General features: G+C 48.1%; 3 protein-coding genes across 5 annotated transcripts; 2 read left to right on the forward strand and 1 right to left on the reverse strand.

The window, feature by feature from the left end:
• Positions 1 to 7,953: 7,953 nt before the first annotated feature.
• Positions 7,954 to 21,796, forward strand: EPS8L3 (EPS8 signaling adaptor L3). Its single transcript, XM_054685428.1, has 19 exons — positions 7,954 to 8,055; positions 10,104 to 10,158; positions 10,318 to 10,382; positions 12,044 to 12,202; positions 12,494 to 12,643; positions 12,762 to 12,817; positions 13,216 to 13,355; positions 13,448 to 13,563; positions 13,821 to 13,935; positions 14,016 to 14,077; positions 14,324 to 14,398; positions 14,714 to 14,862; positions 18,684 to 18,765; positions 19,160 to 19,194; positions 19,687 to 19,885; positions 20,098 to 20,226; positions 20,529 to 20,602; positions 21,088 to 21,220; positions 21,474 to 21,796. The coding sequence occupies exons 2-19, from the start codon at positions 10,128 to 10,130 to the stop codon at positions 21,483 to 21,485; spliced, it is 1,782 nt and encodes a 593-aa protein (XP_054541403.1). The 5' UTR covers positions 7,954 to 8,055; positions 10,104 to 10,127; the 3' UTR covers positions 21,486 to 21,796.
• A 9,043-nt stretch (positions 21,797 to 30,839) lies between these two features.
• On the forward strand, positions 30,840 to 34,913 carry GSTM3 (glutathione S-transferase mu 3). 3 transcript variants are annotated; one of them, XM_009429142.3, is made up of 9 exons: positions 30,840 to 30,925; positions 31,367 to 31,638; positions 31,994 to 32,069; positions 32,409 to 32,473; positions 33,535 to 33,616; positions 33,710 to 33,810; positions 34,137 to 34,232; positions 34,321 to 34,431; positions 34,719 to 34,913. In XM_009429142.3, exons 2-9 carry the CDS (start codon positions 31,591 to 31,593, stop codon positions 34,815 to 34,817), a joined length of 678 nt encoding a protein of 225 aa, XP_009427417.1. In that variant the 5' UTR covers positions 30,840 to 30,925; positions 31,367 to 31,590; the 3' UTR covers positions 34,818 to 34,913.
• An 18,605-nt stretch (positions 34,914 to 53,518) lies between these two features.
• GSTM5 (glutathione S-transferase mu 5) lies at positions 53,519 to 59,531 on the reverse strand. The gene is given in 8 exon segments (NM_001367586.1): positions 53,519 to 54,445; positions 56,540 to 56,650; positions 56,738 to 56,833; positions 58,019 to 58,119; positions 58,215 to 58,296; positions 58,597 to 58,661; positions 59,090 to 59,165; positions 59,435 to 59,531. Coding segments are annotated over 8 exon segments (654 nt in total). The 5' UTR covers positions 59,471 to 59,531; the 3' UTR covers positions 53,519 to 54,358.
• Between the last annotated feature and the right edge of the window lie 7,993 nt (positions 59,532 to 67,524).

A 67,524-nucleotide genomic window follows, 5' to 3' on the forward strand; every position in this document is an offset into this window, starting at 1 on the left:
CCTCAGGGACATAGCCTAGAGCCTTGGGACCACAAAGGGGCCACACATCAGACAGAGGGGAGCTGAGCCCTCCTACTGGCCTTCCCAGTCCCAGGGCCACTGTTCTTACCCTTTGACAACCCCCCGGGAGCAAGACAGAGTCCCAGGGCTGCAGAAGGAGTCCCTTTCTGGGACATTTTTGTCTTGTTTTCTTACTTTAAAAATTACCATTTATTTTGTGTGGGGTGACATGGGAATGGAGATGCACTGATTACAAAAATAACATAACATGTTCTTTGGGGAGGAGTTGGAAAACATAGAAAAGCACAAAGAAAGTAAAACCACAAAGAAGTCCCCTCATCCCAACACAGACACACATCTAAAGATAACTAACATTCTTTCTTCTCGTGTCTCTTCTTCAAGACATTTTTTGTTTAGATTTTCATTACAACTTTTCTTAACAAAATTGAATATTACCAACTTGTAAGAAGCTTTTTTCACCATATACTACATCATGAACGTTTCTATGTTTGGGTATTTACATAATTGCCATGTTTCCTGTTTAGATGTCTATGATTACAGGTTTCGTTTAGACTTTTCTGTTTCAAGTTATATGATTTCTATTTACCTATTTGTTTGTGTGTTTGCTTGTTTCACAAAACTAAGATCTACATTTTGTAACTTGTCTTTTTCATCTAAGGCTAATGGGGAGCTTTTCCACATCACTGAATATCCCTTCACCACATGGATCTGAATGGCCGCACTGTGTTGGTCTTGGGCAGTGGTTTAAAGTGGGGGCAGGAGCAGAAGTGTCTGAGGGAGCGGGCAGCATTGGTCAGGCCCTCTCCCCTCCATACCCGCGGCTGCTGGCCAGGCCTGGCCCAGGAAGAAGCCTCAGTGCCGCCAGCTCCTGGAAGGGGGCCCAGGGCATGGTCCTGCATGGTGATGGGACCGCCTCTCCCTGTCTCTCCCCACCTGCCGCATAGACTGAGCTGGACCCAACCAAGCCCCTCCCCTGAGATCCCCTAGGGCTTGCCTTTCCCGGAGGCTGCTCTTTCCTCAGCAGCCACCTCCCAGCCTGGCCCTGGATTCCTCTCCTCCTCTCCAGCCCAGCTCTCCTGAGAAGCCTGTTCTTAAGCCGAGTCCAAGGCTGGCCTCTGGAGAAGGGCTTTCCAGATGTCCCTGAGGTCCCTTCCTCCAGGGCTGTCAGGGCAGTGGGGCCAGGGTAATCCAGGCTCCTGGGACTGCCTACCTGGATGGGATGGGATGCAGAAGAGAGGGAAAGAAGGAGGGGGCATGTGTAGGAGTCACCCAGGGGATCCAGGGCTAGGAAGGTGCAGAACCAAGGCCCAGAATCGGGAACTGAGAAACATCTGGACCGACATCAGCTGCCAGGGCAATGAGGAAAAGGCAGGAGAATTCGTAGCCCTGAGCACTGGCTTCAGATTTGGGGTTTAAACAAACGGAGGCACCCAGGAAAGCTAGGAAAATGGGGGCGGGTCTGAGATCCCAACCCCAGTCCATCCCCGGACAGAGCAGCTTCTGGAAGCACGTTAGGCCTGGCCTTCTTTCCTGAAAACTTAAGCCACTGGGCCTCTTGTAATTGTGGGGCTACAAATCACCCACCTGCCTTCAAATCACGCACTCGTCCTTCGTCTGCCTTTATCGGGGAGGGCAGGCAGGTGGAGGGGTGGGCAGCATGGCAGAGTCTAGCCCAGGTGTGACCAGAGGCTCCAGAGACAAGCCCACCTTCTCCCCTGCCCTCCCACAGAAACCGCCCTCCTGCCATGCGCCCAGGATCTCTGTTGTCTCATCTGTCTCTGCAGTAGTGTGTTCCCACTAACCATTATGCCAAGTCTTCCACCCTGAACACATCTGAACAAGTTTCTGGTATGTCATCCCTGGCCCACCATCCCATCCCCAGCAAAGCCTCCCATGCCCACTGTCTACACTCGGCAACTCACTCACAACCCACCTCCTCACCCTCTCACTCTTCAGCCGTCCCCAGCTGGCTCCAGCCCCCACCGCAAACACACAGATGGTAGCCTTTCCTCCACCTCCCAGCAGCACCTGGCCCAGGTGTCCACCCCTCCTTCCTGAAACACTCTCTTCCCAGCTCTCCTTGCTGCTCACTGGCAGCCCCTTAGTCTCCCCTCATCCTTCCCAATCTCTTAATGTTGGAGCGCCTGGGTTGAGTCGTGAGCCCACTTCTCTTTATCTATACACTTTCCCCCATGTGGTCTCGTGAGTCTCAGGTCTCTGAATGTTATTCGTGTATTTACAGCTGCCAAGTATCTACCGTCTTCTACACTGCAAACGTTCCCCGCATCATTGAATCATCTTTCTCCACATGCTTCTGAATGCCTGCATGTGGTCATCCTGCTCTGCTGAGCTTCTGACTCACACCTGCCCCTGCCTTCCTGCTACTTCCACCCAGAGGCCCAAAACACCTCTCAAACTGAGGCCATCCAGAATGGAACAGTAACTCTTCATATCCCCCTGCCTCCCAATCCCTCTTCTCTTCGGTTTCCCCATCTCACCAGATGTCACCATAACCCTCCCAGTTGTCCAAGCCAAAAACCTGAGTCCTAATAGGTCCTCTTTCCCCTCTCAACCCCCATTCTAATCCATAGCATGTCCCATCCGTTCCACCTGCAGCCTAAGTCTCCATCCTCACTGCCCTACCATGTCCACGCCTCACCACCCTCTCTGCAGCAGCTGCTTGTGGTCTCCCTGAGTCCGCCCCCACTCCCCCCACAGCCCATTCTCCCCACCCCAGCCAGAGTTGTGACTAGAACATAAATCCAATCATGCCACTCCTCCATTTAAAACCCCTCCATGTCTTCCAACTGCCCTTGGAATAAAAACCAGGCTCCTGGCCATGGTCTACGGAGCCCTGTGTGCTCTGGCCCCTATCCACCCCATCTCGGTCACCTCTCCGCCAGCTCGTTCCTTCTCAGCTGCAAGCCCTTCACATTGCTGGCCCCCTCTCCCAGGCTCCTTCCCATCCCTGGCTTAGCTTGAAGCTCCCCTCCTCAGAGAAGCCTTCTCCGACGTCGTGCTTCCAAACACCCTCCCACCCCCATGCCATCATCCACTTCACTCTATTTCTCTCTTGTCACTTGTCAGGACCTTGATTATCTTCAGATACATTTGTTTCTTCTACCTTGGCAGGTTAGTTCCGAGGGAGGGACATCATCTCTCTCACTTATGTCTCCACCTGGCTCGTAGAAGCCACTTACCCCTGTGCCAGGGCTGGGGAAAGCAGGGGCAGGGATGGGGGCTGTCTCTGTGACTCCCCAGCAGCCCCAGGGCCAGGTGTCAGCCCCTGGACAGGACCACCATGACTCAGGGAATGCAAGGGCTGGCCCTTAAAGGACACACAGGAGTTCAGCCAAGGGGTGAAGTGGGCAGGGAATTGCAGGCAGAGGGATTGCAGTCCTACTGGATGAAGCGGCCTGGGAAGAAGAGTTGTCAATCAGCCCCTGATTGACACTGAGGCTGCGCCTCATCCATGCAGTCCACCAGCAAGAGGTGCTGGCTGGACCCTGCTCTGGGGTCTTGTTCTAAAGGTGAGGCGGCACCCATTCACCTCTGAATGCCAGGGCCCTGCCCTACCTCCTGCATGGTCATCCATGAACACAGAGCTCTTTTCCTCAGAGCCCTCCAGAGTTTCCCAGCTCTGACCAGGGCCTGCTCTGGAGCTTCCAAGGAACCCACCCTGCTTCTTGGCCCAGGCCAGGGTGGTGGGAGGGGCTCCTTGGCCCCTTAGCCTAAAGCCTGTGCACCTGGGTCTCTTTATATGCTGAGAACCAGCAAGCGGCAGCGTCTTCCACAAGACAGAAGACCCAGTAGCCTTCTTGTTGCATCTCCATGCCAAACCATTCAATGGCTCTACTCACCACCAGGTGATGACGGCACACATATGCTGTCATCTGCCACCACCTCCCCGCCACACACACATACACACGCACACACACGCGTGCACACACACAGTTCACGCCATACCCATCTTCTCCCCAGGCCGCTTCATCCAGTAGGACTGCAATCCCTCTGCCTGCAATTCCCTGCCCACTTCACCTCTTGGCTGAACTCCTGTGTGTCATTGAAGGGCCAGCCCTTGCATTTCCTCGTCTGAGAAGTCCTCCCTGACACCCCCAAGCCGAGTAAGGTTCTTTATGCCTGCATACTACAGTGCTTTTGTTTACAAGCCCTTCTCTCCTCTAGACAGTGGCAGAAAACAATCTGGGTCCTCAGGGACCTGAAGGGGGCCTGCCCCTCCACACCTGTGGGTATTTCTCGTCAGGTAGGACGAGAGACTGAGAAAAGAAGACACAGAGACAAAGTATAGAGAAAGAACAGTGGGCGCAGGGGACCAGCACACTCAGCATGCGAAGACCTGCACCGGTGCCGGTCTCTGAGTTTCCTCAGTATGTATTGATTACTATTTTCATTATCTCGGCAAAGGGAGTGCGGCAGGAGAACAGGGTGAACAGGATGATAATGGGGAGAAGGTCAGCAGGAAAACATGTGAGTAAAAGAATCTGTTCATAAATAAGTTCAAGGGAGGGTACTGTGCCCAGATGTGCACGTAGGCTAGATTTATGTTTCTCTTTACCCAAATATCTCAGCGTAGCAAAGAGTAACTGAGCAGTATTGCTGCCAGCATATCTCGCCCCCAGCCACAGGGCGGTTTTCTCCTATCTCAGAATAGAACGAATAGTCGGCTTTACACCGAGACATTCTGTTCCCAGGGACATGCGGGAAACAGAGGCCTTCCTCATCTCAACTGCAAAGAGGCCTTCCTCTTTTACTAATCCTCCTCAGCACAGACCCTTTACGGGTGTCGGGCTGAGGGATGGTCAGGTCTTTCCCTTCCCATGAGGCCATATCTCAGGCTGTCTCAGTGGGGGGAAACCTTGGACTATACCCAGGCTTTCTTGGGCAGAGGTCCCTGCGGCTTTCCACAGAGCATCGTGTCCCTGGTTAACAGAGAATGGAGAATGGCGATGACTTTTACCAAGCATACTGTCTGCAAACATATTGTTAACAAGGCACATCCTGCACAGCCCTAGACCCTTAAACCTTGATTCAATATAGCACATGTTTCTGTGAGCACAGGGTTGGGGCTAAAGTTACAGATTAACAGCATCTCAAAGCAGAACAATTTTTCTTTGTACAGATCAAAATGGAGTTTCTTTTGTCTTCCTTTTCTGCATAGACACAGTAACAGTCTGATCTCTCTTTCTTTTCCCCACAGGGACCCTAGTCATGGGGGTATCCCCCTCAATGTGATACATGCAGTAACAGAGGGACACATGTACAAGGTGTCTGGAAGCCACGGGCCAGAGCCCCACCAGCCCTGGGCAGTGGGAAGGCTCCTGAAGGAGGGTTACTGGAGACATAAAGCCATAGCGTTTCCACAGGGCATTCCAGACAGAGAACAGCAGCCAGCCTGGTACCAGGGTGTGACTCTTCAAGGAATTACAAGCCATGCCCCAAGCTGAGTATAAAGTACAAGGGGCAGGGAGTTGGGGGGAAGATAAGGCCAGACTTAGAAGCAGGAGACTTGAGTTCATCAAGGACTTCAGCTGCCCTGAGAAGGAGTTTAGGTTTTGTCCTGTGAGCAGCGGGAAGTCACTGAGGGGTTTTAGGCAGAGGAGTGGACAATCAAATCTCCAGTTAAGAAAGCTTCCCTACCAGCAACCAGTAAGGATCAATGAGAACAAGAGTGAAGCGAGGGTGTGGGTGAGGAGACGGCCGCAGGGTCGAAGACAGAAGGTGTGATGGGGTCTGAGGAAGACAGTCGCAGTGGGGTGGAGAGGAAGGGGGACACTTAGGACTTGCCACAGAGCTGGGACTGCAGGAAGGGTAGTCCACTGGGTGTGAGGATTGAGGGAGGACTCCCCTCCCTGCTGGAACACACGATTGGGAGCTGATGCCTTCCCTGAGATGGGAGCATGAGAGGGGAGATGGTTTGCTGAGAAGTAATGAACTCAGCTTGAATTCCAAGGTGTCTGTAAGCCCTCCAGAGGGATCCTAGCACCTCTCACAGTGCCTAGCAGGCAGGAAGCCCTCAATTCTACAGGAAGTTGTAGAATGAATGAACGAATGTGGTCCCACAGCCTTTTAACCCCACAATTTCAAGGACATGCCCTTCGAGTCCTGCTTCCTTCCCCTCCAACCTAAGTCCCAGCTCCTGGTGCCTCAGTCGAACTCCTTTGCAGAAGAGCTGCTGTGGCACCCGGAGCTTTGTGCAGAAGCTTCAGTTATGGCCCCAAGTCCCCAGTTATGGGAAGCTTGGCCTCTCCCTCTTTCCTGATTTCCCTCTTCCCTCAGGGGGCTCCACAGAAGCAGATGTCCCCAATACCTGGCCCCAAGCCCCAGACCCACCAAGGCCACAAAGGCTTTATGTCTGAGGAGACCCACACTGCTCCCAGGGGCACCCCTAAAGGGCGCTGCAGAGGGCAAGGTGCTGGGAATGCCACTCATTGTTTCTCTGCCCCTGCCCACCTTGCCCCAGAGCCCCCCCAGGAGTCCCTGCTGTGCTCACACTGACTTGGGGAGGGTCCTATGGGAAGGACGGGCCTGGCCTGAGCTGGGCAGAAATGAGGTGTTGCCTGAGCCCCAAGCCAGGGCTGGGGTGAAATATGACTGTGGCCTTCATGGAGTTGGGGGAGGCAACGAGGGGACAGGCTGTGCTATCCCAAAAGAAGCTTAAGGGCCACAAGATGGGGACCCAGGGAAAAGAACCCCAGGACTGCTTCCCATGGGGCTGTGGCTGGGTGCTGGCCTCACAGGCACCTGATCCCTGGGCCCCAGCAGCTGGCTGTCCACTGGACTCTCCCAGGGACACACACAGCCCAGACAGGGAAGGCACCTCCCTAGGATCTGACGCATGGACTCCAGGCCATCTGACGCATGGACTCCAGGCCATCCAGGGCAGCGTTGGTTGGGTGGTGATGGGAGAGAAAGCTGAGATATCCTGGGATAGTTCCAGGGAAGCTAAAGATGGGAGTGCTCCAGCCCTCAGACTCCACAGGACACTCCATCACAGGGCCCAGCACCGGGGCCCTGCACTCTGCCCACGAGGGTCCGAGGCTCACTGGCACTCCCCCGCCCCCGCCTCCCCTCCTGCCCTGCTCCCTGGTTTCTGTTTATACCTGGCCTTGCTGGTTAGACTGTGAGTTCCCAGAGGGCAGGGGAGCCTGGCCCACTCTGAGTGCCAAGAAAGATTTTTCGATACCATGGAGTGCGGGAAGTGGGTAGGTTTATGACTAGAGATAGATGCAAGCCTCCGTTTTCCATCTTTGCTGAAGCTGGCCAGGCATCCACCAGGGTTCTGGGCACAAGATGGGGTACAGAAGGAAAGAGAGTGGAAGAGCGAGAATGGGCCAGTAAAGGGGCTCCTGCTGGAAGGGACAACAGTAGGGACAGAATGAGGGCCCTGCCAGAGGGAATCTCAGTGCTCCATGTAATGCCCCAGGGGCCTCAGGCCCCATCTTCTGTGACAAGATCCATGTCCTGCTCACAGGCACCACCCAGGCACACAGGATCACACACCTATGGGTGCCACCCACGCACAGGCGTGGCACACACGCCAGCCCACAGCTTCCCCCAAGCCTGGAGTCCACCTCCAGCCGACCTGTGCCCTCACCACAGAACCCAGACTCTGGGCCACGTGTGCTCTCTCCTTCTGGTCCCAGCCCCGTGCCTGATGCTGACCTGTTCCCCAGAGTAGGCACCTAAAAGGCAGAGGGAAGAGGGGGCCACACCCCAAGGCTAGCAGTGGGGGAAACAGGGAAGCAGGGGCCTCTAGCTAAGCTGGGGACGCCTGTCAGCACAGACACTGCCGCAGGTCCAGGTTGATGTTGAGCGGTTAGTGACCAGGAAGCCTCCCCACCCACCAGAGTCCAAAGAGCACAGGCGTGGCTGCCTCTGTAACCTCATCAAAGGCAGGCTCTGCCTGTGGCCACTAGCAGAGAAGCCGCTGTCCTTCCACCACCAGCACCGGACCACCTGCTCCAAGACCAGCCTCCTGGGGGGACCAGGCACACGGCCTTCACTGGCACCCAGGTAAGGGCCTGGCCCCCAGGGAAGATCGGGGCCCAGCCCAGTCACAGGGGATCTCAGGGCAGGTGGGGGCAACTCAGTGGCTTCCCAGGCCAGGTCTCCAGCCTGTTCCCAGCTGCAGCCCAGGGGATCAAGCCCAAGGAGGGGCTTGGGACTCAGCAGCTGGCTGGTGGGCTGGAAAGCAGAGTGGTGGTCCCGGCTCCGGAAGGGCCTCTGGGATGCTTGCCCCAGGGTCTGTGAGGTGATGGCCTTCCCTGCTCCAAACCCCTACATCTAGGGCTTAAAGGGGGAAAATGGGCTGTCACAGCTCCCCTACCCCTAAGGGGCAAGGCAGGCCAAGCCAGCCCTCTCTTCCCTCCCTGGGGTAGGGAATCTTTGGCGGCAGCTGTTTCCCCACCTTGACCTACCTACCTAGAGGGCCCTACAGGGCCCACCCTGGTGTTGAGGGAGTGGGGAGTGGGGCTGACCAGGGGCAGACCTCACTTCCTCTTCCGCATGGAGAGCATGGAGAAGCAGGAAGTGTTACAATGGGGGTTGGGGGAGGCTGGGGAAGGGGAACAGGCTTCTAGCCCCGCCTTACCCCTGGAGAGAAAAGGGGTCCTCCCAAACAAGGAAACCAGAGATCCAGCCGTCCCTTCCACATTCCCTTAATTGTTCACTGGCAGTTTATTTCCTTCCACACTGAGTCATCTTATCAGATCCTACGTCATTTTCACAACAGTCTTAATAAACAAGGGTATGGGTTGCTCTCTCACATGTTACCCGGGGTAGTCCAGTATTTCTGCACAACTGAGGTGTACCATGTAGACATGTGGATACCCACAAACCTCATTCGGATAACACATACCCTTGACCCGCACAGACTAACACCACCCCCACCCGGGACACACACACCACATTTAATTCCACTCCATTTCAACATGTATGTTCTCTAGACTCCCTCTGTGACTGTGCACAGCCCAGCGGCAGAGGCATGTTTATAAACCATTAAAACATGAAGCTTGCAATCGGACAGATCTGGGTTGCTCTCTATTAAACATTCATTTGTGACCTCAGGCCTCTTACCGTCTTTGAGCCTCAGAGTCCTCAAATGGTAAATGGGGACAATACCAGTACCTGCCTTGTGAGGTTGTTTTGAGGATTAGAGTGACTGAAGGTAACGCCGTTAGAACAGTGCTAGGCACGTGGCGCCAAGTAAGTACAAGTGGACGGCAGTGAGGAGAAACTGATAGGATGTTGGTAAGGGGCTCAGCACCAGGCTCACAGCACCGTGGTGGCTGTTGTGACTATTGTTGCTGAAGATAAATGTACAAGGTCCAGTGCAGCACTAGGAGGGTACCCTGGGCAGGGTGGGGTTGGGTGGTCCAGGAGGGCTTCACCAAGAGGGTGATCTTTGAGCTAGAATTTAAAGGGTTGGGGTCAGGAGGGGACCTGGGCAGAGGATACAGAGTACAAAAAGCAAAGAGCCAGGAGGCCTAGGGAGACACTTGGGGAGGTCAGCTCACTGGCGAGTCCTGCAGTGCCACCATAAGTACACACACACATGCATGCAGTCTTCCCAGAGGGTCTACAGCTGAAGAGCCAGCATCAGCGTCCTCTCAGTTTGCAGAACTGAAACAGGGTCGAACAAGAGGGCCTCCTCTGGTGGGGTCGGCTACAGAACCCTCTGCTCATCCAGCATCTTTCATACCCAGGCCCAAGATAGGATCTGAACGCAGGTCCCTGTCCATCCAGGTTTCCTGGGCTCCTTGGCATGAGCTTTATTAGCCAAACCATGGGAGGCCTGGAGCCTTCCCTGAGGCCCAGCCATGCTGTGGCCTCCCTGACCCTCCCTTCCCTCAGCCTGGGGCCTCCAGGCCCAGCCAAGATGGAGGGCTCCTCAGTGGAGGACGCTGGCTGCAGATGGCTCTGGAAAGGGCCCCTGGAGCCAGGGGCTTTGGGTCTGGTCACAGAGGCCCCCAGTCAGAGCAATAGCAACTGTCCTGCCCTGCTGTGCCTGGTACACCTTTCCCCAGCTCTGATGGCTGCCTCTGGTTCACTTTGGGTTCTAGGGAGCCGTCCTCAGCAGCGTCAACATGTCAAGGCCCAGCAGCAGAGCCATTTACTGTAAGCTCCTGGCAGGCCCCTCTCCCGTGCCCTCCCACTGAGCCCCCAGAATGTCCCATCCTCCACTCCCCCTTCCTCACACCAACTGCCCCCAGCAGTTGCCTGAGTCTCACCTCGCTCTTCTGCCCACCTCCCGCCCCTCGCTCTGTGCCCCTGTAGTGCACCGGAAGGAGTACTCCCAGAACCTCACCTCAGAGCCCACCCTCCTGCAGCACAGGGTGGAGGTGAGTACCTCTGCAGCCCCGGGCAGTGTCCAACTAAACCCAAGTGTTCCCATGTGCCCACCGCCCTGCCAGAACATGGACACTTCACACAAGTCCCTGCCCCAGAAGCCAACAGCCTGTCCCAACCATGTCGCATGGACTCAGATCCAACAAGCGTGCCAGAGCATCTGCTCAGTGTCAGGGAGGAGGAGGGGTGGTCAGATTGAACAGAGCAGGCCTGGCTGGAGGTTGAGCGGGTGAGTGTCCTGTCCCCAGACAGGAAGAAGTAGCAGCAGGATGGGATAAGAAGCACCTACAACCACCCACCCACCTACCCTCCCCTGTCTCCCAACCCCCTGCTGCCCGAGTCCCCAGGGCACTGCTCCATTGCCCAAGACCTTGCATGGCTGGAGGCAGGAGTGTGTGGGATCTTTGGGCCCTGTGGGGGATTGAGAGGGCCACTGTTGGAGAGGGGAGGCACCTGGGCCCAAGCCTCCAGGGTGACTGTGAGCAGCTCCGAGGCTGCTCCAAGGCTAGAATGGAGTCTCTGGCTCTGCCAGGGAGGATGATGCAGGCACTGCAAGATTTAGGTGCCTGAAGGGCTGTCGACACCAAGGTGAAGGCGAAGCACAGGCTACAAGGGCGTGGTGGGGAGAGCAGGCAGAGGGTCAGGCTGGAGCTCTGGGGTAGAAGCCATCCTGTCCTGGCCACCACTTGTTAGGGCTCCAATGGAGAACAAGCAGGGAGGGAGCTGGGGCGATGGTCTGCAGGTCCCACAGGGCAGCAGGTCCCACAGGTCAGCAGAGGCAGGGCTCCCCCAGCCAGCCGAGGAGAGGCCAGGAGGACTCAGCTTCTCTGTAGGGTGGAGGCTGGGAAGAGGCTTCTTTTAGGCCCAGCAGGCAGAGCAAGAGGAGACATGTTCAGGAGGATGGAGTTTGCTCATGATGCCAGAGTCCCCTGAACATGCTGGCAGTGCGAACACAGGGAGAAGAGCTGGGCCCTGGGCAGGGGGGTGGGGTCAAAGGGCAGGAGGCAGGCTGCATCTCCCTACCACAAGAAGCCTGGGTGGAAGGGGCCTTGTGAAGGTAATGTTTGGCTGGGAGAAGGGAGGGGGCTCCTAAAGGAGAGTGGATAACAGCAAAAAAACTCCTGAATGGTCAGCCTAGCAGTAGGCAAGGACTTGAGCAGAGACTGAGATCACGATGGATATCTCCAGGCATGAACCAGGGAGAAGGAGACAGGAATGCTGGGTGAGTGAGGAGGAAGACTGGGCTGGGACTGAGTTCCCAAAGGGAACAAAGGAAGCCAGGGACAGAATCTGAGGGTCCTGTATCACCTCCAGAGGAGTTATTTGTTGGGTGGCTGGAGCCCACATCCTCCACCACCCAGCTGCCTCACCTGGCCTGGACTAGTAAAGGCCATGCCTGTCCTTCCTCCAGAGTCCTCAAACCCCTCCTGCAGCCCCTCAGACTCAGACGTGGAGGCCCTATCCCTGGCCCCAGTGCTTCGACACCGTCCCTCACATTGGCCCTGGAAAGTTGCTTTATCTGAAGCCTGGAACCTCATACCTCAAGGGGGCCGAGGACACGTCTTCTTCCTCTTCTGCTTTTCTCTACCCAGCACGCCTGTGGTCCCCCTCTCTGAGCTTTCTCCCAGTCCTAGGACTCCCCCTCTCCCTGCAGCACTTGATGACATGTAAGCAGGGGAGTCAGAGAGTCCAGGGGCCCGAGGATGCCTTGCAGAAGCTGTTCGAGATGGATGCACAGGGCCGGGTGTGGAGCCAAGACTTGATCCTGCAGGTCAGGGACGGCTGGCTGCAGCTGCTGGACATCGAGACCAAGGTCAGCCTTCCCAGCAAACCCAGTGATAGCCAGCCTGGGCTGTGGGGAAGCAAGCACTAGCTCTTGAACTCCACCCTCCATGCCCCAAAGGGCAGCCACTCTCCCCACATACAACACACACCCAAGCCTAGGAAGAGACAGGGGACAGAGGCTGGGGACAGAGGCACAAGAGTCAGGTAGATGACACCTCAGCCCTAGGCCACCAAAGGGCTAGGATGAGCTGGTCAGGAGCTCCCAGAAGCCACACCTAGCTCTTGGTGGCCTCACAGTTGACCTCTCCACCTGGCCCAGGAGGAGCTGGACTCTTACCGCCTAGACAGCATCCAGGCCATGAATGTGGCGCTCAACACATGTTCCTACAACTCCATCCTGTCCATCACTGTGCAGGAGCCGGGCCTGCCAGGCACTAGCACTCTGCTCTTCCAGTGCCAGGAAGTGGGGGTGAGTGGTCGGGGGTGATTGGTCAGGGGTGGGGTTCATCGACCATCACCCCACCACACACACACACACACACACACACACACACACACACTTAGCCTGCCTGACTGCTGCTTCCCAGGCAGAGCGACTGAAGACCAGCCTGCAGAAGGCTCTGGAGGAAGAGCTGGAGCAAAGGTAGGCAGCCTCTGCCCAGCCCACCTATGGGGCCTCCCAGCTCAGCCTTGGGGGCCAGACCCTGACCCCATATCTTGGGGCACCCAGGAGGTTGTGGCCCAACCAACCTGGGCCTGGACTGAGGAGGAGCCAGGACAGAGGTGGGCATAGGCAAGGGTCTGAGCCCAGAGGGCACTAGAGACTGTCCTCAGAGACTGAGATGGGACCCAAGAGGGCCCAGAGGGTAGGCAGATGAGGCAGGGTGGAGTCAGGGGTGGGTCCAGAAGGAGACCAGGGAGCAGGGGGTGGGACTCCTGGAGAGAGGTGGTGGTGCCCCTGGGTCCTGGAGCAGAATTGTGGGGAGGGCCTCTCTCCAAAGAACCTTGTCAAAGATGTGGCCCCTACCATGTCCTCAGCAGACCTCGACTTGGAGGCCTTCAGCCAGGCCAGGACAGATGGAGGGGGCCTGCTATGGAAAGGTCGCTCCCTATGGAGCAGGCACGCTATCTGGAGCCGGGGATCCCTCCAGAACAGCCCCACCAGAGGACCCTAGAGCACAGTAAGTTTGGGGCATGGGGGCAGGTGGAGGAGAGGGTTTCGATGAAAAGTCAAAGATCTAAGATCTAGGTCCATGGTCCCCTTACATTTCAGGCCTCCCACCATCCCCAAGGCCCCTGCCACGCCACACCAGTGCCCGAGAACCAAGTGCCTTTACTCTGCCTCCTCCAAGGCGGTCCTCTTCCCCCGAGGACCCAGAGAGGGACGAGGTAACTGCGGATGGTCTTGAGTTTGCTGAGGCTTTCTGGGCCTGGGAAAAGGAAGGACACCAACCCTCCCTCTTTTTCTAGGAGGCCAGGGTCCCAGGATGGCCGGGGCCTGGGCCAGGAGGCCAGAGAGGCTTGTTTATACTCCAGACTGGGCCTGAGGCTGGGGCTTGTGGTGGGGAGGGGTGCGGGGGGCAGTGTGGGGAGTTCCAGGGTGGGCCCAACTGCCCGTTCAAGGCCATGGGTTGTTTGGGGCCCAGGAAGTGCTGAACCATGTCCTAAGGGACATTGAGCTGTTCATGGGAAAGCTGGAGAAGGCTCAGGCAAAGACCAGCAGGAAGAAGAAATTTGGGAAAAAAAACAAGGACCAGGGAGGTGAGTACTGAGGGCCAGGGAAGAGGAGTAGGGGTGTCTCAGGGTGATCTCTGGCCCACCGCCTTGGCCCCTTCTCCCAGGTCTCACCCAGGCACAGTACATTGACTGCTTCCAGAAGATCAAGTACAGCTTCAACCTCCTGGTAGGTGGCTCCCCACAAGTTCACCAGGCCTCTCCTCTTCCCCTTCCTCCCCAGTAATCCTCTGCTGTCTGGACTCAACCATCCCAAGCCTTTTTCTTCTTCATCTACTCCCCCTAGAACCTCCCCTCCCCTCTTGGGACTTTTGGGAAGTGCCAGCCTTCCAGCCAAGGCATAAAACAATTATGGTGACCTGGTGAAGATGGGGTGGGGTGAAGGGTGGTGACAGGCATTGCCCTGTGTCCCCAGGGAAGGCTGGCCACCTGGCTGAAGGAGACAAGTGCCCCTGAGCTCGTACACATCCTCTTCAAGTCCCTGAACTTCGTGAGTCAAGGGACGACAGGGTGGTGAAGACGGACAGGCTGAAGTCAAGAAGGAGTAGAGAGAGGAAAGGAGCTGGTGGAGGGGGACGGGGGAGCAGGGGCCAGGGTGGAACCAGATGAGCTGGGGTCAGAGCCAAGGACACCAAGGCTCCAAGGGAGACAGGAAGGAGCAGCAGGCCCAAGGCAGATGGGGCCACTTGCAGGAGGTAACATCCTACCATTGCAAAAGTGGGAAGCCAGGGACTCTGAGCCTTTCCCACCCTCACTGGGCCCTGTGGGAGCCTAGGCTTCCTGACACCTTCCATCTCTCCCCTAGATCCTGGCCAGGTGCCCTGAGGCTGGCCTAGCAGCCCAAGTGATCTCACCCCTCCTCACCCCTAAAGCTATCAACCTGCTACAGTCCTGTCTAAGCCCACCTGAGAGTAACCTTTGGATGGGGTTGGGCCCAGCCTGGACCACTAGCCGGTGAGTGAAGACAAAGCCTGAACTGAATCGGGGGTGAGGGGCATGGAGGCATCAGGCAGGACATCAGAGGTGGCCAGGCTCTATGTTGTCACAAACCAGAAATATTTCAGAGCTACTTGGGGGACTCTACAGAGAGTTCCCAACTTTTTATTTGTCTAAGTGCCAACAGTTTATTAACAAAAGAAAAGTGCACACTTGCCATCACCCACTACTGAAACATGTTATCTCAGAAAAAAGAACAGTTTTTCCCAAGAAAAGGGAGATGGCAACCTTCTACTAAAATATTTTCTCATTTTTGTCAAGGACAAAGTGAAAACTTTGTCTCAATCCAGCCCCAGATTTAAGAATTACTGACGTAAGAGATGCTGCAAATGTAATATCAGTAAGACTTGGCAACCAATGAGCCTGGGGTTAAGACAGACACAGATACTCCCTGCAGGGGTAACTGTGAGATGGGCAGCTGGACAAAAAAACCTAACGGGGCCAGTGCAGTGGCTCATGCCTGTAATCTCAGCACTCTGGGAGGCCGAGGTGGGCGGATCACCTGAGGTCAGGAGTTCGAGACCATCCTGGCCAACATGGTGAAACCCCGTCTCTTCTAAATATACAAAATTAGCTGGGTATAGTGGTGCATGCCTGTAAACCCAGCTACTTGGGAGGCTGAGGCAGGAGAATCACTTGAACCTGGGAGGCGGAGGTTGTAGTGAGCTGAGATCGCCCCACTGCACTCCAGTGTGTGCAACAGGAGCGAAACTCCATCTCAAAAAACAAAACAAAACAAAAAACCAAACGGATGAGAGCCAGGGGAGTGGGAGGAACCAGCTTGGGCACGCTGAGCTGAGGCATCCTTGGAACATTCCACAGAGGCCTGGTGGCCGGGCAGCTGAGAGGGGATGCCCAGATGTGATGGCTAGAGGCACAGCTACTGGGGAGCACTCCAGAGGTAGCCCCTGAACGTACCTTGACAAGCATAGTTTGCTCTATTCCATGAAAGAAGAGGCAAGGGCCTTGGCAAACTTCTACATGGCAAGTGCAAAAAGGGTTAAGAAGACAGAGAATAATTCCAGAGAGTTAAGGAGAACCTGAAGAGCAGAGGGATGAAAACCAAGAGAGAAGGCTTTAGAAAAGCAGAAAAGCCAACAGGGAAATGAGTCTTTTCTTGGAGTTATTTGCCTAATAACCACTTTTGTTTTGTTTGAGACAAGGTCTCGCTCTGTCACTCAGTCTGGAGTGCAGTGGCATGATGATCTCACCTCACTGCAGGCTCCACCTCCTGGCTCCAGCGATCCTCCTACCTCACCTTCTCGAATAGCTGGGACCACAGGTGTGCCACCTGTGTGCCACCACCATGTCTGGCTATTTTTTGTATTTTTTTTGTAGAGATGGGGTTTCACCATGTTGCTCAGGCTGGTCTTGAACTCCTGAGCTCAAGGGATCCGCCCACCTCGGCTTCCCAAAGTGCTGAGATTACAGGCGTGAGCTGCCGCACCCCGCCATGACCAGTTCTTTTCAATTCAGCCCCATTTACAAAATTTTGTGTCCAGTTTGTCTGAAGACATGAATTATAGTTCAAAACTATCTATTTTTTATTATGGTATAATATACATAGCATGAAATTAACCATTTTTATCATTTTAACCATTTTAAGTGTATAATTCAGTGGCAATACATTCATTAACAATGTGTGCCACCAACACCATTATCTACAGTATTTCAAGAACTTTTTCACAATCCCAAACAGAAATTCTGTACCCATTAAACAATAATTCCCCATTACCCACTCCTCAACCCTTGGAAACCTCTATTCTACTTTCTGTCTCTATGAGAATATGTTGCCTGTTCTAGGAACCTCATATAAGTGAAATCATACAATATTTGTCCTGTCGTATGTGGCTTGTTTCACTTAAAATAATGTCTTCACGATTCATTCATCTATCAGAACTGCCTTCCTTTTTATAGCTGGATAATATCCCGTTGTTATGGGTATGACACATTTTATTTATTTATTCATCTGTTGATGGACAAGTGGGTTGTTTCCACCCATAACAATCTATTTTTATGCACTGTCTGTGCAGTCACTAAAATGAAATTACTTATCAGTTCTGGACCTCCCATCTCATACCAGAGTTCCCTTGTCCAAAACCCTGGGACTAAGAGTACCTGAATAAGCCAGTCTCACAGTTCCTAGGGCTGTGCTGGGCTCCCACTGTCTGTGGGAATAGCTCTGGTATCTGTCTAGCACTAGCAGGAGAGGAAAACAGAGGTTCTACAATAGACTCAAACAAGAGGGCCTCAAATTCTTTCATTCAGCCACTTTAACATTGAATAACCAGGTCGAATACACCATTTTGTGTTTCAAAACCCAGCCTTACTTCTACAATTTGAGTCCTTAGAAAAACAGATTAGCACATATTATTTTTTAAATACCCACGAAGATGCAAAACAACTTCAGTATTCATAAAATGATGTATAATTGATAAATACTTTTAAATGTAATATTGTCAGATGTGCCCTTAGATGTTTTTTAGTTTCTTAACATAACCAGAAATAAATGAAAGACAGAAACATAGAAAATAGAATACCTAAAGAAACGTAAAAACCCTCAAAAGAGTTGAATTTCAGGCAAATTATATTTAGATAACTTGATTTTTGGCAAATTGACCCAAAGCTATAAGTAACACTAAATGTTGTGGTCATCCAGAAGGACAGAGACCATACAAGGCCATTGGATTTGGCAATCAGGATTTTAAATGGACTAGCTTCAATAAAGTAACGGCAGAGGTAGAAACCAGGTTGCAGAAATAATGAAAGAAACAGAGACAAGAATATATAGGCAGAGGATATAGGCACATTCTCAAGAAATTTGGTAAGAAGAAAGTAATAGGATGACAGCTTATACGGAGTAGTATTAGGGTCAAGACCCAAGCATGTTTCTAAGGCACAGAAGGAAACAATTAAGAAAATTGAGAAGAGGGAATCATTCCTTTGTTCCCATTGAATAAACACTTAATAGCTGCCTCCTATGTATCAGCCACTGTACTAGGGGTACAGCCCCCAAGGAAATCTATATATAGTAAGAAACAAAGAGCTAAGAATCATGAGCAATGCAGTGTGAGAAGAGCAATACCTAGGGATGTACCAAGTTCAGCAGAATATTTACTTCTGCCCCAGTGAAGCAAGGAGGGGAACGTCTTCAAGGAAATGAATGGGCATTCCCTGGGCAGACAAGTGGAAAATATTCCAAGCAGGGCAAGCCTGAAGGCCACAAACAGCATGGTCCTCCTGGGCCCTGTGTAATGGGTGAGGGGGAGGCTGAGAGGCAAGGACCAGCCCATCCCAGAGTCAGTCAATGGGAGCAGCTCGGCTGCTGTCTACTTCACCGGGTGGAAATCCACAGACAATTTAGCTAGAAAGAAAAGGATCTGCTGCTGGGAAACTAAAAACAGCCTAGAAAAATACTGCACAAGACCCCTGGGGTGTTGGCCAGCCCAAAAGCTCTTGTAGTTCTACTACTTTAATCCAAATGCCCAATCAGGGCAATGAAGTGTCCATCATGTTCTTAACGGAGGTGGTGTATCTTTACCTCATGGGCAGAGGTGAGGTTGACCCCCAGACACCTGCACCGTGGGATGTGTCCAGGCTTAACTGCTTGCTCCTTTGTGGGTGTCCTGGGGCCTTTCATCTGTGCACATGGACCATGTCACCTATTAGCCAAAAGATTCCTGAGGCTAGGCCCTGTCGTCCCCTCCCTCTCCGCATCCCACAGCCTGGCATCAGAGTTCACAGAGTGGATGTGAACTCAGCTTTGTTTCCCTCTTCAGGGACGACTGGACAGGCGATGAGCCCCCGCCCTACCAACCCACATTCTCGGATGACTGGCAACTTCCAGAGCCCTCCAGCCAAGTAAGGGGAGCTTGGCATAGAGCCCTACCCACAGCCCTAGTCCCTGGCTAGTTTCTGCCCTCCCCATCCAAACCATGGTCACACAACTAGTGTGACCTAACACTGGCAAGCCAGCAAATTCCATGGAAACCCAAAAGTCACCACCAGACTGCAAACAGGAGATATTTTGGGGGACTCTCAGGGCTGGGACATAGGCTCAATTTCTGGCCCCATCTCCAAGTAGTGGGTAGGTGGGTTCATGTGGGTACCTGTATCTGTAAACTGGGGGAGGCAGGAAAGGGGATAGGAGGCAGCTGTGTGTGAGCTGCTTATGCCTGTGGTCGGATACCCCAGCTCCCTCCCACCATGCTGGCTGCCTCCTGCTCTTACTCACTCTCTGTTCTGTCCCTTACAGGCACCCTTAGGATACCAGGACCCTGTTTCCCTTCGGTATGCTCTGGGCTTAATAGGGACAGCGTGGTCCTGGGGAGGGAGGGACAGGGCTGTTCCTTTGGATCTCTGGCTCTCTACATCTTAAGAGAGCCAAGAGGGTCTCTTTTAGCCAGACAAACATGTACGAGGACATCCCTCTCCTACCTTGGGTGAAAAACAGTGTTCTACCCTCCTAGGCTCACATTGCTTCTTCTCATGATACTACCCACACATGCTTCTGATTTCCCATACTCAAGTATAAAGTGCTTAGTGCAGAACTCAGATGTAGAAAATTCCACTCCCGGAAACGTCTTCAGAAATCAATGACATTTCAGACCCCTCCTGCCTGCAGAAAGCCCCACCTAACACTGACCTGCCAGCAAACTCTAAAGAAACCCAAAAGTCACCATCAGACTGCAGGCCGGAGATACCTGAGGGGAATCTCAGGGCTGGGACATAGGCTCAATTTCTGAGGCCCCATTCTCCAGCCATCCTGACTCTGTTTCTTAGGCGGGGAAGTCATAGGTTAGGGAGCACCTCACACTTTCCTCAGGAGAAGACACACAACCATGACCCTCAGCCTGGGGACCCCAACTCCAGGCCCTCCAGCCCCAAACCTGCCCAGCCAGCCCTGAAAATGCAAGTCTTGTACGAGTTTGAAGCTAGGAACCCACGGGAACTGACTGTGGTCCAGGGAGAGAAGCTGGAGGTGAGGCTTGGGCCATAGGCTAGAAAAGGAGGTGGTGGTTGGTGGGAGCTACAGGCAGCCAAGGGTGGATGGTCCAGGGATGGAGCTGCCAAGGTGGGTGGCCTAGAGAGGGAGAAGGAGGGTAGGAAAGAGCCGGAGGGAGAAAGCCTTGTGTGGGGAGGGAAGGCTGGCTGGACAGAGGCTCAGGGGACTGAGGTGGTGACTCTTGGCAGGTTCTGGACCACAGCAAGCGGTGGTGGCTGGTGAAGAATGAGACGGGACAGAGCGGCTACATTCCAAGCAACATCCTGGAGCCCCTACAGCCGGGGACCCCTGGGACCCAGGGCCAGTCACCCTCTCGGGTACTACCCAGCCTGGACTATCCAGAGCCCTAAGTCTTGAGTTGGAGGTGGGGGTGGGGAGGATTCAGTGGCAAGCAGAGGAGATAGTCTTGGTTTGATTCGGACCGTATTATTGCATGCTTAGTGTGCCAACTTTATCATGGGGCCAGAGCAGAGAACAAGACCAGCTCCCTGCCAGACCAGAAAGCCACAGAGTAGGAGAAGTGATTTGATGGGAACCTGGAGAAGGGACCCAGATGTTAGGGGCTGTGGTTGGCTGTGAGATGAGATGGACTCTGACCCCTGGTTCCCCCTGATTCTAGGTTCCAATGCTTCGACTTAGCTCGAGGCCTGAAGAGGTCACAGACTGGCTGCAGGCAGAGAACTTCTCCACTGCGTGAGTGCCTGGCCCTACAGGATATGGAGGGAGAAACTTTGTAAAGGGCTAACCAAGGAAACCCAGAGACCCAGGACATACAACCTGGCCTACATTGTACATGACCCCGATCCAGCACCGTCTCTGCTGAGTTAGAGGACAGAGCAGAGGCGTGTCCAAGCCTAGATTAGAGATTAAGTGGGGAGCTCTGCTGTGGCAAAGGCAGCAAGGATCAGGGGAGTGGACTCGGGAAGAACCCCAGCTGCCAGCTTAGCCGCCCCTCCCCAGCCAGAAGATTCTCTCCCAGAGCACTTCTTTCAAATCTGGAAGTTCTGAAATTGGCTGAAGCCAAATGCTGACTTTACTCCTTCAATCTCAGATAGCCTACTCCATGAATTTTTCTGTAACCCCAACCTCTGAGCCCAAAGAGCCCTGTCTCTACCCAAATGCTCAGGCCCAGGGTCCTTCAAGCCCACCACGGATGGCTTTTGCTGTTTTGTTCACAGCACGGTGAGGACACTTGGGTCCCTGACGGGGAGCCAGCTACTTCGCATAAGACCTGGGGAGCTACAGATGCTATGTCCACAGGAGGCCCCACGAATCCTGTCCCGGCTGGAGGCTGTCAGAAGGATGCTGGGGGTGAGGACACCCTGGGGTCCTGACAACCATTGGGAGTGTCTGGTGCTCCTGGGTGAGAGGGCCAGTTGGAAAAGCCTGCAGGCCCAGCCCTGGGGCAGAACAGAGTGTGGCAGGTGCTGGGCACAGGATATTCACCCAGGGGCTTAGCTTCATGCATTCAGGCTTACCTTGAGGCTCCAAGCTTATTGGTGGCATAAGCTCTGCAGATCCCTCACCTGCCATCAGCCTCATCTGAATCTTTTTCTTTCCTCAGATAAGCCCTTAGGCACCAGCTTAGACACCTCCAAGAACCAGGCCCCGCTGATGCAAGATGGCAGATCTGATACCCATTAGGGCCCCGAGAATTCCTCTTCTGGATCCCAGTTTGCAGCAAACCCCACACCCCAGCTCACACAGCAAAAACAATGGACAGGCCCAGAGGCTGAAGCAAACAGTGTCCCTTCTGGCTGTGTTGGAGCCTCCCCAGTAACCACCTATTTATTTTACCTCTTTCCCAAACCTGGAGCATTTATGCCTAGGCTTGTCAAGAATCTGTTCAGTCCCTCTCCTTCTCAATAAAAGCATCTTCAAGCTTGTCATGTGCCTCCCTTGCAGCTTCTTCTGGGCCTGAGGGAGACCAAAGGCAGGGAGGCAGGAAGGGCTGGGACATTTGGCATGAAAACAGCAGCAAGCCTATATCCATCACTGAGCCAGATTGTTTGAATGTGAGTGGACATTCACACAGCAACCTGGAATCAGAATTTGAGAATTAAGGTCCAAGCTCTCCTGACTCTCTTTCTAAACAAACTGCAAAATAAAGCTATGCTCACCATCTTTTTCGCACACACATGTCTCTCAGTACATTCCAAGGCACCCAGCACAGCTGCAGGCACACCACTTCACAGTAGCAAAGTGCACTAGGACCGACAGCTGTAGGCTTTGGTCAGTTGCACCAGTTGGCTGGGTGAACTCCAGCAAGTCATTCCACTTTTTGGGTCCCTGTTTTCTCAAGGGTTAAGCAAAGAGTTTGGACTGTCCATAGCTTCTTATATTTTTTAGTAAAAGTAGCTTTCTTTAATCTCAATGGAGTCCCCTCTCTACATACCAGTAGCTATACTTTTATTGATTTAGTCAACAGATAAGGCCCAATGTACTTATGGATTTGAGGGTTCTTAAGATGTTCCCTTAAATCTCTCTTACCTGAATGTGTCCATGACCCTAACATTGTCTGGGCCCCAGACTGCCCTATTTTTAGACAGCCTATGTCATTCCCTTAAGTTCCTGGCCTCAGAAAATCATCTCTCATAGCTGTTAACAGAATAGGAAAGCAACAATTTTCCCTCACAAAAGAGAGAAAAGGTGAGACCCTTTTTGGGTGTGACTTGTCAAGGGCAAAAGTTACCCAGAAAAGTTAATTTCTTGGGATGGGGGAGGAGGTATTAACCCATCACCCTCTGTTGCCTCCCAGAGCTAAAGGAGCCTAGAAACAGGGAAACAGTCCAGGATCCGAAAAAAGTGTTTTCACCTGGTGTTCCCCAGACTTCCCAAGAAGACTGCCATGTGGCAAGAGGCTGTTCAGATGGCCAAGTGCAGGAAAACCAGCACCAACTGCGTTATTAGACAGATCTAGGTTTGAATCCCAGACCATCTGTGGGACCTCAAGCTTAGAGGAGCAACTCCCCTAACTGCTCCAGGCCTGTTTCTTCTTCTAGAAAATGGGCATAACACAGGAGCCAAGATGGCCGAATAGGAAGAGCTCTGGTCTACAGCTCCCATCGTGAGCAACGCAGAGGACGGGTGATTTCTGCATTTTCATCTGAGGCACCAGGTTCATCTCACTAGGGAGTGCCAGACAGTGGGTGCAGGACAGTGGGTGCAGCGCACCATGTGCAAGCCAAAGCAGGGCGAGGCACTGCCTCACTCGGGAAGCACAAGGGGTCGGGGAGTTCCCTTTCCTAGTCAAAGAAAGGGGTGACAGATGGCACCTGGAAAATCGGGTCACTCCCACCCTAATACTGCGCTTTTCCAACGGGCTTAAAAAACGGCACACCAGGAGATTATATCCCACACCTGGCTCAGAGGGTTCTACGCCCACAGAGTCTCACTGATTGCTAGCACAGCAGTCGAGATCAAACTGCAAGGCGGCAGCCAGGCTGGGGGAGGGGCACCTGCCATTGCCCAGGCTTGATTAGGTAAACAAAGCAGGCGGGAAGCTCGAACTGGGTAGAGCCCACCACAGCTCAAGGAGGCCTGCCTGCCTCTGTAGGCCCACCTCTGGGGGCAGGGCACAGACAAACAAAAAGACAGCAGTAACCTCTGCAGACTTAAATGTCCCTGTCTGACAGCTTTGAGGAGAGTAGTGGTTCTCCCAGCATGCAGCTGGAGATCTGAGAACGGGCAGACTGCCTCCTCAAGTGGGTCCCTGACCCCCGAGCAGCCTAACTGGGAGGCACCCCCCAGTAGGGACAGACTGACACCTCACACGGCCGGGTACTCCTCTGAGACAAAACTTCCAGAGGAACGATCAGGCAGCAGCATTTGTGGGTGTCCAAAATCCGCTGTTCTACAGCCACCGCTCTTCTGCAGCCACTGCTGCTGACACCCAGGCAAAAAGGGTCTGGAGTGGACCTCTAGCAAACTCCAACAGACCTGCAGCTGAGGGTCCTGTCTGTTAGAAGGAAAACTAACAAACAGAAAGGACATCCACACCAAAAACCCATCTGTACGTCACCACCATCAAAGACCAAAAGTAGATAAAACCACAAAGATAGGGAAAAAACAGAGCTGAAAAACTGGAAACTCTAAAAAGCAGAGCGCCACTCCTCCTCCAAAGGAACGCAGCTCCTCACCAGCAACAGAACAAAGCTGGACGGACAATGACTTTGACGAGTTGAGAGAAGAAGGCTTCAGATGATCAAACTACTCCGAGCTACAGGAGGAAATTCAAACCAATGGCAAAGAAGTTAGAAACTTTGAAAAAAAAATTAGATGAATGGATAACTAGAATAACCAATGCAGAGAAGTCCTAAAAGGGGCTGATGGAGCTGAAAGCTAAGGCTCGAGAACTACATGAAGAATGCAGAAGCCTCAGGAGCCGATGCGATCAACTGGAAGAAAGGGTATCAGTGATGGAAGATGAAATGAATGAAATGAAGCGAGAAGGAAAGTTTAGAGAAAAAAGAATAAAAAGAAATGAACAAAGCCTCCAAGAAATATGGGACTATGTGAAAAGACCAAATCTACGTCTGATTGGTGTACCTGAAAGTGAGGGGGAGAATGGAACCAAGTTGGAAAACACTCTGCAGGATGTTATCCAGGAGAACTTCCCCAATCTAGCAAGGCAGGACAACATTCAGATTCAGGAAATACAGAGAATGCCACAAAGATACTCCTCGAGAAGAGCAACTCCAAGACACATAATTGTCAGATTCACCAAAGTTGAAATGAAGGAAAAAATGTTAAGGGCAGCCAGAGAGAAAGGTCGGGTTACCCACAAAGGGAAGCCCATCAGACTAACAGTGGATCTCTCTGCAGAAACTCTACAAGCCAGAAGAGAGTGGGGGCCAACATTCAACATTCTTCAAGAAAAGAATTTTCAACCCAGAATTTCATATCCAGCCAAACTAAGCTTCATAAGTGAAGGAGAAATAAACTACTTTACAGACAAGCAAATGCTGAGAGATTTTGTCACCACCAGACCTGCCCTAAAAGAGCTCCTGAAGGAAGCGCTAAACATGGAAAGGAACAACCAGTTCCAGCCACTGCAAAAACATGCCAAAATGTAAAGACCATCAAGGCTAGGAAGAAACTGCATCAACTAACGAGCAAAATAACCAGCTAACATCATAATGACAGGACCAAATTCACACATAACAATATCAACTTTAAATGTAAATGGGCTAAATGCTCCAATTAAAAGACACAGACTGGCAAATTGGATAAAGAGTCAAGACCCATCAGTGTGCTGTATTCAGGAAACCCATCTTACATGCAGAGACACACATAGGCTCAAAACAAAGGGATGGAGGAAGATCTATCAAGCAAATGGAAAACAAAAAAAGGCAGGGGTTGCAATCCTAGTCTCTGATAAAACAGACTTTAAACCAACAAAGATCAAAAGAGACAAAGAAGGCCATTACATAATGGTAAAGGGATCAATTCAACAAGAAGAGCTAACTATCCTAAATATATATGCACCCAATACAGGAGCACCCAGATTCATAAAGCAAGTCTTGAGTGACCTACAAAGAGACTTAGACTCCCACACAATAATAATGGGAGACTTTAACACCCCACTGTCAACATTAGACAGATCAACGAGACAGAAAGTTAACAAGGATACCCAGGAATTGAACTCAGCTCTGCACCAAGTGGACCTAATAGACATCTACAGAACTCTCCACCCCAAATCAACAGAATATACATTTTTTTCAGCACCACACCACACCTATTCCAAAATCGACCACATAGGTGGAAGTAAAGCACTCCTCAGCAAATGTAAAGGAACAGAAATTATAACAAACTGTCTCTCAGACCACAGTGCAATCAAACTAGAACTCAGGATTAAGAAACTCACTCAAAACCGCTCAACTACATGGAAACTGAACAACCTGCTCCTGAATGACTACTGGGTACATCACGAAATGAAGGCAGAAATAAAGATGTTCTTTGAAACCAACGAGAACAAAGACACGACATACCAGAATCTCTGGGACACATTCAAAGCAGTGTGTAGAGGGAAATTTATAGCACTAAATGCCCACAAGAGAAAGCAGGAAAGATCCAAAATTGACACCCTAACATCACAATTAAAAGAACTAGAAAAGCAAGAGCAAACACATTCAAAAGCTAGCAGAAGGCAAGAAATAACTAAAATCAGAGCAGAACTGAAGGAAATAGAGACACAAAAAACCCTTCAAAAAATTAATGAATCCAGGAGCTGGTTTTTTTTAAAAGATCAACAAAATTGATAGACTGCTAGCAAGACTAATAAAGAAGAAAAGAGAGAAGAATCAAATAGACGCAATAAAAAATGATAAAGGGGATATCACCACTGATCCCACAGAAATACAAACTACCATCAGAGAATACTACAAACACCTCTACGCAAATAAACTAGAAAATCTAGAAGAAATGGATAAATTCATCGACACATACACCCTCCCAAGACTAAACCAGGAAGAAGTTGAATCTCTGAATAGACCAATGACAGGCTCTGAAATTGTGGCAACGATCAATAGCTTACCAATCAAAAAAAGTCCAGGACCAGATGCATTCACAGCCGAATTCTACCAGAGGTACAAGGAGGAGCTGGCACCATTCCTTCTGAAACTATTCCAATCAATAGAAAAAGAGGGAATCCTCCCTAACTCATTTTATGAGGCCAGCATCATCCTAATACCAAAGCCGGGCAGAGACACAACCAAAAAAGAGAATTTTAGACCAATATCCTTGATGAACATTGATGCAAAAATCCTCAATAAAATACTGGCAAACCGAATCCAGCAGCACATCAAAAAGCTTATCCACCATGATCAAGTGGGCTTCATCTCTGGGATGCAAGGTTGGTTCAACATTCGCAAATCAATAAATGTAACCCAGCATATAAACAGAACCAAAGACAAAAACCAAATGATTATCTCAATAGATGCAGAAACGGCCTCTGACAAAATTCAACAACACTTCATGCTAAAAACTCTCAATAAATTAGGTATTCATGGGACGTATCTCAAAATAATAAGAGCTATCTATGACAAACCCACAACCAATATCATACTGAATGGGCAAAAACTGGAAGCATTCCCTTTGAAAACCGGCACAAGACAGGGATGCCCTCTCTCACCACTCCTATTCAACATAGTGTTGGAAGTTCTGGCCAGGGCAATTAGGCAGGAGAAGGAAATGAAGGGTATTCAATTAGGAAAAGAGGAAGTCAAATTGTCCCTGTTTGCAGATGACATGATTGTATATCTAGAAAACCCCATTGTCTCAGCCCAAAATTTCCTTAAGCTGATAAGCAACTTCAGCAAAGTCTCAGGATACAACATCAATGTACAAAAATCACAAGCATTCTTATACACCAATAACAGACAAACAGAGAGCCAAATCATGAGTGAACTCCCATTCACAATTGCTTCAAAGAGAATAAAATACCTAGGAATCCAACTTACAAGGGATATGAAGGACTTCTTCAAGGAGAACTACAAACCACTGCTCAAGGAAATAAAAGAGGATACAAACAAATGGAAGAACATTCCATGCTCATGGGTAGGAAGAATCAATATCATGAAAATGGCCATACTGCCCAAGGTAATTTATAGATTCAATGCCATCCCCATCAAGCTACCAATGACTTTCTTCACAGAATTGGAAAAAACTACTTTAAAGTTCATATGGAACCAAAAAAGAGCCCGCATCGCCAAGTCAATCCTAAGCCAAAAGAACAAAGCCAGAGGCATCATGCTACCTGACTTCAAACTATACTACAAGGCTACAGTAACCAAAACAGCATGGTACTGGTACCAAAACAGAGACATAGATCAATGGAACAGAACAGAGCCCTCAGAAATAATGCCACATATGTACAACCATCTGATCTTTGACAAACCTGACAAAAACAAGCAATGGGGAAAGGATTCCCTATTTAATAAATGGTGCTGGGAAAACTGGCTAGCCATATGTAGAAAGCTGAAACTGGATCCCTTCCTTACACCTTATACAAAAATTAATTCAAGATGGATTAAAGACTTACATGTTAGACCTAAAGCCATAAAAACCCTAGAAGAAAACCTAGGCAATACCATTCAGGACATAGGCATGGGCAAAGACTTCATGTCTAAAACACCAAAAGCAATGGCAACAAAAGACAAAATTGACAAATGGGATCTAATTAAACTAAAGAGCTTCTGCACAGCAAAAGAAACTACCATCAGAGTGAACACGCAACCTACAAAATGGGAGAAAATTTTCACAACCTACTCATCTGACAAAGGGCTAATATCCAGAATCTACAATGAACTCAAACAAATTTACAAGAAAAAAACAAACAACCCCATCAAAAAGTGGGCGAAGGATATGAACAGACACTTCTCAAAAGAAGACATTTATGCAGCCAAAAAACACATGAAAAAATGCTCACCATCACTGGCCATCAGAGAAATGCAAATCAAAACCACAACGAGTTACCATCTCACACCAGTTAGAATGGCAATCATTAAAAAGTCAGGAAACAACAGGTGCTGGAGAGGATGTGAAGAAATAGGAACACTTTTACACTTTTGGTGGGACTGTAAACTAGTTCAACATTGTGGAAGTCAGTGTGGCGATTCCTCAGGGATCTAGAACTAGAAATACCATTTGACCCAGCCATCCCATTACTGGGTATATACCCAAAGGATTATAAATCATGCTGCTATAAAGACACATGCACACGTATGTTTATTGCGGCACTATTCACAATAGCAAAGACTTGGAACCAACCCAAATGTCCAACAACGATAGACTGGATTAAGAAAACGTGGCACATATATACCATGGAATACTATCCAGCCATAAAAAATGATGAGTTCATGTCCTTTGTAGGGACATGGATGAAACTGGAAACCATCATTCTCAGCAAACTATCGCAAGGACAAAAAACCAAACACCGCATGTTCTCACTCATAGGTGGGAACTGAACAATGAGAACACATGGACACAGGAAGGGGAACATCACACTCCAGGGACTGTTGTGGGGTGGGGGGAGGGGGGAGGGATAGCATTAGGAGATTTACCTAGTGTTAAATGAGGAGTTAATGGGTGCAGCACACCAACATGGCACATGTATACATATGTAACAACCCTGCACATTGTGCACATATACCCTAAAACTTAAAGTGTAATAATAATAAATTTAAAAAAAGAAAGTAATGCAAAAACTGCAAAAAAAAAAAAAAGAAAAAGAAAAGAAAATGGGCATAACACCTACTTCCTAAAGTTGTTGTGAAGCTTAAATTGGAATAAATTAGCTAACATACGTAAACACTTAGATATTGCCTGGCATATGATAGGTGCTCAATAAATGCTAATCTTATACCTCAGGTGAATTTGTGACTGGCCTTTTGCTTTCTTGGGAGGAGAGACACAGGCATTATAAATTTCACCTGTCCATGTGGTTTGTACTCTTTTCCTTTCTTCTGTTTAGCAAAATGCCCTTTTAAAAAGTCCCAACCTTGCTTCAGTTGAACTGATGGGCAAATGTGATTTCCCACACCTGAGCTAGGGGATCTAGGTGCTCAGACTGCCCTGAGGGCTGTGCTGCAGAGGCCTGGCCAGAACCCTCAGAGCAGCTCCGGACTCCTTCCTCTGTCACTCCTCCACAGTCAACTAGAATCCTATCTCTCCCGAGTTGACCCTGTTGCAAATCTGTGCCCCTTTTCATTTGCATGGGCCCTGCCGAAATTCAGAAGCTTAGTTCTTCCCATGACTATAGGGGCCTCGGGCAGGTCTCTTGCTCTGTCAAGGTCAAAACCCCTACTTTCCTAAATTCAACCATTGATTCTCCATCTTCATCTTACTTGATCAGCCACACTTAACATAGTTGATCACTTCTCCCTTTAAACATCTTCACATGGCTTCCGGGACCCTTTGTTTTCCTCCTACCTCCCTGGCCACTCCTTTTCAGACTCCTTTGCTGGTTTGCTCTCATTTTTCCCTAACCTTTACATGTTGATATGCCAGAGCACCTCAAACCCTTAGACCTCATCTCTGCTACTCATGCTCCCATGGTGATCTCATCTAGTCTCTGGTTTCAAACACAATCTACAGAGTGATCACTCCTGTACTTGCTGTTTCCCTTTTCCTGGAGTTCTCTCTGCCTCCTGCAGGTAGGAAGTGATTCGAGATAAGAGAGGGAGAGAACTCTTCTGGCCAGGATAGAGGGTGATTCTGAGAAGGCTTCAAGGAAGAAGTGAGCATTTGAGCACGGCTACTTGAGGAAGGCTAGGCCATGGACATTAGGGTGCAGGCAGGAGCAGAGCAAACATGCTTGTAAAAGGAACAGCAATTATTCTGTTTTATATTTATATCAGCCCATGGTGGCCCCCACAGCAGAGTGGCTTGATCTCTCACCTCCTTCAGGTCTTCGTTTAAAGATTAACTTCTCCATGAGGCCTTCTATGAACATATCCTTTAAAAACATAAATCCCCTTCCTACTGGGACTCCCCCAGTTCCCACCCTGAGACCCCCTATCTCTCTTCTCGATTTTATTTCTCTCCATAGGATGTGTATCACCACCTGACTTACTAGCTATTTACTATATATTAGTTTATTTCTTCCCCATTAGAATGTAAACTTCCTGAGGGCAGGGATTTTGTCTGTTGAGTTCAGTTCTGTATCCCCAGCACCTAAACAGTGCCTGTCCATAACAGGCATGTTAAACATTGTTGGACAGATGAATGAGTGAATGAAAAATGGTAGTACCTTTCCTCCTCCAGTCCATCCTACACAAAGAGGCAAGATTAATTTCCCTAAATGCGTGAGCATTAGGAAGTGGGAGGGATTGGAGGAGGAAATTATAATAAGGAATCCATAAATTACTTAAGCCCATAAAACAAAGGTAGGAAACATTCAAGATAAGAGACCTCTTCTGGCCAGGATAGAGGTTGGTTCTGAGAAGGCTTCAAGGAGAAGGCAGACATTTCAGCAAGGCTGCTGAGGAAGGATAGGCTGTGGAAATTAGGATGCAGGTAGGAGGATCACAGAGCAAACACTCCAAGGTGGGAAATGCAAGTGTGTGTAGAAGGAACAGCAAGTATTGTTGGGTTGGGCTGGCTTATGAAGTTGTGACGGGCTGAGGGAGAGATAGGACTGGAAAAGCACGTTGGGGTCAGGTTGCAGAGGTCCTTGACTGACAGAGAGGGGAGCTTGGTCTGTGGGGAATCTTCTGCTCTGTGTGGTCAGAGGCTGGTCTGACTCTCCGGCCTTGCCCCAATCTTCCTATCCTTCATCCAGCCCCGGCTGGCTCGGTAAAAACGGCGCGAATCTCGCTCTCCCTGGGTAACTAGGGTCCCCGCTGCCTGGCTAGTGGTGCTTTTCGCGTCTTCACTGGCACCATTAATGAATGAAGTCTGGCTCCCACCCGCGGGGAAGGGAGGAGCCTCAACCTCGGGTCCCTTGCTCTCCTGCAGCGCTCCTGCCCGGGTCCCGCCTCGGGGTCGCCAGGCCCTGAACCCCAACGCCGGCATTAGTCGCGCCTGCGCACGGCCCTGTGGAGCCGCGGAGGCAGGGGACGGAGAACGGGGCGGAGGCGGAGTCAGGGCGCCCGCGCGTGGGCCCCGCCCCCTTATGTCGGGTATAAAGCCCCTCGCGCTCACAGTTTCCCTAGTCCTCGAAGGCTCGGAAGACCGTTACCATGTCGTGCGAGTCGTCTATGGTTCTCGGGTACTGGGATATTCGTGGGGTGAGTGCCGTCTCAACGGTAGAGCCGCTCGGTCAAAGAGACTGACGCGGAGAGGGCGGGTCTCTGGGTCCGCGATCTCCAGCAGGAGCAGCTCTACGCGGGAGCCTTTTCGAGCTGCCGAGCCACGGATGTCGACCCCTGCCCAGCCACGGATGTCGACCCCTGCCCAGCCTCTGGGATCGCGGGCCCTGTGGGGAGGGGCGGAGGAGACCACGCCGGAGCCGGACCTAGGGGCCGCTTAACCACCGCCCCGGCAGGACGCAGGGACTCGGCAGCCCCGGGCCGGGGGACGTTAGCGGGCGGGGGTTGGGAATGGGTGGGAGCTGCGCAGTCGCTGAACCGCTGTCTTCCCCAGCTGGCGCACGCCATCCGCCTGCTCCTGGAGTTCACGGATACCTCTTATGAGGAGAAACGGTACACGTGCGGGGAAGGTAATGCCGCTCCGCGTGCCCGTGCAGCCAAGCTGGCCCTCCACCTGCCCTGGTCTTCTTACGCCCAGAGGGTGGTGGCGTCGCGCCAAGGCCGGGTGGGACGTCTGCCCCAATCTGGGTGAATAGAGACACATCCTTTATCTGGAACTGGGGGTTCTCTTTTTAACATAGCCCAAACCCGTCTTAATGCTTAACCAAATAGGGCTCAGAGGCTCAATGGTTATGCTTTTGGGGCCTGGGAATTTGAGGTATTGGGACCAAGTCATTTCTTTAGATCTTTTGCTCTTGTCAGATGGGGTATTAAGGAGGTTGGGTCCCACTTAATTCTGTCTCTTACAGCTCCTGACTATGATCGAAGCCAATGGCTGGATGTGAAATTCAAGCTAGACCTGGACTTTCCTAATGTAAGTGGCTTTAGTAGAGGTGGCGGGCAGAAGGGAAAGCCTTCAAGTATATCCATCCTTGCCTCTCTCCTGCCTGGTACAGAAGGATGCAAAATAGGGGATCTTAACCTGGATAGAATAAATAGAATTCAGGGGTCCTTGAACTGGATGGATATGTATTTTCATTCCCATTAACCACCAGCAAAAGTTATTTCCTTTTATTGTGAAGAGAGACAATAAGTGACATTGGTTATTAGCCATGTCTGTCACTTTGTCACTAGTAGAAATCAGGTATTTTCTTTTTTGTGTGTTTCTTGTTCTTTTGTTTTGAGACAGTGTCTCACTCTGTCGCTCAGGCTGGAGTGCAGTGGCGCAATCACAGCTCACTGCAGCCTCAACCTCCCAGGCTCAAGCAGTCCTCCCACCTCAGCCTCCCAAGGAGCTGGGACTACAGGCACACACCACTATGCCCAGCTAATTTTTGTATTTTTGTAAGAGACGGGGTTTTGCCATGTTACCCAGGCTGATCCTGAACTTCTGGGCTCAAACAATCCTCCCACCTCGGCCTTCCAAAGTGTTGGGATTACAGGCATGAGCCACTGTGCCCAGCCTGAAATCAGGTAGTTTCATATTCTATAACATGCGTCGCAGGTATTTTAAGTGATATTTATATACATGTAAGTAAATATATACATATAATGTTATTTACTTTGAGATTATGTTAGTCATTACATCTGCTTGCTATTTAATGCACTAATAGGCACATGTTACTCTATTTGAATTTTTAAAAATATTTTTTGATTGTGTAAATTATCTATTTTGCTTCATGCATTTAACAACTTTATTCTGAGAAAAGGTCCATGGCATGCACATACACCCACACATACACACACCAATTTAAGAACCCCTGTCTAGAATCTTGTGGACCCAGTTGCTACCTTCTACTTATTTTCTTTTTTCTCCTAACACAGCATCTTCTCACTCTTGTTCACTGCCCTGCAAGTGTTCTTTTCCCCTGGAGAGGGAGGTAGGGAATCAAGAGAGAGGTAGGTTGTTCATTTGTCCTGTCCTTTTCCTTTCAGCTGCCCTACCTCCTGGATGGGAAGAACAAGATCACCCAGAGCAATGCCATCTTGCGCTACATCGCTCGCAAGCACAACATGTGTGAGTGGGATAGGGCTGGTGAGGGACCCCAGGCTGGTAGTTTGTCTGAGAGTGGATGATGCCAAGGGTGATTTGTTGTCATTTGGCCTACAGGTGGTGAGACTGAAGAAGAAAAGATTCGAGTGGACATCATAGAGAACCAAGTAATGGATTTCCGCACACAACTGATAAGGCTCTGTTACAGCTCTGACCACGTGAGTTTCCTTAGCACACATCTGCTGAATGGAGTATCAGAAAAAGGGGTATTTAGGAACCCAAGGGTTATCTCTGTTCCATTCTGCTGCTGCTACCTTCCCACCAACCCAGATTGTTAGAATAAGAAACAGAACTTATATTTTTTGGTTTGTTTTGTCATGTAATTCTGGTGCTGGTGCCTCTTCTTTCTAAACTCCTCCTTCCCCACCCTGCCATCCTCAAGTGAAGGCAATGAGAAGGGGCTACTAAATGTCCATCACTGGCCTGTGCCCTGATTAACTACAAAGATGATCACCACTATTCTCATTCTGCTTTTTCCTCTCAGGAAAAACTGAAGCCTCAGTACTTGGAAGAGCTACCTGGACAACTGAAACAATTCTCCATGTTTCTGGGGAAATTCTCATGGTTTGCTGGGGAAAAGGTAGGAAGAAGGGAAAAGAAGAGGATACTTCTCTATCTCTGCAGGCTACTACTCCTCAGACCTAAGCATCTTATTGCTTTTCTTCTAGCTCACCTTTGTGGATTTTCTCACCTATGATATCTTGGATCAGAACCGTATATTTGACCCCAAGTGCCTGGATGAGTTCCCAAACCTGAAGGCTTTCATGTGCCGTTTTGAGGTGACGTTTCCTGCACCTTTCTCTTATAAAAACACTCACAGGCTCCCCTGGGACCTGCAGGATCCCATTGTGGAGGATTCTTCCCCGGCTTTTGCCTAATGGGATCAATGGTTGGACACCTCTAGACCTTTAAGTCTTGGGAAGAGCCTAACTTCTATACCTTGAAGGCACTGTCTACAAAAAAATGGAGGAGGTAGACGCAGGCAACACGTGAATGTTGCTGTTCTGGTATGCATCTGTTGGACTGGGTTGGGGTCTTTATAAGATTTGGTGTATTTTCCTTTCAGGCTTTGGAGAAAATCGCTGCCTACTTGCAGTCTGATCAGTTCTTCAAGATGCCCATCAACAACAAGATGGCCCAGTGGGGCAACAAGCCTGTATGCTGAGCAGGAGGCAGACTTGCAGAGCTTGTCTTGTTTCATCCTGTCCCTAAGGGGTCAGCACTCTTGCTTTGCTCTTTTCAATAAATAGCACTTATGTTACTGGTGTCCAGCTGAATTTCTCTTGGGTATAAAGGCTAAAAGGGAAAAAGAATATGTGGAGAATCATCAAGATATGAATTGAATCGCTGCGATACTGGCATTTCCCTACTCCCCAACTGAGTTCAAGGGCTGTAGGTTCATGCCCAAGCCCTGAGAGTGGGTACTAGAAAAAACGAGATTGCACAGTTGGAGAGAGCAGGTGTGTTAAATGGGACTGGAGTCCCTGTGAAGACTGGGTGAGGATAACACAAGTAAAACTGTGGTACTGATGGACTTAACTGGAGTTCGGAAACCGTCCTGTGTACACATGGGAGTTTAGTGTGATAAAGGCAGTATTTCAGACTGGTGGGCTAGCCAATAGAGTTGGGACAATTGCTTACTCATTAAAAATAATAGAGCCCCACTTGACACTATTCACTAAAATTAATCTGGAATTTAAGGCCCAACATTAAACACAAAGCTGTTGAAATATTGATGAAAATGTAAGAATTTTTGTGACCACGGGGTAGGAGAAGTTTCTTTAAAGACGTAAAAAGAAAAAAACATAGGCTGCTCTGCCTGTGGAGTAGCCATTCTTTATTCTTTTACTTTTTAAAATAATAACAATCACAAAGGAAAGATTTACCAATTGAATAGGATCAAATTCTACAACTTTTCCTAAGGCACCCACAAATAAATGGCAAGTGAGACAAAAAGCACTAGTATAAAGATTATATAAAGACCTATAAATCATTAAGACAACTGAGTTTTTAAAAATGGACAAAATCCATGAACAATTTATAAAATAGAAATATAGCCAAAAATGTCTAAAAGATGTTTATGATGTAAGGAATTATAAATTACAACAGTGAGAAACCATATTTCCTTCTATCCGATGAGTAAAAAGTTTCTGAAGTGTTGGCAAGGCTTAGGAAAGTGATATGCATTTCCTGCTGGTCAAGTTGTAAATTAGTATAGCTACTTTGGAGGACAATTGTAAAATTTAAATCATATCCTATGACCCAGCAATTCCATGCTATAAAAACTCATCCATGGCCGGGCTTGGTGGCTCACGCCTGTAATCCCAGCACTTTGGGAGGCTGAGGTGGGCAGATCACGAGGTCAAGAGATCGAGACCATCCTGGCCAACATGATGAAACCCCGTTTCTACTAAAAATACAAAAATTAGCTGGGCATGGTGGCATGTGCCTATAGTCCCAGCTACTCAGGAGGCTGAGGCAGGAGAATTGCTTGAACCTGGGAGGCAGAGGTTGCAGTGAGCCGAGATCACGCCACTGCATTCCAGCCTGGCTACAGGGTGAGACTCTGTCTCAAAAAAAAAAAAAAAAAAAAAAACTCATTCAAAGAGACATATACTAAGATGTTCACTGTGGCATTGTCTGTAATGACAAATAAGTGGAAACCATGTAAATACCTGTCAATACTATGGAGTACCATGTGGCAACGGAAGAATGAGACTGAACTGTGTGAACTAACATGCAAAGATCCCCAAAACAGGCCAGGTGTGGTTGCTCACAGCTGTAATAACAACACCTTCAGAGGCTGAGGTGAGAGGATCAGTTGAGGCCAGGAGTTTAAGACCAGCCTGGGCAACATAGTGAGACCCCTGTCTCCCCAAATTTTTTTTTAATTAGCTGTGCACAGTTGCTCATGCATAGTCCCAGCTACCCAGGAGGCTGAGGTGGGAGGATCACTTGAGCCCAGGAATTTGAAGCTGCAGTGAGCTGTGTTCTTGCCACTGCACTCCAATCTGGGTGACTGAGCAAGACCCTGTCTCTTAAAAAAATAAAAAAGATCTCCAAGCATAGAGAAGAGTCTGGAGGGAAACACCAAACTCATAACAGTCTTACTGCAGGCAAGTGGGATAAAGGCCCAGACTCCATGGTGGAAGTTAAAGGGCATTTCCAAGTTAAGGCTAAGACTTGCTTTTCTAACTAAGAGAATGTGCTCATGCATTGCTTGTGTAGTAGAAACTAGTTTTTAGAAAAGAAAGCAAACTTAAGAAACACTGACTCCTGTGGAGATGACTTGGCACCACTCTCCTTTCACAGAGCAGAGTCTGAATAGTCTTCAGAGACAGGCCTGTGGGCCAGATTGCCATCCCCTATGGACCAGAAGCCAAGGATCTCTCTAGTGATGGTCAGAGGGCCCAAATGGCAGGGATACCCAGTGATGTCAGGAGGAATAGTACAGACAGAAGGTGCTAAGCAGACAATTCAACTGCCATGTTTTGCCACCCCCTGTGAGCAGGGATTAGGTGTTCAGGCCAGTATCTTGGGCATGGGGAGCCTTTGGCCAGAAGAGGTATAAAGCTCGGAAGTTTTTCAGTCTGATAACTATTGATATAATTTCCATAGTGTGAGGGAGCGGTATGCTCTACCCTTGTGTATTTAAGGCAGGACAGAGAAATTGAGGATGCCCCTGGGGCTAGATCGATGATATGACCAGAAATCAAAAAGGGAATGCATTATTTATTGCTGTGTAACACTGTTGAGAGAGGAGGTAGTTAAGGGATGGATAGGCACATAGAGAGGGAGGGTCTCAGGAGAAGGGATAGAAAGGAACTATGTTCACAAGAACAACGGCAAGACAGTGCCTATACTGCCTCTACAGTTAACAGGAAAAACGGAAGAAGTTACCCTTAAGCTAGGATGTTGCTCAGAAGTGACCATCCCAACTTTGGTGCAGGCACAATAAATCAGCCTAAATGTCCCTAATTTAACCCAGCTCATTATAATGTCATTAAACATGACATTAGCATTGTGGTTTTAGCACCCCCATGGGTTTTGCTTAGGCACTCACGGGTAATAACCAAGATGGAGTCCCTTTGGCAAAACTTAGGCATGCACAGCTGTAGTACCCCAAGAAGAAAATGTTACTTCTCTCATCTGGGCAAAACCCACAGAAGACTTCCCAGCTTCTGCCACATAAAAGACACAGAACACAGACGCCTTACTGGCAACCTGCTTTCAAGACCCCTGTCTTTGCTGAGAGCTTTCCTTTTTCCCAATAAATTCTACTCTGCCCTACTCACTCTCCATGTCCATGTGCCTAATTTTTCATGGTCATGGGACAATAGCCTGAACCTTGCCATACTCCAGGGGCAAAAGAAGACTTCTACACTATTCCCACAAATTTAGCAGCTAAAACAATACATGTTTATGGTCTCAAAGTTTTGTGGATTAGGAGTCTGGGCACAGCTGAACTGGGTCCTCTGCTCAGGGTTTCATCTGAAAACTGCCATCAGTGTGTCATCCAGAGCTCTGATCTCATCCCCAGGCTCAGTGGGAGAAGGATCTGCCTCCAAGTCTGTGTAATTGTTGATAGCATCAGTTCTTTGTTCCCTGTGGGACAGAGGCCCTCCATTTCTCATTGGCTGTCGGCTAGAGCCACCTTCAGTTCCTTGCAAAAGGGATCTCCTCAACACGGCCACCCATTTCACCAAAGCTAGTAAAGGAGTCTGCTGGAAGAAGGAACACTACAGTCCTATGTAATCTAATCACAGCAGTGACATCCCATCACCTGTTCTTATTCTATTAGAAGCAAGTCACCGGCCCCACCCACACTCAAGGGCATGAGTACCAGGAGGTAGGATCATGGGGGCCATCTTAGAGTCTGTTCACCACAAGAGAAGAAGGAAGGAAACAGGAGATTGGTCCTGCAGTCCTATGAGAAAAAAATCCTGGGAAAGACAGATGACAGGAGAAAGCAGCAAGGTAGGGAATGAGCAATTTGCAAGGGAGAAGTTTAAAAAGCCCAGGTCTGCAGGTGAAATGTATTTCACATGAATTCCAGATGGACAGATCACATAGGCAAATCACATGTTTCAATTTTTTTTAATTATTATGTTTGTTAGTGAAAATCCACTCAACAGTTATGCAAAACCTGGACCTTACTGGCCCAGAAAGCAGGGAAGGCCACTGAGAGGAACAGATCCTTTCCACAAGAGAGGTGGATCCCCAGTTCTCAATCAGCTCCCAGCTCTAACTCTAATATAGGCCAAGAAAAGAATGCTGTAAAAACGGCTGCCTTCAGGCAAGTGGCAGATGCAGGGGGGTGGCTGGGGACACATCCAAGGCACAGAGGCACAATAGTGATGGCTTTATACAAGTACCATCAGTAAGGGCTTAAAAGAAAACTTGAAACAGGTGCATTAGATTTGGTGGAGCAGTTCCCCAAAAGTATCAGGGAAACTCATTTGTATTCATTGTTGAAGGTTGAGCAACTGGGCGTTTCTAGTTCAGAAAGAAATAGCTTATGTGATTAAATGAAAGTTTGTTATAGAGTTGTTTCACTGTTACCAGGGAAAGGAGAGAGGGACAGGGATAGGCATGGACACAGATCTGCCTTTAAAGCCAGTTTAAGAAGCACTTATGAAAACACCTGGACTGTGTATAGAAATTGCACATTCCTTATCCTTCAGCTGCAGGACAGGTGGAGCAAATGAACCATGCAGAAAAAGAGGACTTAGGGAGTTCAGATGGATGGTGGGGCAAGGGAATGAAATAAAATTCAGTGGGTAATTTTTCTAATGTGTAAATTTGTTCATGTTACTCCCCTGCTTAAAGGCGTTTAGTGGCTTCTAAAACCTCAGGAAAAAAACCTCTTAGGCTTACCTTCACAGCCTCACCTCTGCTCCCTTTCCAGTGACATCCTTGGCATGTGCCCTCCTCCTGCTGCCCTGGAGCACTGGGTCCAGCCTTTCTGAATTTCCAAGGGAGCAGCACTGAGTGGTGCTCAGGAGCATGGACTCCGGAGCCGGGCCGTCTGGGTTCCGATCCTGGCTTTGCCCCTGGTAAATGGTGGCCTCCTGTGCTCAGTGTCTTCTTTGATAAATGAACCCTCCCTCACAAGGTTGTTATGAGAAGGGAGGAGACCACCCCTCATATTGTCTTATGCCCAATTTCTGCCTCAAAGAAAAAGTAGGAGTTAAAGAAAAGACAGAAATGAAATCAGTAGTTAGACAGCCTGGCGCTGCATTCCAGGCCTGGTAGTTAAAAATCAACCCCTGACCTAACTGGTTCTGTTATCCATAGATTCCAGACATTGTATGGAAAAGCACTGTGAAAATCCCTGTCCTGTTCTGTTCCGTTCTGATTACCAGTGCATGCGGCCCCCAGTCACATATCCCCTGCTTGCTCAATCGATCATGACCCTCTCACGCGGACCCCCTTAGAATCATAAACCCTTAAAAGGGATAGGAATTGCTCACTCAGGGAGCTCGGTTTTTGGAGATGTGAGTCCGCCGATGCTCCCAGCTGAATAAAGCCCTTTCCTTCCACAACTCGGTGCCTGAGGGGTTCTTGTCTGTGGCTCGTCCTGCTACAATGAGAACGAAGTCAATATTTCTAGAGCACTTGGGCCAGGCATGGTAGCTCACACCTGTAATCCCAGCACTTTGGGAGGTGGAGGCAGGTGGATCACTTGAGGTCAGGGGTTCAAGTCCAGCCTGGTCAACATGGCAAAACCCCATCTCTACTAAAAATACAAAAATTAGCTAGGCATGGTGATGCATGCCTGTAATCCCAGCTACTCGGGAGGTTGAGACAAGGGAATCACTTGAATCTGGGAGGCAGAGATTGCTGTGAGCTGAGATCACACCACTGCACTCCAGCCTAGGTGACACCGTGAGACTCTGTCCCAAAAAAAAAAAAATTTTAGAGCACTTGAAACAGATCAGTGTTACATAAATTTATAAATACTAATTGCCAAAAAGCACCACATTCACTTTTATATTTTCACACTTTAATACATGCTGTCCCCTCTGCCTCTTGCTTTTCCCCCAACTCCCTTAGCCTTCAAATCAGATTTGAAGTCACATCTGATAATCCCTGTGGTGATGGTCACCAAAGATTTCTGATTGTTTTCCCATTGGGAAAACTTCATGACACTCTTTAACTTAAATGTGGTCTCCTGACTTGTTTGGCCAATTAAACACAAGTAGAAATTACACACATTTTCCAGGCAGAAGTTTTAAAAGCCAGTGAGTAAGTCACTGTATCTGACCACCACAGTTGTCTAGACTCAGAGCAGGTGCCAAGTTGAAGCCTCCATCGGCCTAGGTCTCTAACAGACTACGAATAGCAGGGCCCCTGTTGATCACATCCGACATGAAGGGTAAGTAAGAAATAAGCATGTATTAAGCCACTAGGATTTGGTTTATCCTGACTGACATTTCTCTACCTCCCACAGGCTAATTTAAATGCACATATTTTAAATTTTTGTTCCCACAGGGTACAATGCTTTCCTCGATCAGGACTTAACACACAACTCCAGTTGTTCATTTAGATGTTAGTCTTTGCTGCTAAATTATAAGTTGCCTGAGAGCAGAGACTATGTCTTATGCAAAATTTTATATTTAGTGCTTGCACAGAGCCTGACACAAAGTAGGCACTCACAACTGTGCACTGATTCCTGTCATTTACTGAGAATTGGAAGAAAAAAAGAAGAGTTTGCTTGATAGGTAAATGCCTAATGCCCTCAAGGAACTTTAAAAAATTCCTCTTTGATTTGACTGAGAGACAGAACCCAGAAAAACAGAATGCCCTGTCTTAAAACAGAGAGAGTTCAGGTAGAAGTACCTGGAGTCAGAACTGAAGTTCGTGTTCAGGGAGGTCTCAGAGGATCAGCAAGGCACTGAGGCTGGAGAGTAGGTTATATGAGTTTGTGAAAGGAAAATATCTTGAGCCCCCAAATCAGTAAGCTAAAAAGAAAATTCAAACTGGAAACTGCTCAGGACAAACCTACCTCCCATTCTATTCAAAGCCATCCCTCTGCTCATTGAAATAGATGCATATTCTGATTGCCTCCTTTGGAAAGGCCTATCAGAAATTCAAAAGAAGGAAACCATCTGTCTCTCACTTACCTGTGACCTGGAAGCCCAACCCCCTCCCCCCTGCTTTGAGTTGTCCCCACCTTTCTGGATGGAACCAATGTACAACTTACATATATTGATTGACGTCTCGTGTCTCCCTAAAATGTATAAAACTAAGCTGTGCCCCAACCACCTGGGGCACATGTCATCAGGGCTTCCTGAGGCTATGTCACAGACACACGCCCTCAACCTTGGCAAAATAGACTTTCTAAATTAACTGAGACCTGTCTCAGATTTTCTGGGTTTACATTTTGGTAACCATGAAGGGATTCTGGGTGGAGATGCCCCTGACCTTTGACAAATGTCCTATTGGTGCTTGGTACCAGCATGAGCTAACTTTATGGCTCAAACCAACAGGACAATTTGCTGAGGTCTGAGAGCACCCCCTGCAGAGAATCCCTGATTTCCAAAAATTTGGTTGAGATCTAAAATTTATTTTCCTGTAACTCCTCTTTTCTTTGGAATTTTACTTGCTTCCAACAAGGAAGGCAAGTTTTCCTGCTTCCATGATAATGGAAGGCAGGAAACTCCTTAATGGAGTTTGAGCTAGCTTCTAACAGGGAAGATGAGTCTTTTTTTTCCTGCTTCTAGAATTGTAGAGAGCAGTCTACAGCCTGAGACACACCACTAGGTAAGAAACTGGTCTGGGATTCTGTCTGGCAAATTATTTTTAAATGACTAAAGTTAGCATTAACAAGCAGCTGGTGTTAATTTCTGCTTACACTTAGAGCATTCAGAAATCATATAATTTGTGTGATCATTGTTAGTTTTGCTTAACTATTTTGTTGTTTGTTTCTGTCTTGTTGGGTTTTGTGTGTGTGTGTTTCGGTCCTTTCCTTACCAGATTTGACCAACTCCAAACCCTGTACCTCATGAGTGTGGAATCTTCCACTCTGAAGAAATAAGAGCACCTTGCTCCCCTGAGCCTTTAGGGGCATTCTCAGGTGACTGAGAATCACGTGAGGGTGTCTGGGAGGAACGCTCCCTAGACCTGCAGCGGCTTTAAATAGGTTTTCCCCTCAGGAGAACATACTTAGGGCCTAATCTCAGCCAGCAGGTGCAATATAAGGAGCTGGCTCCGCCTGCACCTTGAGCCCCTGGCACACTGTGCCAGGTAGCTGCAACACAGGTGGACCAAACTGGTTCAGGGTGTAACGGCCCTGAAAAGCTAGGTCTGCAAGCAGCACATTTGGGTCCAACACACATCCTGACTTGGTCAAATCCGAAGGGGAACTCTAAATTATGGGTAACAAGCCTCTGAAGTGGCTAAAATACCCACACACAAAAAAAAGGTGGTATGGGCCAGGCGTGATGGCTCACACCTGTAATCTCAGCACTTTGGGAAGCCAAGGCAGGCAGATCACGAGGTCAAGAGATCAAGACCATCCTGGCCAACATGGTAAGACCCCGTCTCTTCTAAAAATACAAAAATTACCTGGGTATGGTGGCACACGCCTGTAGTCCTAGCTACTCAGGAGGCTGAGGCAGGAGAATTGCTTGAATCTGGGAGGCAGAGGTCGCAGTAAGCCGTGATCACGCCACTGCACTCCAGTCTGGTGACAGAGCAAGACTCCATCTCAAAAAGAAAAAAAAAAAAGGTGGTATGGTGGGGGGAGAAAAATGGCCAGCAAAAGGAAACAAAAAAAGAGGAAAGAGAAAAGGAAACAAAAAAAGAGGAAAGATTTTTTATTTTGACTATTAAAGGGACTTTATTATGTAACAAGGCCACCTTTTTGCCAGCCAGACCAAATTGAAAGCATTGGCTGGCCCCCAACACTGCAGTTCAATAGCTAAGGTTCTGCCTTCTTTTTTTCTACTATGACACGTTTGGTTCCTAAATCAAGCCCTTGCTGGTTTGATACTTGGTACTTCTGAAATAGCAGCAATTTGTCTTAGCTGAAATATAGTAATGAGATTTAAAAATATTTTTTTAAAAAAGAGCTCAATGGTTAAATGTCAGCTTAATTAAAAGCTATCATCCAAGATACGTGTGTGTGCATAAGTGCGTATTCGTATTTAAAAGGCCTTTTTGTTTTTGTTTTTCTCTTCTAGAACCTTGTATTTTTTTGAGCAAAAGTGTTTTTCTTCTGAGTTGACTGAATTCTGTTTTCACCTGATTTTTTAACTAAAATATTTATTGCAACAGAGGCTACTCTTGAGTTAAGGAAGAATGTAGTTTAGACACTTAGACATGTCTTTGTTTAAAAAAAATTTTTAAGTGCACTGTAAAAGCATCATATGTTCTAGCCTCATAATAATTCTCCATTTTTGGAGACCCAGGATTCATTGTGGGTTCTGCCCAGAACTCAGAGATCCAGTTAAAAAAATAGGTAGTTCCTATCTAAATAAAATTGGTCTCCTTAGACAATCCAATGATAAATTTCTATAATTTTATGTTCAATTGGCAAATAAATCCATTTTTAATTTCCCTCTAGCTCACCAGACATTCTATTTGTACCTTATGATATACATTTAGCTATCTAAACTGTCAGGCCTCTGAGCCCAAGCCTGCACATATACATCCAGAGGCCCTGAGGCAACTGAAGAACCACAAAAGAAGTGAAAATGGCTGGTTCCTGCCTCAACTGATGACATTACTTTGTGAAATTCCTTCTCCTGGCTCAGAAGCTCCCCCACTGAGCACCTTGTGACTCCCGCCCCTGCCTACAAGCAAACAACCCCCTTTGACTGTAATTTTCCACTACCTACCCAAATCCTATAAAACTGCCCCACCCTAAACTCCCTTTGCTGACTCTCTTTTCAGACTCAGCCCACCTGCACCCAAGCGATTAAAAAGCTTTATTGCTCACACAAAGCCTGTTTAGTGGTCTCCTCACATGGATGCGCATGACGTTTGGTGCCGTGACTTGGATCGGGGGACCTCCCTTGGGAGATCAATCCCCTGTCCTCCTGTTCTGACACTGCACTGCCTCTTGCAGCCACGCGATAAATTGTGCATAAGGCTCCCGTGATCCCTGCATAACATGTAGAAAAGTCTGCACTGGAACTCTCTCTTCAGGAATTATGCTCCAGACACATTTGGTGGCTAAGGCAGACTGGTGGTAAGTGGCCTCTGGGAGTGTTAATTGTTATACCAGATCTGAAAAGGGGCCACTACATGTTAGCGTTTCCTCTGTAATGTGTCCTTGACCAGCGGTGCAATTCTGCCTAGCCTGGTCTGCTCACATTTCTTGCCAATTTAAACTCCATGTCAGATATGCACTGGCGGATAAGCAAGTGTGAGCCAAATGTTTTATATCAAAGGGTGGAAGGCACATGGCTCCAAACACTGATTCTAACAGCCCTATAGTAAATGGGCTTTGCCCTCTATTATTAACCACGCTAGCTTTTAATTCTTTTATAATTTAAACTCTACAAGAGTGTGTTCATGTAAAAGATGTTGTAGGTCATTCAGATCAGGCCTTACAGTAATAGGAAAAGCGCAAGGTCCTAAAGGTTCACCAGCCATAGCAGCAGCACGCAAAATTTTTTATATGGGGGTTTCTGCTTCTGTTATTGGAGGGGGTGGCAGAGGCCAATTCTCCTCTCCTTTTTCCTGCTTAGCAAGTGGCCAAATCTCCTCCCCTTTCTCTTGCTAATTATTTTCAATAGGCGCTGTCAGAGGAATAAATAATCTTTTTAATTCTTGAGACTCAGAACCTGACTCCTGTTGTCCGACAGAATTAGAAGGAGACAGCAGCAGTAGGATTGTGCAAACCAAACCCCAAGCAGAAAAAACAGAAGGGTCTACTTTAAGACCTTTTTGATGAGCCCGTTTCAATCCTTCTCCTATTCTGTCCCAATTTTCCACATCAAGAGTGCCTGCCTGCAGAAACCATGGGTTATGCATAATAACCTCCTGCAGAAGCTTAGTTAATGTTTGCGAATTAACTTGAGCCCCAGGCTGTTTCAACAGAACTTTAAGCAACTGCACATAATGTTTTTCTTCAAGAGACAAATTCTGCCCCATGTTACCCTGATTCAGAAAATTCCCATTCCCAGTACTTCTTTAGAGCACTGACCTTATATCCACTGCCAGCAGATTCATCCCAGGGTCCCTGTTCGTCTGGTCAATTTCACTTCCTCTGCTCCAGCAGACCTTCTTTGTTCATGTCCTCAAGACCCTGTTTTCGGGCAGCACTTTGCTGTGGACCTTGCTGGACTGAACAAAGGAGGACCAAGGCAGGAATAAAGACAAAGACTGAAGAGTATGTTTTGAAGAAGGGGGTCAGGGGACTCCTTGCTTCTAGTGAACAAGGGCCCTGAGCTTTTAGAGTCCTTCATATTTATTGAGTAAAGGAGATAGGGAGAAGGGGATGGTTGTGGTCAGCTGCTTGACTTAGTGCAGGCCTGCATGACTGCATTATTTGAACAGTAGGCTCCAGATGTCCCAGTAGATAACCTCAAGGAGCACGGCACCAGGGAGTGACTACCCTCAGCATACCTTCTGGCGGCAGGCGCAGATGCAAGTTTGCTCACATTCTGTATTCATGATAAACAGTTTGCTGTTTGATCATATAGCCTCCAGTGGAATGCTGAGTGGGTCACAACCCTCAGGCTTTTGGTTCCCAACACAATAATAATCTGTTTTCATTTGTAACAGGACACAATTGGAGAAACTGGTTATTTTACCAAAGCTTTAACTTGAATGGTATGCTTTCCTTTAAGGAATCAAACTTGATTTATGGAGCCAATAAAGCCACTTGGGAAACTGGACTCATAGCTTTGTCCACCTGTGGTAGGTAAAGAATGTCACTTTCTGACAGGCCCAGGAGCCCCAAGTTTACTTTGGAACCTCAAGGGGAGAGGATCACCCAACTCATAGGTATTTGATGGCACAAACCCATGGCTGAGCTCAGCTTTAAAACAGTCTTATCTGAGATTCCTTCTGTGAACACAGAAAATGTGACACAAGTTTCAGAAAATCCGAGACAGGTCTTTCTTTCTTTATTTTTAGAGGGAGTTTTGCTCTGTTGCCCAGACTGGAGTGCAATGGCACAATCTCCGCTCACTGTAATCTCCACCTCCCAGGTTCAAGCGATTCTCCTGCCTTGGCCTACCAAGCAAGTAGCTGGGATTACAGGCGTCTGCCACCATGCCCAGCTAAGTTTTGTAGTTTTAGTAGAGACGAGGTTTTGCCATGTTGGCCAGGCTAGTCTTGGACTCCTCATCTCAGGTGATCCGCCTGCCTCGGCCTTTCAAAGTGCTGGGATTACAGGCGTGAGCCACCGTGCCCAGCCAGGTCTCAGTTAATTTAGAAAGTTTGTTTTGCCAAGGTTGAGGATGAGTACCGGTGGCACAGCCTCAGGATGTCCTGACAACATGTGCCCCAGGTGTTCAGGGCACAGCTTGATTTTATACATTTTAGAGAGACATGAAACATCAATTAATATGTATAAAGAACTACATTGGTTTGGTCTGGAAAGGTGGGACAACTTGAAGCACCCACCTGCTTCGAGTTGTCCAGCCTTTCTGGATGGAACCAATGTACTTTTTACATATATTGATAAGCCGTAGCTTTTATATATATTTACAAACCAAGCTGTGCCCCGACCATCTTGGGGACATGTTGTCAAGGACTTTCTGAGACTGTGTCATGGCCACATCCTCCACCTTGGCAAAATAAACTTTCTGATTTAACTTGGACCTCTCCCAGATTTTCTGGGTTTACAAGCTCATGGTCTGGCTTATTTCTTCCTTGCTTAGGCCAAATTGAAATGAAACATTTCTGAAAACTAACAGGGATTGGCTCTTAATGTTCTTATGGGGTTTACAATGGAAATAATTACAGATAACTGACACGTGAGACTTAAATCCGGAAGAAAAGATTAAATGGGTGTGGGTATATTTGAATTTTAAATGAATAGGTGCTGCTGTGTGGCCTGACTTGGAGACAGCGGGCCAACCTAGTGTTCGCAGGAGATGTTTTCCATGATGCAAAATAATAGGAATAGAACACACCAGCTAATAATGTTCATGTTGTATTGGAAGTTTGAAGGAAAATTAGAATTATTAAATAGGCCTGTACTTTATCTTCTGTAGTACAACACTTTCAATTATATTAACAGATAATCTTTTTGAACTGTGACCAAGACCCTATCTGCTTCTTTCCAAAATTATGTTTCAGGCCGCACGCAGTGGCTCATGCATGTAATCCCAGCATTTTGGGAGGTGGAAGGAGGCAGAGGCAGGCAAATCACTTGAGCCCAGGAGTTCAAGACCAGCCTGGGCAACATGGCAAAACCCCATCTCTACAAAATACAGGAAAAAAAATTAGCCAGGCATGGTGGCATGTGCCTGTAGTCCCAGCAACCCAGGAGGCTGACGTGGAAGGATCACCTGAGCCCAAGGAAGTCAAGGCTGCAGTGAGCCATGATTGCACTACTGCACTCCAGCTTGGGTGACAGAGCAAGACCTTGTCTAAAAAAAAAAAAAAAAATTATGTTTCAACTGGAAGAGAACTAAAGGTATGCAGGGAATGTAGGGTGTCTGTTGGGCCTTTTGGACAGAATATGCTTTGAGAGGATTTGTTGGGGCTATTCCAAAAGGTGAAGTCGTCTGTTGAAAACCAGATCTGTTTACAAGGAGTATGACAATTAGCATTTGCAGAGAGAGTTGTTCCGGAACCCATCAGAATGGACCACTCTTGCTCACTGCTTCCAAGTCTCAGGTTACCATGTGGTAGTGGCCAGTCTGTCTCTGTGTCTCTGTCATCAGTAAGAGTTTCCCTCACCATTCCACACAAGCCACATGAGCCTAAAAAATGTAGGGTAACAAAGTGGGATGACAGTAAACCTGAGTGGGGTCACAGAGGGATGGAGACAAGAGCCAATCCAAGGAGTGACTTTGGGTTGTTCATATCAATGCTTAGTATATAAGTCTTATTACGCAATATCTCTTCAGAGTCCCTTCACCAAAGAAGTGCATTCTATAAGCATTGTAAATAAATGCAAAACAGCTTATTTGCAAATCTGAGTGCAGCCTGTTTCCTACTGTATCATATAGGCTTACCTAATTTTTCCCTTTTTTCCACTTCCCATTTCATTTGTTATTTTATAGAGGGTGAATTGGGGTTTGTTTTTCTCTTTCTTTCATCCTTTATTATTTTTTTTTTTTCAGAGATGAGGTCTCACTATGTTGCCCAGGCTAGAGTGCACTGATTATACACAGGTGCAATCATAGCTCACTGCAAACTTCTGTCCTCAAGCGATCCTCCTACCTCAACCTCTAGGATAGTTGGGACTGCAGGCCTGCACCACCACACCCTGCCCAAATTGGGGGTTATTATCTTTACACTTTAGTCTCTCGTTTTCAAAATATCAATATGAACATTACCCACAGATTCCAAACTTGGAAGTGGATGCAGGAAATGACACTTTGCTTAATTTCTGTTTTAGGAGAAAGAGGGTGAATGTGTTTTCATTTGTACAAGGCATGGTTGCATATGTTAAGCAGGAGCATTTTATAGTAGTGACTGTTATGGTAATAAATGGAAATGTACATATAGAAAAATAATGCTTTTGTCAGGTATCTCTCATCTGCGTCTTTTTAACACTCTTCCTATATGTGGGGAATTTCTCACATTAGAAGTCTCACCTTCCTGAGGTAGAAGACTGCTTTCCCAATATCCATTCTCCCTATCTTCTTTTGTCATAGAATCTTCATTTCTCCCGGGCACATTGCTTCCCAGACAAAAGATGTCATTTCCAATGTGACTAAGTTCTAACCAATGATGATAAGCAGAAATGGTGTATGTTATTTCTAGGAAGTTTCTTTAAAAGGGAAGGAGCAACTCCCATTCCTCTTTTTCCCTCCTGTTGTTTGGAATGCAGCTGTGATGGTTGGACTCTAGCAACCACTTTGGACAAAGAGGTGACATGGAGAAGGGAAACCACATGCTGAAGATAAAGTTAAGAAGCTAAGTCACTAAGGCCATTGTGAAGCTGACATTACCAGCACTTAACCGTCTGCCTCAAAAAACCTTTTTACATGAGAAATAGAAGTCTGTCCTATTTAAGCCACTGCTATTATTTGGCTATATATAGCAGAACTTAATGTGAACTAATCCACTTGATCTTCCAGCCTCCCTTGTGGCTGAGGCAAAGTCCTCTGCCCCAGACTCTGTTAATTGCACACAGTTGTGGAAGACTTCAGTTTTAAAGAAGCAAGCCCTGCTTCTTTGTTTTCTTATGAGAAGGGCAGTGGTGGAGGGATCAGGATTTTGGAGACAGCAGTGGTGAGACTGGTATCCAGTGCCACATGTCATGGGTAGGGGTTCTGGTGTTGGTGCCCAGCAATGGCTGTGGTGCCTTCTCTAGAATAATCCCACATATGATTAGGCATATTTCCTGGCTACCCAGGTTCCAAGGCCAACTCCCTGGCCCTCCCGGGGATTCAGTGAGCTACCTGATATAGCTAATAAATTCTTTTGCTGTTTTAGCAACAAGGAACTCTAAGTGATATGCCACCCACCTCAGGTCTAGCAGAAGATAAAGATCTTATCTTTAATACCTTAGCCTCTATCCTACCTGCTTTGAAACACTGGCTCAAACCCAAGGTTTCTCCTAAACTTGGGTTTAATTAACCTTTATCTCTACTTTTCTGGATGTGGGAGAGATGTAACTGGCTACCAAAATCCGTTGTTCCATTATAATATGCATCTATCCTTGCAACTAGATATGGCCACACAACTGAATCTCACCAATGGAATGTGAATGGTTGTGATGTGGGCAACTTCGGCCTCACTTGCATAATGGGAAGTCGCTTCCTTGGCTTGGGCAATACAGCTCCAACCAAGGAGATAAGGAAGCACCCTAAGGAATGATAGAGGCACGAGATGGAAGGAGCTCAAGTCCCTGAGTAACTTCATGGAGCAGGACGGCTTCCCAACAACCTAGAGTCTTCCCTGTAGAACTGTTACACAAAAGGAGAATAAACTGTTTTCTATAAGCTGCTGTCTTGGGGTCTCTTCATCTTTTTCTGCTAATACAAGGGTAATGGGTAAATATAAGGCATAGAAGTTGTAATTAACAACAGATGATTACAGATGAATGCAGAAGCCGCCAACACAGGCCGCTGTGTTTTCTGAGCACATCTCATTTTCTGATTCTATTCCGTTAATAGAAGGGGGAGACGCACTGAACACCGTATGAGCACTGCCACAAGGCACCGAACAATCTCACGGTCCAGGACTTCTGCTAGGTACTAGCCACCATTACATTATCCTTTTTGGTGGCTCAGTGTGAGGTATATAGGTTATACTACTTCTGTCTCTGACCTTAGAATGTATGTTTTTATCTTTTATAATTTTGACCACAATGTTTAGAAAATCATTTTCATTTGCAATTCTCTTTGTTTACCACATCTTCCCCCTTTTTAAAGGATTGAGTTAATGTTTTTGATAATCACATTTCCAATCTTAAATGTAATATTTTACCTTTAATATAACTATGCACTTTTAATTTGAGCTTCTAAATCAGGAATCAGAAAACTACCACCACCTGCTGTTTTTTGTTCTGTTTTGGTTTTATTATTTTATATTGTGGTAATATACACATAACACAAAATTACCATCTTAACCGTGTTAACAATTCACTGACATTAAATGCATTCATAGTGTTATGCAACTATCCCCGCTGTCTAGCTCCATAACTCCTTTCATCTTATAAAACTGGAACTCTATACACCTAAAATAATATTTTCCTATTCTCTCAGCCACTGACAATCAGCTTCCTACTTTCTCTTTAGATGTTTTTTGACTATGTAACATAAGTGAGATCATAAAGTTTTTGTCCTTTTGTGACTGGATTCTTTCACCTTGCATTATGTCCTCAAGGCTCACCCGTGTTGTAGCATATGTCAGAATTTCCTTTCTTTGTGAAGGCTGAATAATATTCCTTTGTATGTATACATGATATTTCATTTATTCATTCATCTGTTGATGCACACTTGGATTGCTTCCACATTTTAGCTGTGTAATACTATTGTGAACATGGGTGTACAAGTATCTCTCTAAGAGCTTGCTTTCAGTTCTTTTGGGTGTATACTCAGAAATTGAATTGCTGCATCATATAGTAATTTTATGTTTAATTTTTTGAGGAACTGCCATACTGTTTTCCACTGTGGCTGTACCATTTTGCATTCTTACCAACAGTGCACAACAGTGCACCAGTATCTCCATACTCTCACCAGCACTTGTGATTTTCTGCTTTTCAATACCATCCTAACCAGTGCGAGGTGGCATCTCGTTATAGTTTGGATTTGCATTTCTCTAATGATGAGTCATAATGAACATTTTTTCATGTGCTTAGTGGACATTTTTATATCTTCTCTGGAGAAATGTCTATTCAAATCCTTTGCCCACTTTTGAATCAGGTTGTTCGGTTTTTGTTTTGTTGCAGTCACCTATGTTTGTAAATAAAGTTCCATTGGAATGCAGTGTCCCACCATTCATTTATGTATTGTCTATGACTGCTTTTACACTATGATAATAATGCTGAGTCATTATGACAGAGCCCATTGGCCTGCAAAGCCTAAAATGTTCACTACCAGCCCTTTGCAAAAAGTGTTTGCTGACATCTGTTCTAGATCTATGTCTATTTTACTCGTTTAATATTTTCATACTGTCTACTTATCTTTTATCATAGTATTAACTCCTAACTTATATTACTTTTTCCTTTTTATTTTTAGCCCTTCTGTATTGAAGTTAAGCATTCATAAATATTTGGCTCAACTAATTTTTCTTACCAGTTTCATAAGATTCTAAATTTGCTCAAAATTTTTTTTTTTTTTTTTTTTTTTTGAGACAAGGGCTCACTGTCGCCCAGGCTGGAGTGCAGTGGTGCGATCTTGGCTCACTGCAGCCTTGACTTCCCAGGGTCAAGCGATCCTCCTACCTCAGCCTCCTAACTGGGTGAGCACCACCATGCCCAGATAATTTTTGTATTTTTTGTAGAGATAGGGTTTCGCCATGTGGCCTGGGCTGGTCTTGAACTCCTAGACTAAAGCGATCCACCAGCATGGGCCTCCCAAAGTGCTGGGATTGATTACAGGAGTGAGCCATTGTGCCCAGCAAATTAGTCATTTACTTCTTAATGTCCTTAACATTACACCTATTGCTCCCTTTTCAAGTGCAGCTGCAGGCAGTGATCATCTGGACAATGGCCCCACAAGACTCTCCTCAAAATCTCCCTGTTCTGGGCTACATCTCAAGGCTGGGCCTTACCAAGGCCCAACTCCACTATCCAGCCACTGTTGGAGGAACCTGCTCATCAGATGGTTATCCAATGAGTCCTGCTCCTTTGCGGATGGCTTCATATAAAATACTGACACCTGCTGACCACACAGATTGCTACTGTGTGACCCAACAAACCAGGCTTCCCCATCTCAGGTGAAGCTATTCAAAGGACAGCTAGCAGCTATTAAAGCTGAAGTTACAGAGAGCTACTGGCTCATTCTCTAAGACACGTACATGTAAAATCTTCTGAACGTTATTCTATATCTTCTCTGGTTAATACAACTATATCCAGAGCTCTAAATCCCAATAATGACTGTACAGGTTGGCAGAATCTTCCCTTGAGGGAATTCTTTGAAATTTTCACATGTGTTAAACATTTACTGTATTTCAGGAACTGTGAATGATACTAGAGGTAAAAAGTTCAGTAAGACATGGCTTTTCTCTTCAATAAATTTATGATTGAGTTTGGGTGAAAAACAAGTACCATGATTACAATACGGTGGGATATGTTTTATTGAGAAGTGTCATGATGAAGGATATCTAGATCAGGGAAGTCTGTCAGGACAGGGTGAAAGAAGGCAGTCTGCCTGGGAGCTGCTCAGCCCCCTTCCCCATCAGCCTAGCCCCTCTTTGAACCGTGCCAGTTCTAGACGGCCTACAGGAGCGCGAATGAGTGAGGAACTTGGCACAGAGCACCTTTCTGTAGTAATCCCCACAGTGAGGAACAGAGGGATGTGGCTAGAGGGCAGAAATGACCAAGGAAATTTATGAACCTGCCTGATCACCACCCCCAACACACACACACACACACACACCCATCCACTAAGCTCTGGCTGTGGACAACAGAAGACAAAAAACCACCCACAATTCGAGCACAGTCCTGAGTCAAGGGAGCCTCAGGGAATAAGACAAGACAAGGCAGGCATGGTTCAGGCTTTACTGGGCATCACACGGAGCTGGGGTAGGGACCCAGCAAAGGGAGCACGGCATACAGATGGTCTTTGAGGACAGTGCTAGGGAGCTCAGAGATCAGTCTGGCTTCTCAAAGAAGAGAAAAGCACTGACAGGAAAAGTAGTCAGGTTGGCGTTAGTGCAGGAAAAGGAAGACGTTAGGAGGGGGACTTTGATGGAGGACAGTGGGGAGCTGAAGCTTTAAAGAGCCTCGATGCAGGGAGGGATGATGTTAGAAGAAAGGAAGCCAATGAGGCCTTGGGGAAGAGAAGAGAGTAGAAAGAAGGAAAAAGGAAGAAGGCAGGTCCAGGGAGTCAGGCTGTCCTCCAGGGTCGCAGGCAGCAAGGTTGGCTCCTCCCTCCCATCTTCTGGCATCACGGGGCCCTATTTGCTGTTCCATGTAGCTGACTTTCCAAACAAAAGACCTCGGAAGAATTGGCTGGACTTCATGTAGGCAGAGATCTTCAAACCCTGAGGGCGGGAAGAAGGGGCCAGAGCCAGGTCTGCTGTCTAGAAGGGCTCAAGTAGCTTTGCTGCAGGCACAGCAGGTCAGGGCCCTGGCCACAGCCTTTCCATGTGGGCTCAAGTGCTGGAGCATCACACAGTCTCTTAGGGTCCCCAGCTCTTCTAAGTTAACTCTTCCAACTTCCTTTAAGTAATGTTATACCATAATAACAGCTACCATTTACGAAAGATCTACACTGTGCTGGGTGCTTTATATCCAACAGAAATTACAACACAGGCTTAGAAAATCCACTCGACTACCCTCCATGGTCAGTTCCATTATCACCGTTTCTCATATAGAAGAACAGAAGTTCAGCAAATTCCTCACACTCAAATAGCTAGTAAGTGGGACAGGGCTGGAATATAGCCTGGTTCTGTCTTCAGTTCTAGCATGTTTTTGCCAAATTCTCCTCCTCTTCCACCCAGCCACACCCCATGCCAGATCCTGTCACTCCTTGTCTGCACAAACATTCTCCTTTTTCACAGGGAGGTTCTTGGCTTGCCTAGGATTGCACACACAGAAACGACCTCCAGCAGAACAAAGGGGCTCAGAACACACCTGTGCAGCCAAGAAGAGAGCACAGATCTCACCCAATGACTTAGCAAAACCTGGATGAAACTGAATAGGGTAAGGGTGAACCACCAAAGGAAGGCCAGACCAGGCTCTAATCATTCCCATTAAAGCATGAAGTCCAAACTTCTCCACCTGGTACCTGAGCTAAATCTCCCTGTGTCCCTGTGCCCCCACCACATCTCCAGCCCTACTACTGCTAGCCAGGCCACATGACACTCAGGTGTGCTGCACACAATCTTACCAGGATTCAATGACCATGTAACTTCTAAAGAATTCAAAGAGATCCATGGCTCCCTCTCCCCAAAGGGCCAGGGCCAGGCCCAGGCAGGCTCCATGCCCCAGCCCTCGGCTGTTCCCCACCGCTCCCCTCCCACCACCTCTTACATAACCCCAAGGCTGCTCAGGCTGGACCAGAACCAGAGCTGATGGGAACTAGCTGAGCAAGCAGATTTCTTGATGGGGAGTGGGAAAGGGAAACAGATTCTAGGCTCAGAAGCCTGTTGGACTAATGCCTCAAATCCCCAAATCTGTACTAAAGTAGGATTTGCTGCTCTCAAACAACTTCAACACAGGTGAGGGATGGTTCCCCGTGAGTGAGGGGCAGGCCCCAGGCCAGGTACCCAGCTGGTGCCACACACACCTCACAGGCTGCTCTGCCTGCAGGCCTCTCACTGCACTCATTTCCAGGATGGGGCAGTCATCTATGCAACTCCCACTGTGCCTCACACCCTGCCTCATGCAGAGGAGAAGGTCGGTGAATAGGAGTAAAATCAGTGTGCTACTCATCTCACAGGGGGAAGACGTGGAACATTGGAGGGAAAAAAAGAGAGGAAGAAAGATAAAGGAGAGTGCCCCAGCACAGAGCACTTCAACACACACTGCTTCAACAGGGGCACCCACATATGTACCCTAATCCAGCTCCAGCCACAGCTCCGGATCTCAGGATTTTCCACATGGGGGTCCGATCATGCAAAGCTTCTGGGGGTGGCTATGAATACTGCCTGCGGGTTTAGTACTCAACATCAATGCCACTGTGTGTCAGTCCTACTATTGCCAGCTGCATCCGTGGTCCTGAAGTGCTCTGCCTCTTTCAAAGTGTTCTGGGCTGTGAAACCCAGGCTGGATGAGGCCTGAGGCTTCTCCTTTTGTCACAAATGGGAGAGCCCTGACTGCCACCCATAGATCCAGAGGCTCACAGGGAGCCCAGCACAGCCTCCACTGGCTCTGGGACCCTGAGCAAAGGACTGACCCTCTCATTCTCAGTTTTCTTATCTCTAAAATGGGCAAGATAATTCTGTCACCCTGTAGGAATGTTGGAAATTTCAAATTCCACACAATAGGTATAATGTGCTGGGCATGATTCCTGGCATGAAGCCCGTACTCAATACATACGAGTTATTCTTTGTGTAGCTCCAGGACTGGGAAAGCATCTGAAAGGAGAGAAAGGAACAAGGGGCATCAAAGAGAAAGGAGGATGGGGGCATCACCTCAAAGCGGGAGATGAAGTCCTTCAAGTTTAGGAAGGCATCCAAGCACTTGGGCTCAAATATACGCTTCATGTCAAGGACATCGTAGGCAAGGAAATCCACAAAGGTGATCTGCAGAAGGCCAAGAATGTGTGGGCTGAAAACCCCGAAACACATGAAGTAAAACAGATCTCATTCCCCATATCACTCCTCCTTTACCTTGTCTCCTGCAAACCATGGCTGCTTCTCCAGAAACTCTGAGTAGAGCTTTAGCTTTTCAGGGAGTTCCTCCAAGTATTTTGGCTTCAGTTTCTCCTGAGGCAGAAAACAGCTGTCACCACCCTCAGACAAAAGCTCCCTGCACAGACGTGGCCTCCCCAGGGCTGTGGACGGCCCAGGCTGGCCACGGGCAAGCAGCCATCTTCCCCACAACTAAAACTGGGGCAGTGCCCAGGCTTCAATTGGATACATCAGCATTTATTAGACTCTGACTGGGTGCCAGACCATATCTGAAGTGATCAGAATGAGATGCTCTTCCTGAATCTGTCCTCACTGGCCTCCCAATAGCCTCTGGGTCAGCCGCATGAGCGCCCGAGCACCTGGCAGCCTCTGGATCCAGACATGGGCAGAATCAAGGATGCAAAGAACTAAAGGAGCTCAGGGAAAGAAGTAGAAAGTTCCTTCTAATGGGGTGACAGAAGAAAACAATGAACATTGACTAGTTTCCAGGGAGATGAGAAGTTCAAGTTGAAAGGAAGGAGGGAGAGGAATAAAGGCCCTCTGGCTGCCTCTGAGCTGTCTGTTATGAAAATGCGCAGATCCCTGTGCATGTCAATGACAGCACTTGGAAAACTTTGAGGAGAAGATGCAATTTGAGGGTGCCATTACATTCCTTGGTCTTGTACTTGAGTCTGTATATTCTAGGAGCAGGTAGGTGATATAAATCAACTGACAGAAATGACCCATAACAGAGGCCAGAGGCCAGAGGAGATGAAGGAGATTCTGAACACAAATTTTACCATCTAGGAATTGAATTTCTACCCTGGGATGCCTGGATCGTGTTCTAAGGTTGGTGGGAATTGCCTCTGCTTTTGTTGACATGACATTGGAGTCGTGAGAATAACTGCTGATAGTATGGGAAAGCACTTGGAGGATGAGTGGTACCAAGGACTTAAGAAAAGACCAGTGCGTGCAGGAATGTAAGAGTCCTGGCCCCAAATCCAAACTCTGCCAGGTGCAGCTCACTGGGGAGACTCACAAACTCTGGGTGGTAGCAGATCATGACCAGTTGCATCCAGTTGTCCGTGGTCTGGTTCTCCAAAATGTCCACAAGAATCTTCAGAAGAGGAGAAGATTCGTGTGGACATTTTGGAGAACCAGGTTATAGACGTCTCCAGTCAGCTGGCTGGAGTCTGCTACAGACCTGACTTTGGAAGTCCCTCCCTGGTCTGGGCCAAAAGGCAGGGAAATGGGTGACTGGGAGTAGGGTGTGGGACTCACAAAATCTGGGTCATAGCACAGTCTGACCAGCTCCATGTGGTTATCCATAACCTGGTTCTCCAAAATGTCCACACGAATCTTCTCCTCTTCTGTCTCCCCACCTGCCACCCACAAAACACAGACTCAATCTCAGCATCACAGCGCAGCCAAGGAGGAGGTCACCGTCCGCCCACACATTGCAGCCACCCACACTCACATAGGTTGTGCTTGCGGGCAATGTAGCGCAGGATGGCATTGCTCTGGGTGATCTTGTGAGCCCCATCAATCAAGTAGGGCAGCTGGATAGATGGGAAACCGGGGAAGCTCAGTTGGGCCACCAGGCTCCCCAGCATCCCCTTCCCATATGCAAAGGCAGAGAGGAGACCAGGGCCTGCTCATGGCAGGCCTGAGATAGAAATACTGTCACACTAATAAATGAGCTGGGACACAGAACATCATGCAAGGGCTGTGTAGACAGCCAAGAGTGAGTGGAATTGGGCAGAAGACTCCTGATCTTAACACCTCTAAGCTGGGGAGAGGAGATGCAGTCAGAGACACGTCCCACTTTCCCCCAAAACCGCCCCTTCCCCTGCACCTACATTGGGAAAGTCCAGGCCCAGCTTGAATTTTTCATTCAGCCACTGGCTTCTGTCATAGTCAGGAGCTGTGGTGGGGAAGAAGAAGTGAAAACAAACCTCCCCAGAGCCCAGCCCTCCTTCCCGGGGACCCTCCCAAGGAGCCAGTGGCAAGATCCCTGAGACAGGTGGATCTAGAATCTGACCACTCAGTCCCACATCCCAGGGTTCAGGGAGAAAGAATCCCACTGAGGGCTCTGGACCCCACAACGGCTAAGGCTTCCAGGGTTTAGGCAAGCCCTGGGAGACACCCAACCCAACTAGACAGGGTGTCCAGCATCCCACCCCAGCATTCTGCCTTGCAAGGCCAGAGGGCTCCCTCACGGGAGCTCAGGGAAGGGACAGCCTGCAGCTCCAGCAGGGGAGGCCTGCAGAGGCAGCCACAGGTGGCCACCATGGGTTGCTTGGTGCCAACTCAGCGTGAGTGGGCAGAGCCCGGACACGAGGGTGCCATTACCGTCCCCCAGCGTGTACTTCTTTTCCACATAGCTTGAGTCTGTGTATTCCAGGAGCAAGCGGATGGCGTGGGCCAGCTGGGAGAGATGGCCCGCGGCTCGGGTCAGAGATGGAGGGTCCCTGACTTGGTGACTATCTCTGCACCAGGCGAGCCCCTAGTCTATACTGCACGTACCAGTTGCCTCCTCTACCCGCCCCCACCCCCAAACACACACACAGAGTCATGCACAGGCCCTTCTGAGGCGGGCAGCCCTGAAGAGGAACGGTCCCTAGAGCCCGTCCTGCAGCTACTCCACACATCCCCGCCTCCGCCCCCTGTCCCACCCACCAGCGGACCCTCGCTCACCCCGCGGATGTCCCAGTACCCCAGAGTCATGGGCATGGTGCTGGTTGGTGCGGATTCTGCAGACAGGCATCAGCGGAGCGGGGCTCAGACTTTGAGAGGCCCAGGAGGGGACAGGCGGGGCCTTGCTGCGACCCCGCCCCTCAGCCCGCCACGACCCCGAAACACGCCATTCTGTAGGCCCCGAGCGAGCGCCCAGGGCTGGAATCAATAAGCCCCCTCCCGCCTCCCAGTCCCCAGGGTTCCGGGAGCGAGGTCAGGGCGCCCAGAAGCCCAAAGCGGGGCTCGGCCTCGACAGCTTCCCCAACCCGCCCTGAGGCTCCACGAGTCCATCCAGCCCTTGCTAGGTCCACAGCGACTTGGCTGTGCGCTTGAGACACCAGCCAGATCCTAATGGAGCAAAGCTCTTCTCCCTTCTCCTCCCTGCCCGCGGAATCCCTCAGCCTTCTCTCCGCTGCCGAGTTCCCAAGGGCTCTGGGAGACTCCGGCTGCAGGGGTCAGACTAAAAAGTGGTGGCCCCAACCTGGGAATTTAATTCAGCCCCTGTCACTGTAAGAGCAGGACTTCCTCTGATCCGAAAGCTACTCCGAGGGCTTAGTCTCCCCTCTAGCCCCGCCTACACAGGAACAGTGTCAGTGGTATAGGAAGGACCCCCAGGAAAAGGGCCAGAGTAAAGGAAATGTGGTCTGTGTTTTCTGTTAGGGGCCTTTGGGTACTGAGTCCTTCGGTCATCTGGCTAAGTACTATGTAAATTAGCCACTTCATTTTTTGGCACAATTTATGAATCAAAATCCAAGGATCAGATCCAGCAAGTTGGTGAGGTATCTGAGGTGCCCCCTAGAAATGTCCAGCCAGTCCACTAGGTGAACCTCACAGAGACCAGAACAGCAACAGCAACAGTGAGTGCAGTGGCCACAGAGAGCAGGCGAGGGAGGATGGAAGAACTTCCCGGACCAAACTGAGAGTGCGGCTGCTATTTCTCTAGGCCCAATAACGAGACGCAGATCAACTGGAGAGGAAGAGAGGTTTTATTTCTGCAACCGGTCACAGGGAGAAGGCCTGGAAATTACTACCAGACCAACTCAAAATTAAAGTTTTCCAGAGCATATATACCTTCTAAGCTATATGTCTACAAGTAAGTGTGCATTCATCTAAAGACATAAGTGATTAACTTCTTTAATCTGTAACTGAGGTCTGGGTCCTGAGGACCTTACTCTGGAGCCTCAGTCTATTTACTTAAATCTAAATGGGTCCAGGTGCAGGGGATGATTACCCTTATCTTGTCTCCTGCTAAATCACGGAGGTTTGGGGAGTTCCTTCAGACTCCCAATAAACTTGTTTGTGGAGGCCTGGGGAGTTTCTTCAGACTCACAATAAAACTTGTTTAATTCTAAATAGGTCTTGTTAAGAATCCCTTCGTTGTTTGGTCATGCTTTAAGGCCCAGGAAAGGCCTAAGCAAAACTCTTGGTGGGCTTTTGTTACATCCAGCCTTTGTATAAAGGTACTGGTTTTTTCAGCTTTTAATATTTAACTTCACCACTCAGTCAGTACTGAAACAGTTGTTATGGGGGCCTGTGTTAGTGACACCTGGCCTGCCACAGAACCTGTCCCTCAGAGAAGCCAGAACCCTGTCCTGCTGAGGAGGGAGGTCAGAGGATGGTGGCCAGAGAGGAGCCTGAGGGCTCCCCACAGGACCACAGGCAGGGACCCTCCCCTCTCCAGATCCACCATTCTGGACCTGCACCTGGCTCCTGACCCATGTGTGTTCTTCAGTATGAGACGGTGGCTCCAGTGGCCTTTGAAGTCACACCGTGATATGTGACCCATGGTACAACCTCCACAAGAACAATGTCCAACCTGCCAACTTTCTTCTTTCAAGGTAGAAGGAAGACTTTCAAAAGAGTTGTGCAATGGATTAGCCTGGGGTTGACTGCTTTGTTTAAAGGATATTACAAATAATAATGGATATATGGAAATAGATGATAGACCTTTAATGAGAAATCATTTTGCAATGTAAACCAGGCTATTGTGCTGCAAAAAAGTAGTTTTTTGTTTTTTGTTTTTGTTTTTGTTTTTGTTTTGTAAATTAGCTAAAACATTGTTAGGACTCCAGAGGATGAAACCAGTATATCAAAAAAGTTTCAAACCACCTGGATAATGTGTGGTTTGGGGTTGAGTAAACAGGTAGACTTCATCACATCCCTATTAGGCCACAGAAATCAGGTGGTCAGCAGGTGGCTGCTAAGTTGGGGCACTTGGACACTGTGTCATTGAGGCTGGCAAGGCATAGTCCTTGTTGCAAACACTCCCCACCCATCCAGACCTGGGCAGTACTCCCAGCTCAGATACCTGGCAGGTATCCATGTTTAGGAAGCAGTTTTGGCCTCACAGTGAATTCTTACATAGATTTTCCTGCATTGAGGCAATAGCACCAGCACAGACACAAGTGCCTGGCCCTAGGAATCATTATATTTCTCATTATGCATTAAGAGTTTATGATTTTGAGTTAATGGGTCTTGAGCTGTGAAAGATAAGATGTCTAGATCCAATTGAAAAAAATGATTTTTTAAGAAAGCTAACACTCATGAGAATAACAATTTTGAAACACATAGAACCAGTACTGTTACATTAGTATTGTTTGAAATAGTTGTTCCTTGGTGCCATAAAGAAATAGCACTTGAACATAAATTTAATTTCCTCAGCAAGGCTATCGGGGAACCTGCCCCCAATATTTCAACATAGGTTCTATTTTCCATAAGTGTCAGCTGGCTGAGAAATAAAGAGAAAGAGTACAAAGAGAGGAATTTTACAGCTGGGCCGCCAGGGGTGTCATCACATATCAGTAGGACCGTGATGCCCGCCGGAGCCTCAAAACCAGCAAGTTTTTATTAAGGATTGCAAAAGGGGAGGGGGTGTACGAACGGGGGGTAGGTACAAAGATCACATGCTTTAAAGGGCAAAAAGCAGAACAGAGATCACATGCTTCTGAGGAAACAGGACAAGGGCAAAAGTAGAACTCCTGATAAGGGTCTATGTTCAGCAGTGCACGTATTGTCTTGATAAACATCTTAAACAACAGAACACAGGGTTCAAGAGCAGAGAACCAGTCTGACCACAGATTTGCCAGGGCCAGGTTTTTCCCCACCCTAGTAAGCCTGAGGGTACTGCAGGAGACCAGGGTGTACTTCAGTCCTTGTCTCAACTGCATAGGACAGACATTCCCAGAGCGGCCATTTATAGACCTCCCCCCAGGAATGCATTCCTTTCCCAGAGTATTAATATTAATATTCCTTGCTAGGAAAATAATTTAGCAATATCTTCCCTACTTCCATGTCTATTTATAGGCTCCCTGCAAGAAGAAAAATATGGCTCTATTTTGCCTGACCCTGCACGCAGTCAGACCTTATGGTTGTCTTCTCTTGTTCCCTAAAAATCACTGTTATTCTGTTCTTCTTCAAGGTGCACTGATTTCATATTGTTCAAACACACATGTTTTACAATCAATCTGTACAGTTAACACAATTATCACAGTGGTCCTGAGATGACATATATCCTCAGCTTATGAAGATAACAGGATTAAGAGATTAAAGTAAGACAGGCGTAAGAAATGTAAAAAGTAATAATTTGGGAACTGATAAATGTCCATATTAAAATGAAATATTTGCAATTTATGTTCCTCTGCCGCGGCTCCAGTCAGTCCCTCCATTCGGGGTCCCTGACTTCCCGCAACATCTCTCCCTTTCTTTTTATATAAATGTGCCATGGTGATGAAGGCTTATTCGTTCTCTCGGTTTTGACACAGGATTCTTTGGCTGGTCCGGCACACAGTATCCAGATTCCTTCTCGAGCTCCAACCAACGTTACACTTTTCCTGGAGTCAAAACGGGAGTCAACACAAGTGTATAAATGACAATGCATTGGACAGTTTGATTGTTTGTCCAAATTTTGATATTTGCCACTAACAGCATGTAAGGAAGCTTAACACAACTCTGTATAGGAATAGTCAGGTTGGAGGTAAACAAAGCAGAATGTTTGAATCTATGTTGATACTGAGGGAGAGGAGCAGTGGTGGCAATGCCCGATGTTCTCCACCATAAAGAAGCAAACCGAGGTGCCGGGGTATGCTGAAGAAGTAGAGGGGCATACCTGGGTCGATAAGAATTATCGTAATGCCAATTGGAGTCCCGTAAAGGAGGATCGGCATCAAAAAGAGGAAAAGGGTTCAAAGGGGATTTATCATGGGGTTCAGAATCACAGATACTCGCAGTCCAGACGTGACAATAGCCAATTTCCAAAGTTCTGGGTGTTCTGGGCTCAGAATGGGGAATATCATACAAGGCCTTGGGGGTGGAGGGTAATGTCCTTATCTTCCCATTTTAAGGGAAAGAATGAGCTGAACCACCTATGCAAAGTAGGATGATGATCCTCGTCCTCCCAATAAGAAATAAAATAAGTAGCCTCCAGGAATTCCCTTCCCCCAGAGGAGCAATTGTTTTTTAAATAGCCCTTTGGTGCCCAGTCTATTACTAAAGCATATGAGTCATTTTTTAACACTACTGCATGTGAGTTAACACAATCTCCCCAAATTAAAGTTTTAGATGGGCCCTCAAAATTTTTAGGACATAGTTTTCCTACAGGTTTATATTGAAAGTATGGGGTATCTCCTATTACTCCCCCTTTCATTTGTCTTAAAGGAGAAAGGGAGAGGCCGGAGACCAAATGTCCCCATTTTCCTGTAGCTAATCTCTCCAGAAGATAAGCAGCCCAGACTTGAGTTTCTAGATGGATACAACGAGGTGCATGTCCGAGGCACAGAGGAGGGTATTTATAACCCATAGTAACATTAAATGCAGTGCCTTCTTCTCCTGGTTGAGCCCCCGCTCAACCAGGTCATCTATAGCAATGGTCATCTATAGCTCCAGGCATCTACACACTATCGTTAGTGTAGATTTCCGCAGGAGCATTCATCCAGGTGAGAGGTCGAATAAGTGGAGGAAAGGGCACATAAGCCCAATAAGAATAATTTTGTGTAGCAGGCAAATCAGTGTGAGGGGAAACTGGTGAGACAGAAAGTATAAGGAGTAGAATTATTAAATAAAACCTATTGTAAGCGAGATCCAGTGCTGAAGGAGGAAGAGAAGAACAGAGGGATGTTATTTTCAGGCTAATAGAAATGGTGAGATTTTTAGGTTTGTAAGGAGAAAAAGAAAGGTAATTAGGAGAAGTGGGATTAGTTAGAGGGGTCTCTGTTGCCATTAGGGAGGATTGAATGAGATACATTTTGATTTGGTGTGCCAGTTTTTGAGGAGTCGGCACAGATCTCACCAGGTATGAGGGCAGTCTCTGACGTGGACATCTCTTCCCTGTGTTTTTCATTGTCAGTATTCACACGAAGTTTAAGTCTTCTAGTGGGCACCCAGACAGGGGATTGATGATCTCCTGGTGAAACACAAGCATACCCTCTTCCCCACATTATAATTGTTCCAGGTTCCCAGGTATTTGTCTGGGAGTTTTTCCATAACACTGGCTTGCCTTCATTTAGGGAGAATTTTTTGCATGTATAATGGTGTTCGGCTGCAGTCAGAGTATTGTCTCTAGGAACATTTAGAAAGTTTAAAGTAAACAATGCTAAATGGAATTGGGAGTGGGGAGTGGTTAAATTATGCTTTTAAACCAGCCTTGTCTTCTTTTACAGTAACTTGAAGAGGTTTAGTAATTCCTTCATGTTTTGGACCGAGACTGAGTCCAGGAACAGTCCCCACGTTTTCCATTATATGTTGACTGGGAGCACGAGAAGAGTTATGTGGAATATTAATTTCAGCCCCCCATTGTTCCAGCAAATCTCTACCCCAAAGATTAATGGGGATTGGCATGATATAAGGCTGAATTGTTCCCTTTTGACCATCAGGCCCAGTGCAAGGCAAGATAAATGTGCTTTGGTGAACTTCATCAGCTTTTCCAACCCTTACTAGTCCCATGTTAGCGGGATGTTTAAGCCAGGAAGAAGGCCGTAAATTAGAGGAAATAATAGAAACATCAGCCCCAGTATCTACTAGGCCCTCAAACTTTTTTCCTTTAATATGTATGGTGCAGGTGGGCTGTTGTTTAGAAATTACTTTAATCCAATAAGCGGCTTTTTCACCGCCAGAGCCCATCCCAGGGCCCCCTGTCTTATCTCCTTTGTTTAAAACAATATTAGGTAGTAAAAGTAGTTGAGCAATTGACTCACTGGCCGGAATGGAAACAGGAACCTTGGCAGACACGATTATTTTAATCTCATCAGAGGAATCAGAATTAATGAGACCAGTATGAACTATGATACCTTTAGCAGAGGTGGATCCCCTACCTAACACCAGGCCCACCAAGCCTTGAGGTAAAGGGCCAGTGGCCCCCGTGGGGACAATTAAAGGCAAAGAATTCGGTAGTAAATTTAGAGGAGTGGTACTACAGAGATTGACCGCCCTGCCCCCTACTGTGGAGGTAGACAAGCATTGTACTGAGACAGAAGAAGCGGCTGGGACCCATCTGGGTTGGCTGTAGGTAAATTTGCCTGTGCTGGGGGCTGTATTGGGACCGCTTGAAGCGGAAACACAATATTGGTCTGAGTCTGAGGTGTCCCATTTGATACTGGGGCCTGGGACTGGCCCTGCTTCCCATTTCCATGGTTCTGTGGCAAGGGATTGCCATCTATATCAGACTTAGAGTGGCAAGTACTTGCCCAGTGTTTACCTTTACGACAATGAGGGCAAACAGTAGCAAGAGCATTTGGCCATGTTTGTTGAGCTGGCTTGGCCACTTTTAACAGTGCAATTTTTTTGGGTATGATGAAGTTGACCACAATTATAGCAGGCTCCAAGAAAAGAATTCAGTCAAGCCAGTTTGATTGCCATCCTTCATGGCCCATGCCCACAGAATAGCTTTGTGGGTCTCTGATCCAATGCTTTCACAAGCTTTAATATATGCAGGCACACCTTGTGATCAGGTAAATTTTGTCATTAGACAGAACGCATGACCACTTTACACTCATGGTTCACATTCTCAAAAGCTAACATATGAAGGAGAATACCTTGAGCGTAATCATCAGAGACAGATTTTGAACAGCATCTTGTAATTTAGCCAAAAAATCAGGATGTAATTCACTGCGACCCTGTTTAACAGTAGTAAAAGAAACAGGAGCTTGGCCTGGGGCACCTAGTTTATCCCAAACTCTCATACACAACTTTGTTACTTGTTCCGTGGTGAGAGCGTCAAAGTCTAATTGGGCAGTAGTGTCAGAGTGATTATCAGAGCCTGTGAGCTGAGCCTGAGTAATTAGAATGCCATCAACCTGATTTAGCTGAGCCTGCAGACGGGCCTCCTCTGACCACCAGGTACAGAATTGTAAATGCTGAGATGGAGTTAGAACAGCTTTCGCCAAAAGGTCCCATTCTGAAGGAAGCAAAATGACCTCAGTACAAAGAGTCTGTAATGCCATTTTAACATATGGAGAAGCAGGACCATACTGAGCACAAGCATCCTTGAATTCTTTTGAAAAGGTAAGATTGAGCAGTGCATATCAACGCACTTGTACCCCTTGAGCATTGGGAGGTTCCAGCGTGACCGGATAAGCCCACGCCTCTAATCCACTTGTTTCTTTGTTCTGGGGTAATAAGCATTGCATGGAAGTTTCAAGAGCAGGCACATGAGATGGAGTTGGCATAGAAGTGACAGTAAAAGTATGTGTAGATAAGGGAAACTGAGGTTGAGGAGGTCGGACCAGTATGAGAGTGTGAGAAAGGGGCATTGGGGGAGCAGAAGAGACAGAAGCATACTGGTGATTATTGGGAAATCCTGTGCAACCAGAGTGGCAGGGGCGTCCATGTGTGAAGAAGGGTACAGAGAAGCAGGTTGAGTGAATGGCAAAGTGACTGGTTGAGGGACCGAAATGACAGGAGGGTGAGGGGCTGCGGTGGGGGAGGGCCTGCAGAATTACAGGTAAATTGTAGTTTGGTCTGGAGCCATTAGATGGCTCTGGAGGCAAAGCCTGCAAAGATTTGTAAAGGGAAGAGTTAGCATAGATATGATGCAGAGCTGTCCGAGTCGGGGCCATGGG

This window comes from Pan troglodytes, chromosome 1 (genome assembly GCF_028858775.2).
Source record: "Pan troglodytes isolate AG18354 chromosome 1, NHGRI_mPanTro3-v2.0_pri, whole genome shotgun sequence".
NCBI lineage: Eukaryota > Metazoa > Chordata > Mammalia > Primates > Hominidae > Pan > Pan troglodytes.

What these genes read in the sequence shown, in the direction of transcription:
- GSTM3 (XM_054686331.2), top strand. Translation starts at nt 31,591, where the DNA reads ATGTCGTGCGAGTCGTCTATGGTTCTCGGGTACTGGGATATTCGTGGG. An exon ending in GGTACTGGGATATTCGTGGG is followed by an intron (nt 31,639 to 31,720) that starts GTGAGTGCCGTC and finishes CGCGATCTCCAG; the next exon opens with CAGGAGCAGCTCTACGCGGG. An exon ending in CTTTCATGTGCCGTTTTGAG is followed by an intron (nt 34,432 to 34,718) that starts GTGACGTTTCCT and finishes TTTTCCTTTCAG; the next exon opens with GCTTTGGAGAAAATCGCTGC.
- EPS8L3 (XM_054685428.1), top strand. Translation starts at nt 10,128, where the DNA reads ATGTCAAGGCCCAGCAGCAGAGCCATTTACT. An exon ending in TCTTCAAGTCCCTGAACTTC is followed by an intron (nt 14,399 to 14,713) that starts GTGAGTCAAGGG and finishes TCTCTCCCCTAG; the next exon opens with ATCCTGGCCAGGTGCCCTGA. An exon ending in TCCAGGGAGAGAAGCTGGAG is followed by an intron (nt 19,886 to 20,097) that starts GTGAGGCTTGGG and finishes GACTCTTGGCAG; the next exon opens with GTTCTGGACCACAGCAAGCG.